The sequence below is a fragment of the Manihot esculenta genome, chromosome 7 (assembly GCF_001659605.2).
Source record: "Manihot esculenta cultivar AM560-2 chromosome 7, M.esculenta_v8, whole genome shotgun sequence".
NCBI lineage: Eukaryota > Viridiplantae > Streptophyta > Magnoliopsida > Malpighiales > Euphorbiaceae > Manihot > Manihot esculenta.
Window position 1 is genome coordinate 5,223,737 of NC_035167.2, and position 72,089 is coordinate 5,295,825.

At 31.5% G+C, this 72,089-nt stretch overlaps 4 protein-coding genes and 1 long non-coding RNA gene across 18 annotated transcripts in view; 2 read left to right on the forward strand and 3 right to left on the reverse strand.

The window, feature by feature from the left end:
- Window positions 1-4,881: 4,881 nt before the first annotated feature.
- On the forward strand, window positions 4,882-27,844 carry LOC110619171 (MADS-box transcription factor 23). Its single transcript, XM_021762442.2, has 9 exons — window positions 4,882-5,027; window positions 5,270-5,484; window positions 11,316-11,394; window positions 22,132-22,193; window positions 26,618-26,717; window positions 26,829-26,870; window positions 26,949-27,032; window positions 27,230-27,384; window positions 27,466-27,844. The coding sequence occupies exons 2-9, from the start codon at window positions 5,303-5,305 to the stop codon at window positions 27,479-27,481; spliced, it is 720 nt and encodes a 239-aa protein (XP_021618134.1). The 5' UTR covers window positions 4,882-5,027; window positions 5,270-5,302; the 3' UTR covers window positions 27,482-27,844.
- LOC110619172 lies at window positions 15,106-32,318 on the reverse strand. 8 transcript variants are annotated; one of them, XR_006351288.1, is made up of 6 exons: window positions 32,183-32,318; window positions 31,917-32,018; window positions 26,532-26,660; window positions 15,681-18,753; window positions 15,356-15,473; window positions 15,106-15,245 (listed from the first exon to the last, which is right to left on the reverse strand). It is a non-coding gene; the product is annotated as an uncharacterized LOC110619172 (long non-coding RNA). The 8 variants fall into 8 exon arrangements; XR_006351290.1 differs by having other exon boundaries at window positions 15,106-15,970; window positions 16,264-16,290; XR_002488608.2 differs by having other exon boundaries at window positions 15,106-15,970; window positions 16,264-18,753.
- Window positions 32,319-49,116: 16,798 nt separating this feature from the next.
- Window positions 49,117-51,798, reverse strand: LOC110618886 (receptor-like protein kinase FERONIA). Its single transcript, XM_021762160.2, has one exon. The coding sequence runs from the start codon at window positions 51,553-51,555 to the stop codon at window positions 49,117-49,119; it is 2,439 nt and encodes an 812-aa protein (XP_021617852.1). The 5' UTR covers window positions 51,556-51,798.
- Window positions 51,799-52,101: 303 nt separating this feature from the next.
- LOC110619594 (oligopeptide transporter 4) lies at window positions 52,102-57,177 on the reverse strand. The gene is made up of 5 exons (XM_021763104.2): window positions 56,483-57,177; window positions 56,300-56,397; window positions 53,501-54,323; window positions 53,209-53,391; window positions 52,102-52,933 (listed from the first exon to the last, which is right to left on the reverse strand). The coding sequence occupies exons 1-5, from the start codon at window positions 57,050-57,052 to the stop codon at window positions 52,319-52,321; spliced, it is 2,289 nt and encodes a 762-aa protein (XP_021618796.1). The 5' UTR covers window positions 57,053-57,177; the 3' UTR covers window positions 52,102-52,318.
- Window positions 57,178-71,594: 14,417 nt separating this feature from the next.
- Window positions 71,595-72,089, forward strand: part of LOC110619698 (zinc transport protein ZntB) — a 4,161-nt gene continuing 3,666 nt past the window's right edge. For 3 of the 7 annotated variants that reach the window (XM_043958585.1, XM_021763239.2, XM_021763238.2), the window contains exon 1: window positions 71,595-71,850. The gene's annotated coding sequence lies outside the window, so the exon portion shown is untranslated. The other 4 variants (XM_043958586.1, XM_021763240.2, XM_021763241.2 and 1 more) reach the window with 2 other exon arrangements.

Consider the following 72,089-nt stretch of genomic DNA (forward strand, 5'->3'; position numbering starts at 1 on the left):
CAGGGTGGCTCTGATACCAATTGAAACAGCCGCAACTGAATCCATTACAATTGCTAACCAGAATCGGACCCTTAGGTATTGTGGTTCGCTAGTACCTCGGGTGGCTCCACCTCGTCTCTCACGGGTAGCCCTTTCCTCGCAGGTCCACTAGCTCCGCACAATTTTTCTGACCCAGGGTGGCTCTGATACCAATTGAAACAGCCGAGCCCGAACTGGCCCAAATAACTTTTGGACCCACTTACCACTTGGCCCAAAATGGTTAACCCAAGTTATTTAGTAGTTCTGTGCTAACTATTATATACAAATCAATTTTCTTTAAATTTTCCGATGTGGGACGGATTTGCGCCGCAAATCCGCAAGCAGGCAGCTGGAAGCAGCTGACCGTCACATAAATAATTATAAAATAAAATAAAAAAATTAATATTTATTATTTAAAAAAAAAAAGAGATAACTTGGATATTAATTGATTAAGTAAAATGAGTTGAGGGTGATATGAAGAAAACATTAAATAAAATTGATCACTTTTTATTTTTTAACTGTTATTTCTTTGTTTATTAAAAAAATTTAGAAATAATTGAAGTACTTTTTTTTGAAATAATTGAAGTACTTAAATCAATATATTACAATAAATATTAAAATTATTAATAAAAAAATATAGACATTAATAAAAACTATTTTAGCAGCAATATTAAAATTAATAATAAAAAATATAGACATTAATAAAAAAATTGACTTATTATTTTAATCCACTTTATTTTTAAAAAAATTACTACTTATTTATATGGTATGATAAAATTCACCAGTTAATTTTTTAATTTTAAAAAATATATTAAAATGTATCTGACTTTTTAGAAGTGAGCAGTATTCGGTTCAAATCGAAAAAATTGATCAAATTGAATTAATTTAAAATTTGATTCGATTTTTTACTCATTTTGGTTCGGTTTGATTTTTAATTTTAAAATTTTCAGTTATTTTGATTCAGTTCGATTTTGATCAGAAAAAATTAAAAAAATTGAATCGAACCGATTAGTGATAATAATATATTATTTTCAATAATATAGAGAAATTAGATCATATTAAGATTAAAATATTTTAATTAAATTTTAAAATACTAAAAATAAAGTGTAAAAAATAAAAAATTTATTAAAAATTAAAACTAATCGAATTGAATCTAATCAAACCGAATCAGACCGGTTCAGTTCGATTCAGTTTCTGATCAAAATCAGTTCGATCCAGTTTTCATAAATACTAAAATTTTAATTTTTAGTTTATTCAATTCGGTTCGATTTAAAATCAAACCAACCGAATGCTTATCCTAATACGTTTTAAAAAGTCTATTAGTTATTTTATTCATTAATTTTAACCGTTAAATATTATAAAAAGTTTTAAAATATCCTTATATGGAAAATTTAATTAATCAATTTTTTAAAAATTTAAAAAATTAACTAATAAATTTTTTAAAATTATAGAAACTAAATAGTAAAATATTTAATAAAAAAAATTAACGGAGAGACTAAATAATAAATTTTTTTAAATGTCACATAACATTTTAATATATTTTTCAAAATTGAGAGATTAACTAATGAATTTTTTATGTTATAGAAACTAAATAATTTTTTATTTTTTCACGATATAAATTAAAAAATTATAATATATTTAAATTTAATACATTAAATTTATTAAACAATAAATTTATTATTAATATATATCTGAATATTATTAAAGCATCTGAGATGGAAATACGTGTGAAACTATATTAAATACTAACATATAGTTTAAATCTTCATTTAAAAAATAATAAATAATAAATGAATGTGTTGCAAATAAAATAAAATATATTTTAAATATAATATAAAAAATAAAGTGATCAAATATTTTACAACAGATAAAAATGAAAGATAAAAAAATTATGAAATGGATGGTATATAATAAATTATATTTATTAAATTATATAATAATATGCATTATATGCATATTTTAAAAACTTAGGAGCTAAAATTATATTTCACTTCAAAAAATATATATTTCACTTACTTTAAAAGAAATATACTTAAAAAAATATATTTTACTTAAATTTTAAGGATAATGGTGTTATATAATATCCGTCCAAAATATATTATGAATTATCACCACAAAATAGGAATCACGTAACAAAAATATGATAAATAAGAGACATTGTCTCGCTATGGAAAATGGAGATCCGGACACTTTAACATTCGAACTATCGTCAAGACTCGTCTTCTCGTGATAGGTTGAGTCTTGACATAAGTTTATTATTATCAGACATATTTCAATTTCGCCTGTCAAGGTCAGCTTGAAACTTGTCCACCTACTCTAAGGCCTCCTTCATTGTACCCTCAACTTCGGTGACCTAGGCCTTCAAGTTTGAGCATTCCTAGGCCAAAAGCACCCTATGCGTCTCGTTTGCACCAAACTCGATCCCAACACTCACAGGAGTGGAGGAAGAAGGGGCATCAGCAGGGAGCACAGGAGCTGGGGCAGGAGTAGCAATGCTCGGAACCAAAGATTCAAGCTGAAGTAGTGCCAGCTCCTCGGTCGCAGGCTGGAAAGGGGGAGGGGGAAGTATGATCATCTCTTCTAATGGGCGAGCATGCTTAGAAGAGGGATTGGCAGCAACAGCCTTGCCCTTTCGAGCAGCATGTACTGCCTCAGGGAATCTGTTAGATCTAGCCATATCTGCAAAAAAGAGAAAAAGTAAGTAAGATAGTCAGTTTAAAAAATAAAAAGGATGAAAAAATAAGTACCCGATCCGAGGTAAGGATGCGCTGGGCGGGTGAAGAAAGTGGGTTTGGCTTGCCGGCAGATGACTCTACCAGGACAAAATAGCATTCCTCACTGCCTGGGTGATATCAATCTTCCTTAAAGATTTAGCCATTGTCATAAGGGAAGCTAAAGCTTCGTCCTCCTTTCTTCTCGGGCGGACCCATCTTTCTTTAGCTCTACTTAATAGTGCCAGTTAGTTTGAAGGCACCCAAAACCCCCTAAAGTATGATGATGGAGGAACAAAAACTCATTTTTCCATTGTTTTAAACAAGAAGGCATCTGGTGAAAAATGTTCAAATATTTTTGGCTACTAAAGTACCAGAACTCCTCATTCTTACGAGAACTCAGCTGGTAAAGATGGGAGAAGAGTGCTACACTAGACACTAGATTCAATGTGATTATTAAAACACACGAACCAAAAAGCTAGCAATATTCTCCAGCTGTTAGGATGGAACTGAACGACAGAAAGCTTGTGAAACCAAAGAACCTCCACAAAAAATGGTCAAAAGCGAAGCGGAGGCCCGCCTTCAACTGCTTCTCAAAGACTATGATAGTGTAGCCCGCAGGAATTAAATTGTTAGCACGAACGCGGGAGAAGTAGCGAAAATTCAAAAAGAATCCCAAAAAATGTCATAGGTATCATACAAATGATCCACATTGCTATCCGAGAAGATGGACATGATATCACCAAGGGCGCCACCCTCGTTCTTGGAGGTCTCCCTCAATAGAACAATGAGCACTGGCACTCGGATGGGACAGTCCTAGGAGGAACTAGAAACAGAGGTCCCGCTAGAGGTGGAGGAAGTGTTCCTATCTATGATTAAAAAGACAATGAAGTTACCGTGAAACCAGCAAAAACCTCAACAGAAATGAGAAGGGAGTCGAAGGAGTAAATTTCTCTAAAAAATAAGTTGCAGAAAAAATGCAAAAGGGATACTTGGAGAAGACGATGGGTTTTTATAAAGGTAATTTCAACGGAAGGCATTAAATGCAACATGATAAACGTCGCAGCGGCCGTCATAAGGATCAGCAAGCGAGGCCACGTGAGTAGCAAAAGAGCCAATCTTAAGGGGTCACGTGTCCCGGAACTCGATAAAAGATGTCCCCTTCGAATCTGAATAAATGAAGACCAGCAGGAGATCTTTGATGTTATATAACATCTGTCCAAAATAAACTATAAGTTGTCAACACAAAACAGGGATTACGTGGCAAGGATATGACAAGTAGGAGATGTTGTCCCACTACGGAAAAGGAGACCTAGACACTTTAATATCCAGACTATCATCAAGGTTCACCCTCTCTTAATAGGTTGAGTCTTGGCACAGAGTTACTATTACCAAACACATTTCAATTTTGCCTGTGATCGCAGGATCACCAACACATTAGCTGGTGATGTTAATTATCTAGTAGCCATCCACATTATAATCAGATTATCAGAGAATGTTATATTTATCTCAATCTTCTTACAATATAAAAGGAGTACGATCATAAAAATAAATGTAAGCATTTCTCTTAAATCGCTACTCTTAAAATTTAAGCATTATAATTCTTTCATCATTTGAAATACTGACTTGAGTATCAAAATAAACGCCATAAATATTTACCACTATTTCATGCTTTTTTTTCTAAAGGGTTCTAATCAATCTCAATTATAATCAATCATAGTAAATAAATTTTCTTTTTAATTATTACAAGTAACGGAATGCATCTCTTGGAGTGGACTAAAAATTTTATTCATCCAAGGAGTTTTTTTAAAAAAATAAAATAAAATAATTAAAAGAGCAACCTCGCCCCTCGGTTTGGTGCGACCACGTGTCGATGATCTATTTGACTGACAGCACTATCGATTTTACTACTACCACACCATCCAGGAATCGGGGTACGAGGATAGCCTTCTCCACACCTGATCGAGTACTATTTTCTTGTACTCGCTTTACTATTCTAACATTTGTCCATTGCAGCTATTTGTCTTCCTATTTGATTGTACAACGATGATAAAAAACACCCTAGTTTGATTTCCTGCTACAGTTGTCTCTTTCAAAGGACGAGTATAATATTTTTTATGTTCCGAAGCGAGTGGGTCTTGAATTTTACTGAAGAAACAGCTTAGTGGTTTTTGCTTCTCTAAGAAAACCACTTTTAGTATTCCATATAAAGCATAAGATATTATAGCCTTCTTTCTTCTACAGAAGAAGACCTTCTTCTCAGCCTTAGTTTCTACTCCAACTTACAGCTTAAATCAAGTAAGCTTCTTGATTTTGTTTCTTGAAGATTTCTACTTCTGTCAAAAATCCTTTTCTTTTTCTTGATTTTTCTTTCACTTTCTTTTTCTGTCTTGAATCTATGGTGGTTTGACCTTGTTTTCGTTCTCATCATTCTCCTATTATCTCGTTGCTGAGTCCTTCATATTTTCATTTCTTTGGGTGATTTTTTTTTTGAATGGAAATTTTATGTTTTACCTGACCCCGATTCTTGGATCTGGCAGAGAAATTGATTAAGATTGAGAAGGAAAAAAGAAATGGGGAGGGGAAAGATTGTGATTCGCAGAATCGACAATTCGACGAGCAGGCAAGTGACTTTCTCGAAAAGAAGAAGTGGGTTGCTTAAGAAAGCTAGGGAGCTTTCAATCCTTTGCGATGCAGAAGTTGGAGTAATCATCTTCTCCAGCACTGGGAAGCTTTACGATTATGCAAGCTCTAGGTTATATTCCTTCTCCCTCTTTTTAACTTTCTGTTCGAGCATTATATTCATCTATGCTGCAGGTAGCTGTTCTAGCTTTTACGATCGCCTACTAAGTGTTTGATAATTTTAATATGGAAACATTTAACCAAATCTATCTCTCTCAATCTTTCTGCTAGAAATTATTGCGCTTTTTTTTTCAATCATCTCACGAAGTTAAAAGAATTAAGGTTAATATTAGCGATGTTCATATTATGTGTGGTTTCATCTGCATTCCCATGGTGAGAGATGAGCTTTTTTTTTTTTTTTTTTTGCCAGAAGAGATGAGCTTATACATTATCTACGTAGCTAAGGATAGCTCTCTGGCTGTAGAATCTGCGACAGTGAGCTTGATTAGGAACATTATTTTCTATAGCTTAGATGAACCAATGGCGATGAGTTTCTCAAGGCTATAACCATGCAAGGGTGGCGTAATCTTTGTCTTCCATTACAAGTAATTACTGGAAGTCAGTTTGATAGACAAATATTGAGTGGGGAGAGCCATTAGAAGAAACTATTTTTGTGAGTCAGTCACAGTTTGGTGTTGAGCCGTATTGCTCTGATACCATGAAAGAGTACTAAGGATGATCAGAAGCTCATGCTGAGCATTGTATTTACTGGCATAAATAGGAGTATAATGATAAAGTATATCAAGAATTACAGATGATCAGGATGCAGTTTGGTGTGCATTATTTACACAGCTAAGGATAGAGAGATCCTTATGAGTTAGAAGAATCTGAAGCTGTGTTTGGAGAGCAAGCTGCAAGATTCATCCATTGGTGATTGAGAAGTAGAGAAATTCATAGAGCTTAGCTTTACGTCAAATCTTGGTGCTCTTCCCATCTCGTATAGCTGAATTTTTTTTTTCTTATTTTCTTCCCTTTATTGCACCATAGACAATTAATCTTTCTGATTCTTAGTTTTCTGATCTTGGTTTTTCTCGTTTGTTTAGTTAGACGTTGATCAATGAGAGTATATAGATTGGCTAATTCCATAACAAGGATTCTTAGTTGTTTTCCTCATGATATACCATTTTCTTTATCCAAGAATCTTGATATATAGAAAGAACAAGATTATACATAGTAATAAGGAAGGTTGTGGGTTGAATAGTTCATGGGAACTACTGTTTTTGAGCGTTTTGGATTTTCTTTTTTCAATAAGAATTAATCATATTAATTAATGCAATCGGAGTTGATTTAATAAATTTATAGAGATAGATTAATTTGACAAAAAAAAATCTTTTATTCTAAAAAGTTCTAATAAAGTAATGTTGAACTTAAAAGTTTAAGTTTATAGACCTTGAGAACAGTTATATTTCCAATAGACATATAGAAAGTTTGCTTCTAAATAATCAAGGAATTTAACTCAGGGGAAAGTAATTTTTTTTTAAATTTTACAAAAATATATTGAAATAATAACAGATTTAAATCTTTCACTAATTAGTAACGAATTGTATTAAATTTAGTAACGGACTAATATTAATATAGCTAAATCTATTATTAAATTATAGAAATTAAAATTATTTATAAATTTAATAATAAAATTTAAAATTCATTACTAATTATAGATTAATAAAGGATTGAAATCTGTTATTAAATTTTGTAATGAATTTCACATTACATTATTAAATTTTACTCACTTATAAATTTAATAATTATTTCTGTATATTATTAAATTTTAAAGAAAAATATTGTAATTTTATTTTTAAAAATTTATATTTTCTTTAATGCAATAACAAATTAAATATATTACTAATTAGCAAATTAGTAACAGAGCCAAAATTTTTTATTAAATTAAAAAATAATCTTTTTATTTTAAAAACCTACATTTATTTTAAATTTCATAATATATTTAAATCTATTATTAAATCTATTACTAATTTACATATTTATTTATCTCCTTTTTTATGTTATTTTCTTCCATTTCTCTTTCATTTTTATCATTTCCATTCATTTTCTCTCCCTTCCTTCCACTCTCTTCTCTCTCTCTTTTTTTTTTTTCATTTTTTCCCCTTTTCTTTATTTTCTCTTCATTTTTATCATAATTTTCTTTTTATTTTCTCATTTTCTTTCACTTTTTTAACTTTCCTTGTTTAATTTTATAATATTTAATTTTCATATAATTAATATAATTTAAAATAATAACATTAATTTTTTATTGTAAAATACAATAACAAATCAATATTTTAATAGAAATTATATATATATATATATATATATATATATATATATATATATATATTAAAATTAGTAACAGATTTAATTTTTGATAATTTTTTATTTTATCAAATAAGTAATTGATAAGTGACGAATTTATTTTTTTTATCAAATTAATCGTAGATTTCATAACTTTTGTTATTAAATTTTGTTATTAATTCATTACAAATTTAGTAATAAATTACTAAATTGTGACTATTAAATATAGAATGAGATTCATACAACGGATACAAATATATTATTTAATCGGCTACTAAAAATGTTAGTAATGATTTTTTTTATATATATATAAATTAACAATGAATAGTCTGGAAAACTCTCATAGTTATGATTTTTTTAAAATCAAAATCCAAAAATCTAATACCCTTGTCTCCCTTTCCAATGTTAAAGAGCCTTTCAAAATAACAATAGCAATACCAATCGGAGTTTGGATTGGGTAGCTAGTTTACAAGATTTCTAAGAGGTTGGGTAGTAGGAAAACCTTACAAACACTGATTTTATATTATGTATATATATATATATGGAGAGAAAATTTTATTCAAAAGAGCATGAAAAACTTTAGATGTGATAATCAGATTCCTGGTTCTAAGATAACTCATGCTAAATTAAAAAACTTGATAATGAAAAATATATCAGAAACCTGTTTTATAACACACACTATCCGTTGTGGAATATAAACACCTAGAGAAATATAGAGTAACAAAAGGATCCTAGTAATACAGGGACAAAACATGACAAACAGCGAGTTAAAATGAAAAAATTTACAAACAGCGAAATAAAAAAAAAAACAAACAAAACGAGACTTAACAAAATATCAAAACTTATTCAAGCCAAGCAATAAAAGTTTCCTTGCAATGAAAGTAAGAGCATTAGCAGTTCAATTAGCTTTTGTAGGCACATATTGAATTCGAAATAGAAAGGAAAAATCTAAGTTATTATTGATAGAGTTATACATTGAGGATAGTCCCAAGAGTGATTGTTTTGGTTCAAAACCTATAAAATAAAAATCATAAAATCAGAACAGCAACCATAGAATCAGACTCCACAATTGAACCCTTCTTTGAAGGCCAAATGTCAGACCTTGGAGCTGAGATGGATAAAGCTTTTTCAAACAAAAAAGACCATTAGAATCTCTAAAAACACCTCTTATAGTTGTTGGTCCAAACTTCCCAATAGATGAGGCATCTATATTCCATTTGATTCATATATCATCAAATTTCTCTTAGAGCAACAAATTTTGATTCTGGACAAAGTGTTGGACTAAAATTTAATAGTTTTCGTTATAGATAAAATGATTGTTTCCTTAAAAGAAAAAGAGTCATCCAAAACTCTTAACCATTAAAAGAACAAATATTCTCGAAGGAGAGAACTTTATCATCAAATATTTTTTCATTACGAGAGAACAAATATCCTCGAAGGAGAAAACTTACAAGAGAATCATAAAGACCAAAAAATGACAGAACATTGATAATTTTAGCATTCAGGATTATCATATGTGTAATTAATTATATCTTAGATTAATTTATAAATTTAATCTAGACAATATTTTGTGACATTTCTTTATGAAAATTTTTCAAAAGAAAATATTGAAACATTCATATAATCGATTTACATGAAAATCATCATATTTGTTTACTGAATTACTTTTGGTTAGCACTAATTTGTTCAAAAATATATAATTTTCGGGGGAATTAGATAAGTAATTTATTAAAAAAATTGCTTATAATTTTTTTTCTTCTGAAAGTTAAATGTTGCATCCCAAGTCAATTTTTTTATGTTTGTTTACTCTGTCGAAATGTATGAAGAGTGAAGACTTCTATAATATAATCACAATTTTTTTTTCCTTCAAAATTGTTTTTCTTGAGCACAATGCTTTTCGCAATATTTATATTTTAATAGTGTTAAAATATATACTTAACAATTAAAATGAAATTTTTATTAAAAAAATCTAAGAGTGCTAAATATGGTAATTCATTAAAAATAAACACATGTTTAACTTATCTACATTTAAAAGTTAAAATTTTAGGAGAGCAGCCCTCTCTTTGCTTCTATAATATATAATGCAGATTTGAAATATAAATTTTCATTTTATAAATTCAATATATACCATTTACACCAAAGCAAATGCAAATAATAATAATAATCTGATAATTTAAAATGTCTGAGTGCTACAATTCATAATCTGTTACATCCACTTTTCATTATATATATATATATATATATATATATATATATATATATATATATATATTATGTTTTAATTATTTAATCTCATTCTAATTTTTAAAAAGTCTATAGATTAATAAATTCGATCGGTTTTAAACATTAAAGATTGTGTAAAAATTTAATATACAAAGACTATTTAATTAATTTAATATTTTAAATATTAATATTTTTTTAGTATGAATATTAATTATATTTTTTAAAATCAAAAGGCTATTTATAACATAGAAATTAAATAGTAAATTTTTTTTAATTAAAATCATAAATATTTAATTAATTTTTTGAGTCTGTTAGAAAAATATTATTCCTTACGCTACACTAAAACTAATAATTTTAATTCTTACGATTAGCTAATAAATCTAAACTTTATTCTTTTATTAGGAAATTATAAATTTCTATCCCATTTCAATTTAGTTATAAATTATAATAAAACTTAATATTTAATTTTTTATATATTTTAATTTAAATATAAATCCAATTAAACTAAAATCAAATGAATTTTAGACCAATTAAATCTCATACTATTACTCAATACTCAATAGTCAAATAAATCATCACCTAATATAATATTATTTTTTAATAATAAAAAATATCTTTTACATAATAAAACATCATTTTTATAATTTTAAAAATTATTTATTATATTCATATATTTTTTGAAATTTTATAATAATTAAAATATTAAAATTTTTAATTTTTAAACAATAAAAAATATTTTATTATTCAAAAATATTATGATTTATTAACCTTTAACAAAACTAGACCTAAAATATTAAATTGAATTTATTTGAACTTTAAAAAAATATATAAAATCTTAATTGAACTAAGACTTATTTTCATTTTAATTTACAATGTATTCGTTGAATAAAAGATACTAATCCCTATAAAACACTAATCCTTAAAAAGGGAATAATTGAAAGACATAGCGTTAGAAAGAATTGCAAAATATTTGAAAAGTTAATGTCTTCTTTTTTATTTAGGAGAAGAAAGAACTTAAAATATTCAAAAGAATGAAAAATCAGAGATTCAGACTATTTTATTAAAAATCATGCATAATTTTCATTTTTTAAAAATTAAAATAATTAAAAATTTTCATTTCAAATAAAAAAAAATTATTAAAAAAAATGAATGGAATTGAATTCATAGTTCATCATACAATTATAAAATTAAATTCAACCCATTTCATCAACACTGATTTGTAAGATTTAAATGCCTGCCAATAGATTGGATATACGTTCTAACACCAAGATGCTAGAAGTTTAGTTGTTCCTTAATTTGAACCTCCTAATTTAAACATTTACAAAATCATGATTTAATTATCATTTTACCCTTTTTTTAAATTTATATATTTATACTTTTGGTGGAAATTTTCAGTATGAACTCTGTTATTGAACGCTACAACAAGCTGAAAGAGGAACAAAATCAACTGATGAATCCTGCTTCAGAAATCAAGGTAATTACTTATCAAACCCTGCTGTGACTTCCTCAGCTCTATTTACATTTTCTTCTTATCATATACTAATTGCATTTTAGTTTAAAAGCAAAATCAAGGACAAGAAAAATTCAAAATGAAATGAACAAGGAATTCATTGTCCTCCTAATTCCTGCAAATGTCTAAACGACTTGGCTCTACCAGAGCATAAAAATTCTCCGAGACCAATAAGCTTTAGCTAAATGATATTAAAGTCGTCTCCAGATCTCAACGGAAACCACTTCAACACATCACCTGTTAAGGTATATGGCTTCAGTGGGTGATTCACTGATATCTGAAGTATTAACTCTTTGGCTTCAACACATCAACAGCAAATGATCAGTAGGGAAGAATTTTAGAACTTGTTTGCTATGTTATCTTAGACTTACATGTAATAAACAACTGCATCACCAAATAAAATAAAACAAACCACACCCCCAACAAAAGTAGAGTATATAACAGATGGAAATCTGCAGTCTTTCTTGCCTAGAAACAAGCTTATTCTGAAGATATTTCCAAACTTTGTTTTTTTACAAATTCTCCAGCAAAAAGTAAAAACTGGAAATGTTAAGAAAACTAACAAAAAAAATACATTAAAATGAAACTCAGTACAACTAAACAATATCCTAAATTACTATCTTGATCCCCAAAAAGCTGGAACGTGCAACTAAGGTTAGCCCTTTATACATACATATGCATGAAACAGAAAGTAGGACACCAAAAAAGATCAAGGTAGAGACGGTTGAAGCTTCAATATAATCAAAGAATAAACCACCAATAATAACAGTATGCAAGATTATTCACAAAGGCAGAAGACTAATAGAAGTGGAATAGAAAGTATTCAAGGAAGCAAAAATATGGCCTTTCATTTGCATCTGCAGAATGATGGAAAGAGATGCCAGACAAGATTAGTACAGCATAAAGGAAGAAGGAAGAGAGGGGGACAACAATAATAACTAAGCCTTCAGCCCAAACTCAACGAGTATGTCCTCATAATGTGTAAAAAAGAGGCTGTTCCCAAATACATCACACAACTCTCGGCTAAGGCCAAAATACATGATATGCAGACCAAGTTATATAACAGAATACTATCCCTTTGATTCCAAGCTACATTGCAAATGGAAATCAGCAATCACCAAATTCCAAATTACAATTTCTGCAATCTAATATTATAAAATCTTACAAGAACTATCTTTGAAAACCATAACAATGATAGTCACCTGAGTGAACTCTAGACTTGATTACAGTATTTCGATCATCACAATAAACTTCATATTCCGAGAAAGTCCCTTTAACAGTTATCAGCAAGGCAACTCAACACCCATTTAATGAACAATGTAGAGATTCATATTTCATATGCCCAAAGATCAATAATTCTGGCTTCACATTGCTCAAACCTAAGAATCTTTCCAAAATCCAACCACTCATTGCAAACAATTTTTTCATTGAATAATTTAGAAAAGTTTTCAGGTCACAAAATTACCTCCCCTCTCCTTAAACTAATTCTCACTCTCAATGCAGTTTGGGTCCATTACATGTACCTTTCTTATTCATTCCATTTTGTATTAAGGCCAAACTTTTTGTGAGCTGTTGATGATACCTGGTCATGTTTTTATTAAGAGGGCATATTTTACTGATTAGTTACAAACCTTTTGAAGTTTTGGTTTATTATCCTGTGGTATTTAGTATTTATTCTAGGTACGAAAGTAAGATCATTGTAGGGTAAAAACATAATAAACTAGTAGTACTCTCATCTACATAAAGACAACACCATCTCTCAAGCGTTTAGAATAGCAGAGAGAGAGCAAGAAGAATAGGAGAGAGGGAGCAAAAGAAAGAGAGAGAGAAAGGGGCTAGGAAAAGCACGTGCTCATAACGTAAGGATGAGTGTATTTAAAATAAGAAAATACTTTCACATTGTTCTCATGCATAATCAATAGTTGAAAAGGTAGTGCTCACATAAGCATGTGGTTTTTTTAGCCTCCTAGTAAAAGATGAGGAACATTATTTCAGTTTTTCTTTATTGCATTTCATAAGTTGCAGAAAGGGAATGCATGCCATGTTCACAGCTCAACCTAGGAACGCGAAATTTTTTTTTTTCCTCAATTAGCTTCTGCTGCTGTACTCCATTTTCTGATCATGAAACAGAAATCCAACTTTGTGTGAAATAACAAAGACATATGCCAACCTTGAGGAGTTAGGAAGACTGCAACAGGGTTTCTTCATTTCTAAGCTAGTCTCAGGTTACTAATACCTAGCCAGGGTCGGAACCTAATCATTCAGCTTGTGTACATAAACTCTGTCATTAATCATTACTGCAAGAGTTGCCTCTCAATACTACAGGACAAAGTTTAACCCATAAAAGCATTCTATCTCATAAAACACTATGGAGGAAACAAGGAAAATTCAGAGAAACATGTGTAGCTGAGAGGAACTTTATGCCGCCTTGAAGGCAGATTGCTCTAACAGAACCACAACTTACAAAAGGTTAGTCAGAATAGACCATCAACTTGTAATTCTTAATTGATGCAAACAAGGTCCTAGACAATGTCATAGTGCAGGCCCAAGAAGGATATTACTGCCCAAGACAAAGACCCCTTCAAAAATTACATGGAAAGTGTAACAAGTATGAATGCGCATATATTCTTTGATTGAGGACTCTGTGATTGGAGTTCACCTAGGCTGTGAACATCAGTGGAAAGAAATGATGGCACATATTTAGTCAGAAATTTTGCTCAATCCCATGTCTTGAGATGCTGGAAGTGACCCTCCCTTCAGGAGGTTTTGCCCTACACAAGGCATAGCTCACCAAAATTGCAATGATAAAGCACTGCACTAATAAGGAATAAATGAACCCCAACACTCTGATGTTTGTCAATGTTAAGTCACTGATTGCTACTTAAGGCAGCTCAAACAAACACCCCCCCCCCCCTTCTCTCTCTCATTCTATCTCCCCCCAACCAAACAAAATCTTTCAGAGTGAAAAGGAAGCTTCTAAAAACTCTTACCCCTCTGATGTTGCATGGTAAAGGGTTGAAAACCTTGAAGAGACATCATAACCATAGTTTGTGATACCATGCCGTAGTCCTCAGCAATCAGTTACCTGGATATTCCAGAACCATATACAGTGCAAATCTATAATTAAGCAGAAGGGTCTCACTTACCCAGCTAAGTTATCAGAAAATGGGATGGCCATATTTCAAGGTGCTTCTAAAACCCATCATCACTAGACAACTTGTGAAGTTGGAGTTACAAAAACACAAGAAACGACAGAATCAGGTTTCTGTCCATTAAATAACTCCTCCACAAGATTATGCCTTATTTATATTAATAGGCAATTCAAGTTGGAAGTTGTATGCAGCTAGCTACATAAAAGTATAAAAGAATGACACAATTTTTTTTCCTTCAGAACAGAACTTCCTTCAAATTTTCTTGCAGAAGATTATTCAGCTCTAAGGCCCGTCAAAGAAGGCCAGATCTCATGGATACAAGGAATATGTCAAATTCTACAGTGATTCACCTCTCTAATACATGTTACTCAAGAGTCAAGTATGGATGTCAAGCACGGGTACAATCAATTTTTCCATTTCCTAATACTTGGAGGATCCTCTAGCCACCTTTGTAAGTGTTCAAAATGTGTCTGACAAAGACTCATCACAGTAAGAGGACTTAGAGCAACAAACCCAAAGGTATCTCAAGTTATCTCTGATGTATAACTATTTGGTTCCTCGAAAGGCAAACTTTCAAGACACAACCATCTCAATACGTTCTCCAATCTCAAGCTGTAGTACAAATTGAGATTTTCGCCGAATTACAGAAAACCACAAATTGCCCTGAAGAGAAAATATCAAAAGGTAACCAATACATTAGTAAGACACATCCTTAATTATTAAGCATGAACTGCACATGTTAGATATAGTACAATAGAGCTAAACATCATCACCTTATTCAGTAATGCTTAAAGTCGCTTCCATTCAGCACTAATTATAACTTAAAATTAGATGTGTTGCAGCATTAAGGACCTCCCAGTAGTTGCTGGATACTTTGTAGCAGTCAGGTCACTGCACACAACCAGACATTAAGCTTCTGTCTTGGAAATATCACCTTTGACAAAGTTGAGAGCATGACATCTGTGAAAATCCTTTTCACATATGTATAAGCACAAAATCCTTTGTCAGAAAACAATTTATTAGACAATCAAAATTCATGGTGAACACGTGACAAATTCATGCATAAATCTCCTCCCAACAGTGCCCAAGTTCACTTACAATTGTTTAACAACGCTCTGCAGGTTCTCTTTCAAGCCCATGGCAATCTCTGCAATGCCATTTTCTTCCAAAAAGCAACAAGCTCTGGGATCTAACTCAACATTTGCGTTAGACGTCGCATTCCAACATCCAATACTACATTTAGGTCAGTATGTAAATACTCAAGGCACTTGTGACTTCCTGCTTACCAGTCCAAGCATCACTAGTCCAATATCAGTCACAGTGCCGCAAAACCCGGCCATCACAGAAATTACGTGACGCTATAATGCTTAACACTTCCATGAATTTTGCTGCCAGCATTTAAAGAAAAACATGCTTACTTTTAATTTATTGATATTAAAATGCTTCATAATGTTCATCAGTGTAGTACTTCGAGTTTCACTTCTAGTGTTAAATTATAGAGAGAAAGCAAGAGAAACAAAAAGAGAGGGAGAGAGAAGCCTCCCACACCCAAAAAGGAAAAAGGGTGGGGTTAATGGGTTCAACTAGGAGAGAAAAAGGGATAATTGGACCAAAACTGACGTTGGCAAAAATATTCAAAATATATAGCATCTTTTAGTAGAGTCTAAGAAACTGCAACTACCTTAGATCGGCAATTCAATCTGCTTTGCTGTAAGAAAAAAAAAATAGCATGAAAAGGATGACAATGCTAAGATAGAAATAGAGACTGGAGAATGAGTAAAAGCATTTTTAGGAAGTTAGAAATTGTGAAGGAATGATTGAGATGGTTTATGTTTGTCATATAACAACCTATGCACTAGAATGGGATGTTAAGCATACTAACACATAGTTTTGGATATGTTCCTCAAGAGAAAGATTTCCAACGGCATGCAATGAAGTATAGGAAAAACGGGCTTGATATTGGTAGCAATAAACCTCTCCTAAACACACACACACACACACAAAAGAAAAAAAAAAAAAAAAAAAAAGAAAGAAAGGAAGAAAGGAAAGGGAGAACAAAACTTCCATTTAACCAACCGCGACGAGACTACTATTAAGGCTTATTTGAATTAAGTGTAGTTGCAAAGTTAGCGTTCCTCACTTAAAAGACTCTCTTTCTTGAAAATTAACATTCATCAAAATCTTTTCCCTAGCGATTTTTCCCCTCTTGACCTTTATAAATTTACTTGAGGAGAAGATGTCTTTATGCATAAAATCCATCCGATGGTAAATTGCAAAGGACATTTTTGAAGGAGTAAGATTTGTTAAGAACTATAGACCTTCCAATTGAATATTTAAGTATAAGATGAAGTGACTCTATGCTTGTTTATTTTTCAAGCCTAGTGGACATTCATGTGTAGGGGTTATTAAAGATTATTTGAGAAATGGATCGAGCCTAACTCTACACCAAAGCAAGCACAAGAGGGAAGGATTGCCAAAGTCTTTATATTTAATACAATTTCCTCATCTCAAAACCACCGTAGGACAATATATTCCCCTGCCACACAAACATGAACATTTTGAGTGTGAAGTTTACAAGTATAAACATCTACAGGAGGCCCAATATTGAAATGGGGACAAGCTTTAATACCATATTGGAAAAATTGGCTAAGAACATCTCTATCCTAAAAGTTGGACTGCCCTAAGTCTTTATATTTGGTACAATTTGCTTATCCTAAACCAATGAGTAACAAAAGATATATAAGATTATTTTTGGGTCCTCATTTACAAGCTTAAGCTTGTTGAGTGATTTCTTAACAATTTGCTTACTTAATGCGTTATGACCAAAATAATTTCCTAATGAAACTATCCAAGCTTATCTATCACCTGGTCAACATATTTACTATAGCACAATATTATTGCCAGGAATCTCCAACAAACATTTTGCTTTTGTTGTTCTTTCACTAATGACAAGCTTATTCCATATCCAAGTTTTCTACACTAGGATTACTCAAAACTATGTTCTCTATCTTTATTTTTAACCAACCTTCAAAATCCCATCACAAATAGCCAATGGAAATTCCTTTCCTTGATGTGCTAAACTTCTATATTTTCACCACAGTAAATTATTCCTACAATCAAAAGCATTAAAAAATTAAGCACCTCAAAATGAACCAAGATTTCTGTTGTTAATAGTTACTCTTAGAAACCAGCACATTAGGTTAATGATCACAAAAAGAAAATATAATATGACAAACTAGCATAATCTCATCAAAAAGCCACTGCCAATTTTTCATTCATGCCATCTAGGAAGTTGATGGAATAACAAGTAAGATTAGGAGACCACAAGACCCGTTCACTCGCCAGTAAAAACCATCTTTTACCTAGAACTTTCAACTGTTCTGTGAAGATATGAATTACAAACTTTCCTTTTACTTTCTTTGTCATGCAATTGAACACTCCATTAAATTGCAATATTGAATTGAGAAATTAAAATCAATGGGTGCCAAGATGCACCATGAACCAATTGGTCCTTCAACAATTTCTCAGAAGGCATCCTCTAATATTGCTATACAAATAAAAATAAAATACAAGGCAACTTTTAATAAAAAGTCCAAAAGAAAAGGGTAGGCAAAAGACATAGGCAAGGTATTTAATGAGAAACACAAAAAAATGGACCATCAAATTACATAAATTACATTGTACGGGCGATCTCGTAGTTCTTGGTTTTGAAGATACGTTGTTAAGTACTCCATTTTATTTTCCCATCGATGCCGAACTTAAACCTGTGCTCGAGAGATAGCCGTCCATACATTGATAAGAGATATATGGATTCTCGATAAGAGAGGAGCCGCGGTGGTCCCCCAGACCGTCCAGATCCCACGAGTGAATAGAAAGTTGAATCTACATCAGATCTCACCTGAATCGCCCCATCTATCCTGCTAAGGAGAAGTTTGGTTTGAGACCCTAGTTCGAACAGGAGAAGTACGCCATGCTAATGTGCTTGGATGATCCACATCTCAAAGGCACTGACGAGCACATTGAACTATCCATGTGGCTGAGTTCTCATAGTCTAGGCACAACAACGCAATTATCAGGGGCACGCTCTACCATTGAACTAATAGCCCGTCATGCAGGCCTCCCGCCAAGGGCCCGATGCCAAAAGCAAGAGATACACCATCCCTCTTTCCTTCTTTCTCCCCCATGTCGTTGAAACCACCATCAATAATAAGTATAAAAGAATAGAAACATGCCACCAAAAAGATATACAAAGTCAAAGTTTACTGTCCTAAGGAATGCGTGGAAAAGATAGATAGATTCTTTTTTTGTGTGTGTTTGCATTCCCTCTATCTTTTTTTTGTGTGTTTGTATTTCCAGAAAGTAAAATTACGCCAAAAATGTGCACATTACGGATTTAGGTTCAATCCAACTAAAAAAACGAGAATATGGTGCCTCAAGGGTGTAGGAAAATAAAAATCAATCGTTAAAAAAACCCTTACTTAATTAAGGGTAATGGTTGTTGCATTAGTAACAACATTATAATGGGCATTACGATTAGATAAGAACGATAATGATTTATGGGGTTGTTGCATTATGGACTCTTATGCAGCAAATAAAAGAAACAAGTGAATGAAATGCAACTCTAAAGTTTTTTTGTTTGTGAATGTAAGCTCTCAGCAACAAAATCACATAGGCATGCCAAGTGTTTGCACACTAAAACCATTTTTCTCCCATATTATCCTAATTCTTCATTTTTCCTAAATTTTGAGTTCTCAAACAATTTTTCTCCTACATTCTCCTTATTCATTTTAGCTTGTGGTTTAAGCATCAGGGCTATTTTTCTACCAAATTCCAATTTTTCAAGGATCAAAGACTAGCAATTGAGTCCCTTGAAAAACTTCTCTTTTATCTTTCTTCTATTTTTCTTCTCTGCTTCACAAACAGAACCAATCTAGTAGTACACACATCCAAACCACTATTGTAGGACATCATAAGTCTCTTTGTTTCTAGGGCCCCATTTGGCAACGCTTTTAGAAAGTTAAAAGTGGCTTTTTAGATTAATAAGCTACTTTTATTGTTCTTGGATGAAATTACAAAAAAGCTTCTATTTATTAGAAGCTCTTTTGGAAGAGGCCACCTCTTTCAAGAAAATCACAGGAAGCCACACCCTTTTAATGAAACTGTTAGAATTTCAAGTTTATCCAAATAGTTGTACTTTAAAATTAAAAAATTCCATTTATACCCTAAATAAGATACAACAATCTTTCATATTCTCTTTCATCTATCATTATTTTGCTTATCTAATAGATAGATTATAATTTGTAAAAGTTATGCGTAGGTAAATTTCATGTAATGTATAATTTATTTAAAAAATTTCATTTTATGATATTAATATTACACCATGATCTTATTAAATTAAAATATAAAATAATTTTTAATATTGTTGGATTTATTATAATTTATTTGTGATGTTTAATTTTTAATTTATTATATTAGCTTTAGACATAATCACTCCAAACAGTCATAGAAACTATTTGAAATAAAAAGCTCTTTTATATTATACTTTCTGTTATAAGTTATAGGGAGTAAATATATTAATATAGAAAGTAAATATTGATAGATGGATCAGTTATTTAATTTTAGGATTGTATAATCATAGACTTGATTTTCCTTCCTATTTAGATACTGTCTCTCATGTATAAATAGGCTGTAATCTCTATTGTGAAATACAACAACAAATATTATCCTTCTACATGATATTAGAGCTATTCTCGTAGAGATTTAATTTTTTTTCTCTCTCGTCAAGTTTTAAAATTTTTGGAGACTTAAGGCTCCTGTTCTTTTGTGTTACCCATCTAGGGTAATATTTGTCACTCATCATCTACCTAGAGAGGACGCCGAAGTTGCCTTACAACCCGCTTATCAGATCTGTGGTTCGTTTGCCATTTGGATGTTGGGTGGAGGCGTTTAGTTGCCTTGCAGCCCGCTTGTCAGATCTCTATTCATTTAGGTTACCCATAAAGAGGTAACATTTGCAGACTTAAGGCTTGTTCATTTTGGGTTACCCATAAAGGGTAACATTTGGAGACTTAGGGCTCTGTTCATTTGGGTTACCAATAAAGGGTAACATTTGGAGATTTAGGACTCTATTCATTGGAATTACACATAAAGGGTAACATTTGAAGACTTAGAACTCTGTTCGTTTGGGTTTACCAGAGTAACATTTGGAGACTTAGGGCTTTATTCATCTGGATTACCCATAAAGAATAACATTTGGAGACTTAGGCTCTGTTCATCGGAGTTACCCATAAAGGAGTTACCCATAAAGAGTAACATTTGGAGACTTAGGGCTCTGTTCATTGGAATTATCCATAAAGGGTAACATTTGGAGACTTAGGACTCTGTTCATCGAGATTACCCATAAAGGGTAACATTTGGAGACTTAGAACTCTGCTCATTTGGGTTATCCATAAAGAGTAACATTTGGAGACTTAGGGTTCTGTTCATCGGGATTACTCATAAAGGGTAACATTTAGAGACTTAGGGTTTTGTGCATTTGGATTACCCATAAAGAGTAATATTTGGAGACATCGGGCACTGTTCATCGGGTATTGTTCACGGCTACTGTTCATCGGTTACTGTTCACGAATTTTGTTCTTCTGATCCTTTATTTATTTTAATTGTTTTGAGTTGGTTGTTCTTATAGCTGAAATTGATTATATATATAACAAATTGGGCATGATTAACATTTATACTCCAACTTGAGGGGGAGTGTTATAAGTTATAGAGAGTAAATATATTAATATAGAAAGTAAATATTGATAGATGGATTAGTAATTTAATTTTAGGATTGTATAATCATAGACTTGATTTTCCTTCCTATTTAAATACCGTCTCTCATGTATAAATAGATTGTAATCTCTATCATGTATAAATAGGTTGTAATCTCTATTGTGAAATACAACAACAAATATTATCCTTCTACACACAAACAAGAATTAAAAGCTCTATCTTTTACTTCTCTTCTTCTATTGCTTAAAAGTTAAAGTAAAAGTTATGCCAAACAAGCCCCAAGTTTATGCTTCAAATTTATACCGAGCTTAAAGAAAAGGAGGCTTAATGATGGATGCATAACTTCAACAAAAATCTCATCAAGTGAGGGTGTTAGTTTGATGAAGTTCTCCCTTAATTCAAGGAATGTCTCATGTTAAAGCAAATTAAGCTTATGAGAAAATCATGTGTTGATTAGCAAAATCAATGGCTTAGGAGCAATTTTGTGGCCTATTTATATCATGACATGTATATTTTGCATCTTCTCTTATAAATTTAGGCACTTATGGGTTAAAATACACAAGTGAATAAAATATATCATTGTCCAAGGAAGGAAGCTCTCAAGCTATTACCACATAAATACTTCTCTTGCTATTTTTTCCTACTTTTTCTATCATTCTAAATTTCACCAGCATCAATTCCACTTTCTTTAGAAATTGTTTCTTATTTTCAACCCTTTTAATTAAATTCTAGATATTTTATTGCTTTCTTCTAAATAATTTCTTTCACTTTGTTCTAGTTTTGGCAAAGGGAGGCTACAAGCTTGAGGAAGGAATTGCAATACTTGCAAGAATGCCATAGGTAGAGTTAATAAACACTTTGTTACCTTTTATTTACGGATCTTCTCAAACCATTACTCAATCATATAAGTAACGCCTTAAGAATCCATAAATTAAAAGCTAAAGCTATGATAATTATGCTCTTTACTAGTTGAATTTAGCACTTATACTTCTTCAATAAACTTTGGAAAGTTTCATCCTCTATCCCTAAAAATCCAAACATTATCATTATCATTCTCATCCATTTTTCCTTACCAAAACACTATAGTTCAATCATACCACCTTTCATGTGAACACAATAGCAAAGTACTCGACTATCACCTTGTGTATATGATGCATCGAAGTCATTAGACTCTCATGAAATAATTAGCCTCTCTTCAATTTGTATGATTAAATATTAGTTAATTAACTTAGATAAATTTGTTTTATTTTCACTATAGATGAGATCAAGAAGCTTGAAACTCTACACAATAAGCATGGCATTGCTTATTCTTAAAGAACTATGACGTTAATGAATAGATACACTTGCTTTGACCGCTCAACCCATTAATTCTCAAGAAGTATTCTACTATAGCCAATATGATAACCTCCTTAGATAGCACAAGAATGCTTGACTAATCAAACCTTCAATAAAACGATTTGTGAAGAAAATTACAATTTACAACATATTTTGAAAGAAGTTAATGAAAGGAAAAACCATAAAAGGCTACATATTTACTCAATTATTATATTCTCTATACATAATACATAGTGCTTATTTATAAAGAAAAACTATCAAGATATAAATCCTTAGATTAAGGAAGACATACCCTTCAATTAGAAAGACAATTAATCCCTACATTAAGAAGTAATCTTCTCCTTAAATTAAGTTGAATCTTGTCAATTCTAATACTCCCCTTTGTTGAGATTGTTATTGAATCCAAAAGACCAACCCCATAAGAAACACACATAGTAAAATCAGCAGCTCAAAAGTGACCCAAATCATCCTCAAAGCACCACAACAGGTCCAACAACTAAGCAAGTTTACCAACACCTTCAAGAGGCAACAATAAACATGCATAGGCTCCCTTCTCCTCACCAAAAGCTGGGATAAAATGAGAGTTACTAACTCAAACCCATAAGAAGGAGAATTGTTTTGGAACTCAAACCGTAGCTTTAGAAGAAAAAGGACTCTTAAGTCTTCAACCCTTGGCTCTTATTTAAGGGAGAATAAGGAAGGAGAAGGTCCAAAAGTTCAATAAACTCGAATACCATATTAAGTTTACAAGGACAAAAAAAAAAAAAAAAAAAAAGAAAAAAAGAAAAAAAAAAAGAGAAAAGTAAGAAGTAAAATTCATAAAGGCTACATCTTTACTCAATTATCATAATCTCCTTAAGTAATGCATGGTGCATTTTTGTAATGAAAAACTACTTAGATCTTTAACTTAAGAAAGCACATATCCGTTGAAGTATGAAGAAGATTAATCCCTCAATTAAGGAGTAAACCTCTCTTTAGTTTAATGATAATATCTTCAATTCTAACAAACCCAATACTAAATGGTGCAACTTTCAGATAAATAATTTTCCAACAAATACAACTTTAGAAGTAAATGCAAAACAAACAAAGCCCAACTATATGCCACTTAAATGACCAAACAAATAAATAAATAAAATAATAAAAAGCATTCAAATATGACCTTTGGAATTTTGGACTACATAACATCCAAAAAAGGATACATGAATGAGATATGGATGCATAGTTGCAATTTTCTTTAAATGATAATGCACTCATTCTTTTAGGAATTCTCTAAAAGAAAACTAGTAATGTGTTAATTAATGAAGTAACAAAGGAAAAGCATTACAAGAAACAATAAAGTTTTCTTAACGTAGAAAGGTCATATTAATTAATATCACTAGTTGAGGTACTTTCTGTAAATAGCCTAGATTTATAGTGATTTTGTATATAATTAGAGATATGATTATGTGATATGATTGGGATATGATTAGGTTATAATTAAGGAATTAAATTATTTTCTTACCTGGTATGTATTCTTGTAAGTAGTATATATACCCAATTGGCTTGAGGGAAATCATCAAGCATTTTTTTCTCAAAGCTTCTGCTTCCCTCTTCTTTTTCATCATCGTTTTCATCACTAATGCATGTTGAATGAGTTTGCACATGTGAGTGGATAAAAAATAAGCAAGTTTAAATGTTTGCCAATTGGCACATCGAATAAGTGTTAGCCCTTCCTCATCAATCTAAAATGAGTTGTAATCTATTGATTAAATTGAGAAATGTACAGGAGGAAAAATGACTAAAGGCAACCTTTTAATGTTTCATAATCTAGATGGTGCACGTCCTCCATTAGCTTACAGCAATAAAATTACAGGAAGGATATGGCTGCAAAATTAAATATGAAGTGAAAAAATTATGAATGCTCGACTAAAGAAAGTTCAAACAAATGCTAAATGCCCCAATACTCTGCCCAAATCTATGATTTGCCACACATTGAATATAACGAATAGCTTATTTGGTGATGCTAAAACCTTGATCTATTCCCAACACAACAAAATAAATGGGCATGGAAACGGGACTTGTCATTTTTTGTTTTTCTGATCATTATGAAAAATCCTTGTTTTATATACATGAGAACAAACTTTAAGAAGAAATAATTAGCAGGAGGTAAGTAAATAAGAGCTAACAATAGAGTCAGTAAGGATTGTAATTCTATAAATAGCTGTATGAAAGTTGGGGTTAATTTTGGTAGTTAATAGGTAAGCTGGAAGCTGTTAGAAGAATTTAGAAATTGGTGGAAACAATTATAGTGGAGGGAATAAGCTGTATAAATCACAGTTATTAAGTTCATTACTCTGCCCAAGCCCCATGCCTCTTTATTCCCTTTAAATTTTTTTTTTTTCATTCAAAAATTTTTATAATAATATTTAGAAGGTTTACATACTAATCATAAATTCAGCTCGTAAGTATAAACTATAACTAATTATTATTTATTATTTATTATTTATTATCTCATGTTAATTAGTTATGTTGAGACATATAGGGATAGTTGACCTTTGATTAGCTGTTATACATATGTATTACAAATTAGATTGTATTAAATTAGCTGTTATAAATACAAATAAAATCCAATCAGGCTTGAGGTAATAATCAAGCCTTTACCTATCAATATCTCTCTTCCTTTCTTTCTTTTCATTCTTCAAGTTAATTATTCTTTTTGTTATTGATCATTCTCAATTTAAAATAAAAATGTTTAATGTTACTCTTTACTTTATTTGAAAATGTGTTTTGTTTAACTTTTCTTAGAAAATTAATGAATAAAATTGTTTTAAATATGTGCAGTAAAAAAAAAATTAAATCATGCATGAATATAAAAGTTAATAAATTATTTTATAATTTTTTTTGGCCACTCCAAATATTATGGTCTAGCACCGCCACTGTATCTATCATTTGTCTCTTTCTTTATTTTATTTTCTCTCTAGAATCTATCTTCTTCTTTCTTTCTATTTTCTTTTGTTACATTTTATTCCTCTGAAACTGAACTGCTAGCGTTCTAAACCCTAACACCTTGCATGAATTTGGAAATTCTTGATGGTTATTATGAATTTGGAAATAACAGTTATTAAGTTATTATGGTTAGGAATTTGGAAATAACAGTTGTTAAGTTCATGATCTTGCATGCTAGGACATTCTTGATGGTTATTATGCTAAGCCTGTTCTATATTTTTCAGTATTTGGAAATCAAGATATTCAAGGCTTTGAAGACTTCCTAATTTAATTACTTTTGAGAGGTCAAGAAATCAAAGGTTGATAGCAAAAACTAGGGATTGCAAAACTCAAGAATTAGGGCATAAAATAACCTTCCTCAATCCAAGTCCTGCTACCAAAACTAAACCTAACTACTGGACTTGTTACAACTCAAAATCAAGTAGATTTGAATAAGACCCAAAACTCTACACTACAGTCCAGCTCATTCTAGATGAGCTGTAAAATTAGTGAACCCATCCTGATTAAATAACTATCATCCAACTAGTATCCTGTATGCCCTGTACTTTTTATTAGGCATGCCTTTTCAATTTGACAACTACAATGTAGCAAACCAAAATCATGATGATTGCTGTAATAACATTGTGGGAGTATAACGCAAACAATAGAGGAACTACATGTGGGAATTAGATTAATGAATTTGGCAGGTTCTGCTCACATTAAAATGTTACAGTGTATGACCAGCTTCCAAAATGGATTCGCTCTGAGAATACAGCTTCCCAAACTTGTATTCTAAAACTACAAATCCCAAGTATTTTTTGACACGACAAAATACCATCCAGAAAACAGAACATGATGAAAGTAGTAGCATACACTTACCAGTAAATATGACCTTTCCAATGTAATATGTTATAGAAGAAATAACTCTGATAGCACAGTTGACCAGTCCATTGTGGCATATACAGGCAATTGATGGGAGAAGAACTTTCTGGTCTGAGTGTCAAAGATCTACAAAATTTAGAAAACCAACTGGAGATGAGCCTGAAAGGTGTTCGGATGAAAAAGGTGTGAGAGCATTCTCATTTTCAATATTTAAATATTATGCAAGGTCACTCCATGTAGAAGCATATTCCACACACATTGTTAATGCAGCTCATTTTCTTTTTACTTATGCAGGACCAAGTTTTGACTGATGAAATCAAGGAACTGAACAGAAAGGTTCTAAAACAATGGACCATGACATTTCGTAGATATGTTGTCAGGCATTCTAATTTTGATTCATCAACTTTATTGCAGGGTAATCTCACTTATCAAGAAAATCTAAAATTGCACAAGAAATTTGACATTCTCTGTCAAGAGAATGCAGAATTACGTAAGAAGGTATTGCTCTTATCGATACGAATATCTTCACCTCCTGTTCAATTCTGAATGCAATATTTTGAAGACCTGCTATGTAAGAAATGCTACCAATATCTAGAGTCTAACATAGTGGATTCAACACCTAATATCTGCCTTAAAATTTAATGAATGCAGTTATCGTATTCCTAGTAGCCTAAACATAATTCTTTTGATTCCAGGCTAGTGGAGAAAGGGATGCAAGTGAAGCAAACAAGAGTTCCCACCCACCATACACTTTAAGCAATGGGTACGACTTGCACGCCCCAATCCATCTCCAGCTGAGCCAGCCACAGCCTCATACTAATGAACCACCACCAAAATCAATGAAACTTGGGTAGGTCCACTTGATACTACACATTATTGAGAAAATAATTACTCCAGCAACTGACCGAGTTCTTTTCAAAATTTTCAACAGACTACAACTGCAATAACAAAGCAGTTGTCAACTGTGAACACAATCGCCCTGGTAACTTGCTTCACAGTTGAAAAAGCCAAACCTCTACATGATGAGATCATGTATGCTAGCTCTTAGCAGTACCTTCCAGCAGCAGGACAATCAAATTTGGTATGATACACTATGTAAAATAGGCTTTAGAAATTGTTGTAAAATTATTGGCCAGACCTCCTATCAGCAAAAATTGCAATAATGAAAAAGCTTGATAAAGCCAGGTGTTACTCTAGCTGTCTTGAAATTTATTGTGATCAATGAAACGTAACTGCTTGGTGGAATTGTGGTAATTAAATCCATTTTTTGGAAATTTTAAGCATTTTAAACATTCCTGTTTGATTATCAATATGTTCCTAGTGAAGTACATTCTTTCATTTTGTTGATGAGAAGATTAGAGCAAAAAGCAAACGAACAAATAAAACTACAATAAACAGAGGAAATGGCTGCAGAACCAAAACAGCGCCTATTTTACGGGGTATCCAATTCAATCAAAAGAAAACATAGTTAACCATCCTTACTTCATGATGGTGTAAACATAAATCACAATTTGGCAATATTGCAAAATGCATTGAAGCCATGTGCAATAGAGACAATATATAGCTAAAAAATTTGCATTATTGTATAAAGAAGACAAAAGCATTTAACATAATCATGAATTTTCATCACCTATCAGGTATTCAATCAAAACCAAACCAGAAACATCCACAAAAAAGAATTCCAGTTTGCACACCTAGTCAATGCACATAAAAAAATTTTAAAAAAAGAGTGGGAAATATCATATTTTTATCAAAGCCATGCAGGAATATATGGCAGCAGGAGCAAAATCAGCATCTCAAGAATATAAGATCATGAAGGTGCAAAAGACATGAAGTAAACAATAACTTGGTAGAATTTTCTAGTCATGCGATACGCAATCCCTTTAGCCAGGTCTATCAAAGAAATTGACTCCTATACTCAATGCAACTACTCAGAATATGCTGTGGCAAAGGCCCAAGCCTGAAGTTTGGGCACCCTCTCAAGATCCTTTGAGTCACCACTATACTTCTGCATGTTAAGAAGTCCATATGAACATCAAACCAGGGATAACCGATAACACAACTACCTCCACCATCCTTGCAAAATCTATTACCCAAATTCACTGCTATAATTGCTCAAAACCAGAATCATTGTTTGAGCCCTGAAATATTAATATGAGGAAGGAAAAAACAAATAACTTTATGCCTTCATAGTAGTATACAAGGCCATTTGAAGGCAGAAAGCCGAGTAGCAACCATTAGTAAAGATATTGACTTACTTCGAGAAATATTACCAATATACCAAGTCCAACCAAAAAAATAGTCCCAGTTCCCAGGTGAAATTCCAATAATTGGGCATACTACCAAATTAGGAAAAGGAAGAAACAGAACTGCCAGTGACAGCAAGGAGAATAGAAATCACAGCAACACAACTTTTGTTGATGAAGCAAAATATATCAAAGGCAAATCATAGTGCCAGCTGAACAAGTTTTAGAAAAAGTTTCAGTTCAAATATCAAATATATAAAGAGAGGAACTTGCTTCAAAGTTCAAACCTTGCGGTCTTACAGCAAACTGTATGAACCATACAATTCATGTTGAACCGAAGATTATCGAAAAGCTGATTACTAAAAACAAGAAGGAAAAAAAAAATTAACATGCATTTAGAATTCGCACCTTAATTTACCAATTCTACCAACAACCTTTCACATTCATGTCAGCAAATTCTAGACATCTGATTCAAAATCAATACACACTCGCATATAGAAAGGCCAATTGATTATGAAACAATATGTATAATGATTGTGTTGACATCTAGGATTACCGATTCTACCAACAACCTTTCACATTCATATTAGCAACAATACTAGACATCTGACTCAAATCCAATGTATGTATATATGTGCGTCTGTACAAGCGTGCCTATAACCGCAAATTCTTGAAAGGCCAATTGATTATTAACAATGTGTATATCTTTTGTGCGGATATCTAGGATTTCCAGTCCAAGCATATTTAAGAATAAAATCCCACAAGACAAATCCTCCACTAGAAGAGAACTCATCCTTGAGTTTAAAGCATGAAAGTGTATTCTCCCAATGCCAAAGGAATAATTAGTAGCTTGAAACCATAGTGCCTCAATTCGTCAAGTAACTTGCTACAAACACTATTCCTTGAATTTTCAACCTACAAATCCATCCAATAAGAAACTATATTGCAATTAATATTTGTTATACCCTCTTCCAATGAATCTTTAACTTCATCATCATCAAAATATGTTTATTTCACTTTTGACACTCTTTACAAACATTAAAAAAAAAATTATAAATTCCATGCATTTCTCTTGAAGTTCCAGCAATGTCCATCATCTTTATTTAACTCTACATTTAAGGTTTTGGCCCTTTATTTCGTCCATTGGCACCATGCAAAAATTATCACACAATATTTATAGAAATTCATGAAGTTACACCTGCAAAGAGGTTTCTAAAGAATCTAAATCCCTACCTTGATTCTGCAAATTGTCTATAGCTTTTATCACAAGTTCTAAATCCAAATAAATCTCTCAGAATATCTCCTCAGTTACTAATATAAAATAGCCACTTAAAGAATTATTTCTTGTAGAAATCACCATCAAAATAAGAAATAACCCTAACTACAAGTACAAGTAAAATCTCCAACGTAATTTTCACCATATTCGTGATTCCAAAATTTACTTCGTTTCAATTAGGATGTTTTACATGAAGAAATTGCTTTACACTCCCTAAAATGCCCTAAGAAAGCTAAGAGAAACTGGCATTGTGAGGGAACGGCAAGTCATTCATCAATTAGATACTTTAAGCAATCTACTGTCTGAGAGTTTGGGACAAAGGTCACAGCAAATAAGAAAAGAAGTAGCATAATTGCTGATCTTGAAATCACAAAGTTGCTATTGCCTATTGCTATTTTGGAATTCAGTGTGTTGAGAAGGATCTTCTGGTACAAAATGGGTTCAGTAGACTCATATTTTCCCTTCAGAATTTTTTTCCATATTTTCTGTTTAGGGTCCCAGTAAGTGTTTTATGTTGCTGCCCTTCTGCTTGGCAACTTAAATAAATTGATCATTGAAAAACTTTTGTTTGGAGATATTGGACCCAACAAAGTGCCTTCAAGTCTCTCTGGCATTTTGTCAGAAGTTTTTTTTTCTTTTGAAACCCTTTTGGCTTTTATACATTATAGTTTTGATATTCTAAATAGGAAATTAATACAAGAAGTAACAGGTTTATGGTATTCAATGTCTACACATTCTAAACACAGTAATATGTATCAATAAAAGAAAGCCAAGAGAAACTTTGCTTTCTTAATACACACAAACACCTTAAAAATCCTTGAATCCACAAGGAAATTAGGAAAAAATTTCTGAATTTTATTAATAATGGATAAGAAAAAATCTGAATTCTATTAAATGGGCAATCTTACCTCCACATAATGCATAAGATGCCAATTTATAAGGCCTAGAAAACCCTAAATGAACTTGGGATAGAAATCCTAAACACAAACACTATCCCCCTTGTTTGGAATAAAAGATTTCACCAGAATTCAATTTATTTCTTTTCTATCAAATTTCTTATTTGGAATGGAAGAATTCATTTATTTTTTTAACTTACAAAATTTTCATTTAAAAAAAAAAAAAGAAATCATGCATGATTTTGTTAGAATTCATTTGAAATAAATCATGCCAAACTGAGGGCAAAGGAATGCCTAACATGTTAAGCAAATGAAACCTAAACTAGTAAGAAAAATAAAATCACATCATTAAAATCAATACGAGGGCATGTATCTATGCCAATCTAATTTATCATTCAACTAATGCTAACACGGACGAACATGTCAATCTAATTTATCAACTGGGTCTCAAAGAATTTTCTTGAAGAGCCTATCCAAAACTGTCTACCCCATAAAAACATTGTATTTCTCTATTTCTACAGATTCAGAGAGGAAGATTGTAAGAAAAAGTTTCAGATATGCTTCAGTCAATTGTTGCAATCATTTAATAAAAACACCTGCTATACAGGTATAGTTACTATCAAGTGTAAGATAAAATTGAGAGTTATATGAAACACTACAGGAATGTAAAGCAAACTTGATTAAATATAGGCCTGCAACCAAGAATGTGCGACAGCAATCTACCCAAGTTACGATAAAAAGAAACAAACAAACAACATAAAAACATCAGAAAATTTAAACATCAATCAACCATTTCTCCCATTTCCACCTTTATCAAACCTAATATCAATTTGCTGCGTAATTTAAACACACAAAAAAGAAAATCAGAAACATAAGAAAAGAAACAACAAACAAGGTGTAAACATCAAATCCAAAAACCAAAAAACTCAGTACAATATTCAAAAACGAAAATATGAACTCTTACATTCACATTTTCGTGGAGAGAAGATCCAGACCATAGCCTAAAGTTATGCCCATATACTCTTACATTCATCAAAGAACAACCATAAACATCGACCAAGAAAACCTGCAAATAAAGAAGAAAAGAAAGAAAAAAAAAAACAAAAAAAATAGGGTCGTCAAGTGAGAGCCAAGGAGAAGAAGTGCAGATAACAAAAAAACCCATGAAAGTTAAACAAGGAAAGAAAGAAGAGGGATCAGTAGAAGATTTGAAGAAGGAAAGAAACGTACTGTGGATTGAAGAGAGATGATGGAGAGACGAGAGATCCTTGGAAGGAAGGAAAGGAGAGAGCTTTGGTGTAGAAAAATGTCGGACGTGTACCGGCTTGAAGAGAGAGAAGAAAATATCTAAGCCAACTTTCTACAAAATCCACGTTTAAATAGGGACAGGATTGGAATCCAATGTAACTGGATTCAACTGTTTTCCGTACGCCTGGTTAGTGATTAGTCCTTGCGTCTGTTTATTAATAATAGAATTTAAAAGATTTCTTTTCCCTATAATTACAAAATCTTTTATATATTATTCGATAATAATTAAATTTTTAATAAATTTAATCCTCAACTCTATTTTTTTATAATATTAAAATAAAATATATATAAAATTAAAATACATATTTGTTATTGGATAGAATAATTTAAATTAGAATTCAATTTTATTTTTTCAATAAGAATTCTAATTTTATTAATTCAAAAAAAAGTATCTACAAGCATAAAATTCTCAATTTAAAATTCAATTTAAAGCATAAAACTTTATAAGTTAAGTTAATTTACTTACGTAAAATGTTAAATATGAGTTTTTAAATTTTTTTTTTAAATATGAATAGTCTAAACTATTAATACTATATTTTAAAGTTTAAGCAATAATATTTTTACAGCTTAATACTACTTTTAAAAAAATTGATATTAATTTAAAAATATTATAAAAAATATTTCATGTTTTTTACTATATAATAATATATTTTAATAAAAATTTATTTTATATTCATAAAATTATAATTTTTACTGTATTTTTTATCTATTGCAAAAAAAATAATTACTTAAATTTAATAGCTAAAACAGATATAACGGTTTTGAAACAGTTATTATTAATTTATAACTATAATTAAAATATATAAAATAATAATTTATATCTGTTGTTTTATATCTCGTAGTGTATAATTCATTAAAGCAATATTTGATTTTGATTTATATTTAAATTTTTTAAAATTTTACAGACTTGAATTATTACTTATTAAACACATTTTTTCTAGATTTAAATTTTGTTTTTTTTAAATTTAAATAGTCCATAAACACCATTAAACAATTTAACTATTACTTTTAAAACTATTTTTGCAACTTCATACAAAAAATTCATTTAGAAATTTGCAACTTCATATTTATCCTTAAAAAAATTTTATACATTAAATTTTAATATAAAAAATTGTAATAAAATATAAATTTAAATTCTTTTAATTTTATCAAAATAAAATCTCAATTTCCAAAAATTTATTTCACAATTAATGATACAAATCTTAATATATGTATTATTAAATTTTAATTAAAAAAATATAATAGATCTTAAACTCGAATATATAATAATCTATTCAATTTACAATTTTTAAATATTAATAAATTTATATATTTATAAATATTCTTATTAAAATTAAAATTAATTTAAATAATAATATTATTATTTTCAAATTTAAATATAAGTGTAAATAACTAAAAAAATCTAAAGGCATCATTAGTAAATCTATATACCGCTATTCCATTTTTATATGCATTTAATTTTATCTAATTTATATTTTTATATTTATTATATCACTTTTAAATATAATATAAAATTATATATTTATAATAAAGATTATATATCTTGTAAAAATTAAAATATTATAATATTACATATGAATAATTTAAATATATAATTACCACAGTCTAATTCTAATTTATTATTTATATATATATATATAAATTTATTTATAACAATAAAATTCAAAAAATATAAACTAAAATAAAAGAATATTTTAAGTATAATATAAAATTCTTTTATAAAAGATTATTTTTATTATAAAGATAAATACGAATGCTTTAAATAATCTTATTATTTACTACCCTTCTCACTTTTATATATAACTAGTTTCTTTTCACTAGGGTGAGCAGTGTTCGGTTCAAACTGAAAAAATTGACCGAATCGAATCAATTTAAAAATTTGATTCAGTTTTTTATACATTTCAGTTCGGTTCTATTTTTAATTTCAGAAATCTCGATTATTTCGGTTCGGTTTGGTTTTGATCAGAAAAAATCGAAAAAATCGAACCGAATCGATTAGTGATAATAATATATTTTTTCAATAATATAGAGAAATTAAATCATATTAAGATTAAAATATTTTAATTAAATTTTATAATATTAAAAATAAAGTGTAAAAAATAAAAAAATTTATTAAAAATTGAAACTAATCAAACCGAACCGAATCAGACCGGTTCGGTTCGATTCGGTTTTTGACCAAAATCAGTTCGGTTCGATTTTCATAAACACTAAAATTTTAGTTTTTAATTTATTCGATTCGATTCGATTTTAAATCAAACCGACCGAATGCTCACTCTACTTTTCAGCACTGCATTGCACGAGTATATATGCAATTTTATATATTTATTATTTTAATGAAAAATTTTATTTTTTAAATAATATTTTAAATTTAATTAAATAAATTTATAAAAATAAAAAATTTATTGAATAAAATTTTAAATTATCATTATAAAATCCTATCATAACATTTTAATACGCTGTTGTTGATTTTTTTTTATCTATTTATTAAATTTTATAAATATTAAAAATATATGAGAATATTTTAATGGGTTCAAAAATTCTCTCCTCATTCACATCTTTATAAATAATAAAAACCTATATGAATTTATTGTAATAAATAGTTCAATTAAATTAAGATTTGATTAACTATTTTTTATTTTATTTTTAAATTAAATTATTTTGAATAATTTGAAAAATTTAGAATTATCTATCTAATCAAATTATTATTTTTATTAAATTAATACATATAAAATAACTAAAATTATCTATTAAAACAAACTTATTAATTAAACTACAAAAAATTTAAATAACATGATATAATAATTATATTAAGTGATTTTAAACTCATTAATAAAATTAAAACAATATACTTACTCTCAAATACTATTAATTGATTATTTTATCATAATTAAAATATATTTAACTTAATTTAGAACTAATTTTAATTGCTATGAATCATAATTAATTGAATTTTTATTCTAAAATTTATTGGCTAAATACTTTAAATCTATTATAAAAGTAAAAAATGTTTTTCGACTAATCAAATGAATATTAAATTATAAATTAAATATTTACTATAATTTTATCTTTTAATTAAAAAAATATATTACTCACTTAGAACTGGTCTTTTTTTCTTAATAAGAATAAATTTAATATTATTTTTGTCTCATAATTTTTTCTATTTTTATTTTTTAGTTGTTTTAAAATTATTCTACATTTTTCTTTTTTAAATTACAGTGACATATAAATTTACTATTGTAATCCTATTTATTTTTATTTTATTTTCAAAAAATATCATAAAATATCTTATAAAACTTAATATATTTACGATGGATATAATTAAAAAATTAATAAAAAAAATTATATTTCTTAATATGTATAAAAAAAGCAAGATCGACAAAAATTATAAAATAAAAAGAGTAACAAATGCTTTAAAATTTATTTTGTTATTCAATGATCTTTTGGTAAGGCTGATAAAAAAATCTTCGAATTGATCTAAATTAAAATTTTAGTTTGGTTCTGAAATTAGTATGATTTAGTTTAGTTTTATTTTCTTGATATTTTTTTAATCGGTTTGATTCTATTTTAGTCAGAAAAATTTTGGTCACACCGAACCAAACCGAAATAAGTAAACAGAACGTATTATTCAATTTTTATATGTTTAAACGTTTGACTAGTTAGGTTCTTATTTCTTTTTTTTCTTAGTCTTTTTTTTTTCCTTATTCTTCTCATTCTTCATTGTCCTTTTTTTTCTTTTCCCCTCCTCGTCTTCTTCTCCTTTTTCTTCTTTATCAAAATTGTTTCTCCCTCAAAGCCCCTCTCTCTCTTTTAATTTTGGTTGAGGACACATCCACACTTCACAAACTTTTCTCATCGTCAGCTCAATGGAACATTTGAGAGCTAGTTGAGCAAGGGTATAAGTTGTTAGGGAAGCTCAATTGATCCAAGCATCTTTCGATGCCAATGTCTGCAATTATTTTCTCTAGAGACATCTGAGTGATAATCTCCAAAATTGAATTTCGACTACATGCTACTACTAGAAATCTACTCTTACACTGGGTTTCGATCACGTTTGAGCGAATTAAAATCTTGTGTAATCGGTGCCTTGAATTTAGTAAATTTTCACTTTAATGTATATACGCCAATATCATACTTGAAAATTATGAATTGATATGGTATTTACTTATTAGTTTTTTCATCAATGTGCCATATGTGCTGTAAATTCTTTTTCATGAAGGAAGTTATAAATTCCTTCGTCATGAAGGAAATTCAAAGATGGCAAATTAAGGGGCCGACTTGGTCCACCTCTTTACTTCCTATCAGCTTGTGAAATTTAAATACATTAAGTTGGATAGAAAAATTATGTGAGATTTTTTGGATTTTATTTGGTGAGAGGAAAATATTGTGAGTTTGGATAAATTAATTTGAGTATTATTCTCTATATTTATTTTGTAATTCTCCTATTTTATTAGTGAATTTTTTGCTCCCCTTCGCCCGTGGACATAGGCTTCTACTAAATCACATAAATATTGTATTGTCTCCTTTTATTTTATTTTTTCATATTTATTTTGTTATGCCATATTTTATTCATCCCAAATAAATATTTTCAATCTAGCCTTAATAAACTAGCATCAGAGCTACGTCTAATATTTATTTTGAGATTAGTTATAGCTATGATAAAATTTGACATGGAGAAATTTGATCGCAATATTAGTTTTGCCTTATGACAAGTGAATATGCGGGCTATCTTGACACAGAACGAGTTGCAGAAAGCACTGTTAGGTAAAAATTATCGTAGTCTATGACTGATAATCAGAAGCAGGAGATGGATTAAAAAGCTTTAGTTGTCATTCAGTTATGTTTGTCTGATGAGGTTTTGCGATAAGTCATTAATGAGAAGACTATAACAAGTTTATGGACTAAGCTTGGGTCGCTATATATGATGAAGAACCTTGCAATAAAATTAGTCGCGAAGCATCATATGCACATGCTTATTATAGCAGAAGGTACATCACTAAAATCTCACGTTGATGAATTTAGTTGTATTTTAATAAATTTAAAAAATATGGATATTGAGTATGAAGGGGAAGACCAAGCTCTTATACTGCTTCTTTCTTTACCTTCGTCTTATAAACATTTTAGAGATACTCTTATTTTTAGTAAGTCAACATTGACTGAGGAGGTTAAGTCAGCTTTATTCTCAAAAGAGCTTATGGATAAAGAGCTTATTTCCAAAAATATTGTTAGAGGAAGGCCTGCCAATAGAGATTTTGCCAGTAACAGACCCAAATCAAGATCAAAATCCAGATACAGAAACATTACTTGCAATTATTGTAAGAAAAAGGGACACATAAAGACTGATTTCTTCAAGTTGAAAAATAAGCAAAACAATAAAATTGACCAGAACAAGCCTGTTGAAGCTAGTATGGTGGAAGATGTTGTCGTTTCTAATATTCATTTTGTTACTGGAACTATACCAAGATCCAAGCAAAATTAGTACTTAGATATTGCTACCTCATTTCATATGTGTGTCAATAAAGAGGGATTCTCTACTTATGAGCCTATTGTCGATATTGTGTTGATGGCTAATGATGAATCTTGCGAGGTTCGAGGAATCGGTACAGTCAAGCTCAAAATGTACGATGGAGTAATTAGGACATTGATTGACATTCTACATATTCCAGACATTAGGAAAAATCTCCTCTTTAAGCACACTAGCAATGGGTGGTTATACATTCATCGGAGATGGAGATTTTGTGAAGGTTGTGAAGGGTGCTCTTACTGTGATGAAAGGTCAACTAATTAGTAGATTATATGTAGTATAAGCATCTGTTGAAATATGTACTGTTGCTGTCTCTTCTTCAATAATAGATTCTGATAATACAAAATTATGGCATATGAGGCTGGGACACATGAGTGAAAGAAATTTGAAAATCTTAAGCAAACAGGGTCTTTTTTATGGCTAGAGTACATCTAAATTAGAGTTTTATGAATATTGTATCTTTAGTAAATAGAAGCGAGTCAGTTTTTATACTGCAATACACAAAACTAAAGGTACTTTGGATTATATCCATTCAAATTTTTGGGGGCCTGCTCGTGTTCCTTCTAAAGATAGTGCTCGGTACATGCTTACTTCCATTGATGACTACTCCAGGAAGGTATGGGTTTATTTTTTAAAATACAAGAATGATGTGTTTGCTACTTTTAAGCAGTGGAAGACTTTGGTTGAAAAGCAAACAAGAAAGAAGATTAATAGACTCTGTATAGATAACGGATTAGAGTTTTGCGAAAGTGAATTTAACAAGTTTTACAAAGATGAAGGCATTGTCAGATATCTCACAGTTAGAGGGACTCCATAGCATAATGGTGTTACAGAGCGCATTAACAGAACTTTTTAAGAAAAGGTTTGTTGCATATTGTTTAATTCTGGCTTGTCTCAAGATTTCTGGACAGAAGCAGCTTCTACAACCTGCTATTTGGTGAATCGTTCTCCATCCACAGCTATTGAATTAAAGACTCTTGAAGAGGTATGGTCTGATAACCCTCATGATTATTCTAATTTGAGAGTATTTAGTTGTACTGCTTATATTCATACCAATTGTAATACCCAGCTAGAGTCCGGCATCGGAATTCTACTTTCCAGTGGAATCCAGGATGTCGGAATTCTCTAGAAGGGTAAGAATTATGTTTTCTAAGTATTTAAGTATGTTTTATAACTTATTTTAGTATGTGTTCATGTTGTAAAGAAAATGAGTTTTTGCAAGAAAAGCACCAAGGAAAAATGCCAGGTTCGGCCGCCGAAGGTGAAGTTCGGCCGCCGAACATGCATGAGTTTGGAATCACGTTAGGCCGCCGAAGGTGGTCTGGCCAGTCACCTATAAAAGGCCCTAGGTCGGTGGATGGATAAGATTTCTTCCATTTTCACAGACAAGGTGAGACCATGAGCTTCCTTAGGTGATCTTCATGTTTTCTTTCAATCTTTCAAAGTGTTGATGAGTTTTATGTTGTTTTGAAGCTTTTGAGCTAAAAATCAAAGTTTTGAAGTTTGGAGACTTTGGAAGTGATTTGCTCCATATCTCCACATTGGGATCGTTTATCTTCCTGTTTCTAAGAGGTAAGTGAAGATCCTTAACTTCTTTTCTTGATTTATGAAGGTTTTATGGAGTTTTATGGGTAGAGATGCATGATTAGGTTAAGTTGAGCTTTTGGTTGATTTGTGGTCAAAGCATGCTTATGTGTTGAGTTGTGATGTTTGTTGGGGTTTTAAGTTAGTTTTGGACCCATTTGTGCCTATACTTGAGTATATGCAGGTTGTAGACTTGTGGTTTGCATGTTTGAGTGAAGTTGGGTAAGATTTGCATGAAGCAGAAGAAGGTTCTGCCTTACTGGAGAATCCAGTTTCGGCCGTCGAAGGAAGGTTCGGCCGCCGAACATGCTAAGGAGGTGGTTTCGGCTGCCTAAGCGTGCCTAAGCTTGCCCCCGAAAGTTTGGACTTTCGGCTCTGGAGGGGGGTTTCGGCCGTCGAAGATGCCGCCGAAGGTTGGGGACTTTCGTCTCTGGAGAGGACTTTCGGCAGCCGAAGTGCCGCCGAAAGTGCTTGAGTTTCAGCTCTGGAAGGGACTTTCGGCCGCCGAACCTGCCGCCGAAAGTGCCCTGTCCAGCCTTCTTTTGCATGTTTTATGTGATTATTTTCGGATGTTTTAGGGAGTTTTTAGGGAGTTTTATAGAGTTGTTCTTGAGCTAGTTTGGTCCCTCATTTGAGTCCACCTGTGTAGGAACGGACCAGAGGAACCGAAGAGAGCAGCAGTGAGCACTGCTTCAGAGTATTCAGAGTCAGTTCAGAGTCAGTCAGAGGTGAGTGGACCTAAACTTAAGGTTTTAAATTGAGAAATGAAATGCTTTTAGCATGTTTCCATGCATCATGATATGTAATAGGTTGAGTGCATTAGACTACACTAATGTGACGCATTGCATTATTCTATGCTTGTACGGATCGGACATAGTGGATTCATTAGCCCTCGTAGTAAAGTCCTAAGGAGCCCTGAGAGGGCCGGGCACAGGGCACCCTAGGGTGCGTAATAAAGTCCTGAGGAGCTCCTTCGCGGGCCGGGCACAGTTGAGGGAATTTTGAATCAGTCCGTCTGAGATGGGTGATTTACTTGTGATGTGATGCATTCCATGTGAGCATGTTTTATTGACATGTTTGATCTGTTCTACTCACTGGGCTCTAGTAGCTCATCCCTCTCCTTACTCCCAGTCTTGCAGGATCAGAGATCAGGGGAAGTTCAGCAGGGTACAGGAAGAGTAAAGAGTTTTGTAATAGCATAGTGTGGACATGTACTCTTGTAACGAGATGTATTAGCTTTGTATAGAGTTTAGTGTGCTTGACCCATATGTATGGTAAATCCCTTTTGTGTACATGGTTTGTTTTATGTAAATGTTTTTATGAGTATGTGAAAACCAGGCTAACATGTATGAGTTTAACCCGTCTAGAGCAAGCTCTAGAAAGGGGTTCTGTAGTACAGAGATAGTGCATGCATAGGTTGAGCCTTGGTTCAGATAACAGTTTTATGTTTTTACAGAAAATGTATGATCATGTATGGGATTTTACAGGTACACAGAGAGTATAGCAGGCTTGCTACGGGTCCCGGCGACCTTAAGTTGACCTGGATCCTAGCGCCGGTAGCGGTCTGATTTTTGGGTCGTTACAGATTGGTATCAGAGCCCTAGGTTCATATGGTCGGACCTAGATAGAGTGTCGGGCTCATAAAAGTTAGAGTAGGTCAAGCACAATAGGAAATCATGTCCACTAGGATAGGATGTTGCGTCATGAATGCCATGATTTAAGCATGTGCATTGTTGTTGTGTGATGTTTATATGTTGATGCTGATATATGCTGTTATGTGTTGTTTTCCAGAAAGTTAAGATGAGAGGAACTCGTCGATCTGCACGATTGACTGGAGTCCCACCAGTGAATGAGGGGTCAGATTCTCGTCCTCCTGCATTGCCAAGGGGATGTCACAGAGATCAAGCAGGGAGGGTACATCAAGGGACCCTAGAAGGTCTTTTGACGAGAGCAGAAGAGGAACAGAGAGAGGAGGAAGGTCAGAGGAAGTGAGGGAGGCTATGGATGTGGATCAGCCAAGAGAGGAAAGCATGGGTATGGACAGGTCTGAAGAGGGTATGGGAGAGTCGCAAGGAGGTGCTCAGGCCTCGGGGTTTGGTTATCCACCCTTTCCACAGGGCCCAGGGTATCCGATAGGGGGTACGTCGGATTACTCTAGCTTTACCCCATATCCTACCTACATGCCTTATATGCCTTATCCTCCTTTTTACCCACCATATCCCATGTATCCACCCACACCTTTCCATCCCAGTTCAGCACATCCTGATCCCAGAGATACAGCACCTCCACCACCAGAACCAGTAGCTCCTGTTGTCCAAGCACCTCAACCTAGCTCAGCTGGGGGCAGTAAAATGAAAATGACAGAGTATCTGAAGTTGGATGCTCCCAAGTTCAATACGGGAGATGATCCCTTTGAGTACCTCAGAATGGTTAAGATGATAACCGATGAGTTAGGAGCTGATGATAGCAGAGCCATCGAGATGGCAAGGTTCACACTCAAATGTAAGAAAGCTCGAGAGTGGTTCAAGAGTTATGTGGACCCCAGGTTGGACAGCATGTCATGGGAAGAGTTCGTCAATGAATTTGCTGGGTGGGCTTTTCCTGACAGTTCTAGGAAAATGAAAGTGATAGAATTTGAGCAGTTGAGGCAGACTGAAGAGATGAGTGTAGATGAATACACAGATAAGTTCCTGGAATTGCTTCAGTATGTGGGTCAGGCTTATGACACTGACCAAAAGAAGGCAAGGAGATATACCATGAGACTGCATCCCAGGTATTCCTTCTTGATTCTTCCAGCAGAGAAATAGTAGATGCCGCCAGGAAGATGGAGGCGAGTGCCATTATTCAGGAAATAGTAAAACAGCATGTGGCACAATCTTCGGGTTCTAAGACCCCCAGTGCAGCAGCTTCTGGCAGCAAGAAGGGAGAAAGGTTTAAAGCTAAGAAGGGCAAGTTCTGGAATAAGATCAAGTCTAGTCTGGGAATGGGTATTGGCTCAAGCTCTGGCACAGGCAGTACAGTGTGCATGAGATGTGGAAGGCCGCACAAAGGAGTTTTTCGGATGGGATCTACAGCCTGCTATAAGTGTGGGCAAGAGGGACATTTTGCTCGGGAATGTCCTCAAGTGACCTTTATGGCACCATCCCAGCAGATGAGCTCAGGCAGTGTGGCACAGCCAGCAGCTCCAGCCATGCCTCAGAATAGTGGCAGAGGTAGAGAGAGAGGGTCAGCCTCATCTTCAGCAGCAGGTTCCCGAGGTGAAGGTCCTGTAGCCCCAGCACGGATCTTCACTGTGACACAAGAGGAGGCAAACACGTCGAACACAGTGGTGTCAGGTAACCTCATCATTGGGTGTTCCGAGGTGTATGCTTTGATGGACCCCGGTGCTTCTCACTCTTTTATTGCTTCGAGAGCCATGGAGAGATTGGGTCTGATGATCTCTGAGTTAGAGTGCCCTCTCTGGGTCAGTGGACCCAAATGTGACCCATCAGTGGCAGTGTCAGTCTGTTGCTTCAGTCCAGTGTTCATAGAGGGTAGATGCCTTCCAGCTGACCTAGTGGTTCTAGATTTGACGGATTTTGATGTCATTCTAGGGATGGATTGACTATCTACATATGGTGCTATCTTGGACTGTAGAGACAAGGTATTTAGTCTCAGAGATCAGGATGGGTCAGAGTGTGTCTTCAGAGGAGACAGGAGGGGGACACCTAGAGGTTTGATCTCAGCCCTTCAGGCTCGTCGTTTGCTTAGGAAGGGTTTTCAGGGGTTTCTAACTCATGTGAGAGAGCTAAATAGACAGGTTAGGGAACCAGCCTCAGTACCAGTAGTCCGAGAATTTCCAGACGTCTTCCCAGACGAGCTTCCAGGACTACCACCTGCTAGGGAGATAGAGTTTGAAATAGAATTGCTGCCTGGTACCAGACCTATCTCTATTCCTCCCTACAGGATGGCGCCAGCAGAGTTAAAAGAGCTGAAAGAGCAGCTGCAAGAATTGGTAGATAAGGGTTTCATCCGCCCTAGTACCTCACCTTGGGGTGCTCCAGTACTGTTTGTCAGAAAGAAGGATGGATCCCTCAGACTTTGTATCGATTACAAGCAGTTGAACAAGGTCACTACCAAGAATAAGTATCCCCTGCCTAGGATCGATGATCTATTTGACCAGCTAGCTGGAGCAGGTTATTTTTCAAAAATAGATCTGAGGTCCGGGTATCATCAGTTGAGAGTCAGAGAAGCAGATATGCCAAAGACAGCTTTCAGGACTAGATATGGGCATTATGAGTTCTTAGTAATGCCGTTCGGGTTGACTAATGCCCCTGCAGCATTCATGGACCTCATGAACCGAGTCTTCAGCGAGTATCTGGATCACTTTGTTATTGTCTTTATCGATGATATCCTAGTGTATTCCAGAGATGCAGAGGAGCATGCCCAGCATCTGAAGATAGTTCTGCAGACTCTGAGAGAGCATGGCTTGTATGCCAAGTTCTCTAAGAATGAGTTTTGGTTGAGGAGCATTTCATTCTTAGGGCATGTGGTATCAGCAGAAGGCATTGAGGTAGACCCCAAGAAGATAGAGGCTGTAGCTAACTGGCCCAGACCCACTACAGTGATAGAGATTAAAAGGTTTTTGGGTTCGGCAGGTTACTACAGGAGGTTCGTTCAGGACTTCTCAAAGATTGCTGCTCCTATGACCAAATTGACACAGAAAAACCAGAGGTTCGTGTGGTCGGACCAATGTGAAGAGAGCTTTGAAGAGCTAAAGAGAAGATTAACATCAGCACCGGTGTTAGCTCTGCCAGTCAGTAATGAGGACTTCATAGTGTTCTGTGATGCGTCCAGAGTGGGACTGGGTTGTGTTTTGATGCAGAATGACAGGATGATTGCTTATGCTTCTAGACAGCTAAAGAAGCACGAGTTGAATTACCCCACCCATGACCTAGAGATGGCAGTAGTTATCTTTGCACTCAAGATATGGAGGCATTACCTTTATGGGGTTAAATGCGAGATCTTCACCGATCACAAGAGTTTACAGTACATCTTGAGTCAGAAAGAGCTTAATTTGAGGCAGAAAAGATGGGTGGAACTGCTCAGTGACTATGATTGCAGGATCCAGTATCATCCGGGTAAGGCGAATGTTGTGGCAGACACCCTCAGCCGGAAATCACTTGGCAATTTGTCCCATATAGCAGAAGAGAGAAGACCAGTGGTGATGGAGTTTTATAAGCTCATCGACGAAGGGCTACAGCTTGAGTTGTCTGGTACAGGTGCGTTGATAGCACAGATGCGAGTGATACCAGTGTTTCTGGAGCAGGTGGCTCAGAAACAGCATGAGGACCTTGAGTTAGTTAAAATTGCCAGGACTGTTCAGTCAGGCAACATTGCAGAGTTCAGATTTGACAACAAAGGGATCCTCTGCTATGGGAATCGACTATGTGTAGCCTAAGCGTGCCTAAGCTTGCCCCCGAAAGTTTAGACTTTCGGCTCTGGAGGGGGGTTTCGGCCGCCGAAGGTGCCGCCGAAAGTTGGGGACTTTCGTCTCTGGAGAGGACTTTCGGCAGCCGAAGTACCACCGAAAGTGCTTGAGTTTCGACTCTGGAAGGGACTTTCGGCAGCCAAACCTGCCGCCGAAAGTGCCCTGTCCAGCCTTCTTTTGCATGTTTTATGTGATTGTTTTCGGATGTTTTAGGGGGTTTTTAGGGAGTTTTATAGAGTTGTTCTTGAGCTAGTTTGGTCCCTCATTTGAGTCCACCTGTGTAGGAACGGACCAGAGGAACCGAAGAGAGCAGCAGTGAGCACTGCTTCAGAGTATTCAGAGTCAGTTCAGAGTCAGCCAGAGGTGAGTGGACCTAAACTTAAGGTTTTAAATTGAGAAATGAAATGCTTTTAGCATGTTTCCATGCATCATGATATGTAATAGGTTGAGTGCATTAGACTACACTAATGTGACGTATTGCATTATTCTATGCTTGTACGGATCGGACATAGTGGATTCATTAGCCCTCGTAGTAAAGTCCTGAGGAGCCCTGAGAGGGCCGGGCACAGGGAACCCTAGGGTGCGTAATAAAGTCCTGAGGACCTCCTTCGCGGGCCGGGCACAGTTGAGGGAATTTTGAATCAGTCCGTCTGAGATGGGTGATTTACTTGTGATGTGATGCATTCCATGTGAGCATGTTTTATTGACATGTTTGATCTGTTCTACTCACTGGGCTCTAGTAGCTCATCCCTCTCCTTACTCCCAGTCTTGCAGGATCAGAGGTCAGGGGAAGTTCAGCAGGGTACAGGAAGAGTAAAGAGTTTTGTAATAGCATAGTGTAGACATGTACTCTTGTAACGAGATGTATTAGCTTTATAGAGAGTTTAGTGTGCTTGACCCATATGTATGGTAAATCCCTTTTGTGTACATGGTTTGTTTTATGTAAATGTTTTTATGAGTATGTGAAAACCAGGCTAACATGTATGAGTTTAACCTGTCTAGAGCAAGCTCTAGTAAGGGATTCTGTAGTACAGAGATAGTGCATGCACAGGTTGAGCCTTGGTTCAGAGAACAGTTTTATGTTTTTACAGAAAATGTATGATCATGTATGGGATTTTACAGGTACATAGAGAGTATAGCAGGCTTGCTACGGGTCCCGGCGACCTTAAGTCGACCTGGATCCTAGCGCCGGTAGCGGTCCGATTTTCGGGTCGTTACACCAATAGTGAAAAATTGGAGTCTAGATCCACAAAAGGTATTTTTATTGTCTACCCATATGGTGTAAAGAGATATAAAGTATGGCTTCCAGATCATGATCTGCCAAAGTTAGTGATCAGCAGAGATGTCATATTTAATGAATATGAGATGCTTAAATCGCCTACTTCATCAGATTCAAGTTCAAAAGATTCAGTTGTGGAGCTAAGCACGAGTCCAACGAATCCGGTTAATTGGGTGGAGTTCAAGGTGGAGTCTGCACCTACACATGTTGAGTCTTCACAATAAATCCTGGTTCAGTTGTCTTCTCCTATTCAGTTAGAAATATCACAACAAGAAGAGAGTCTAACCCAAAAGGCAGAGAAAAGTTTCTAACAGGTTGCTTACTATAAATTGTGTTCCTCTTGCAATGTCGATAGCACAATAAACAGAAGTCGGTGGTGAACCTTCCACATATTAAGAGGTAATCTCTTGTGATGATTCAACTAAATGGCTAGTTGCCATGCAAGAGGAGATGGGATCTCTCTACAAGAACAAGACTTGGGAATTGGTCAAACTACCACAAAATAAGAAGACTAGTGGATGCAAATGGGTCTTCAAGAAGAAAGGGGGCATTCCAAGTGTTGAAGATGCTAGATATAAGACAAAATTGGTTGCAAAGGGTTATAGTCAAGTTCGTGGAATTGACTTCAGTGATATTTTCTCACCTGTTGTTAAACATAACTCTTTCAGTGTTTTGCTTGCATTAGTTGCTATGTGTGATTTAGAGCTAGAACAATTGGATGCTAAAACTGCCTTCTAGCATGGTGAGCTCGAGGAGAAGATTTATATGCAACAACTTGAGGGCTTTGAAGTTGAAGGAAAAGAAGACCATGTTTGGTTGCTAAAGAAGTCATTGTATAGTTTGAAAATAAACGATTCAACTCTTTTATGGTTCGACACAACTATTCAATGTGCTAGTTTGACAGTTGTGTATACTTTAGAAAACTTACTTATAACTCATTTATTTATTTATTATTGTATGTTGATGATATGCTCATTGCTGCCAAGAATATATCTGAGATCAACAAATTAAAGAATGACTTGAGTGGTGAATTTGAAATGAAGAATTTGGGAGCAACCAAGAAAATTTTGGGTATGAAGATTAAGAGAAATAGAACTACAAATATTTTATGTTTAACTTAGAAGAGTTATATTGAGAAAGTTTTGGAGCATTTTGGCATGAAAAATACGAAATCTGTAAGTACTCTACTTGGTAGTCATTTTAGATTCTTAACTGCATTATCACCTTAGTCAGAAAAAGATATTGAATATATGTCATATATTTCTTACTCTAATGTTGTTAGTAGTGTTATATATGCTATGGTTTGTACTTGCCTGATATTTCACATGCAGGTGGTGTAGTTAGCAAATTCATGTCTAATCCAGGAAAAGAACATTGGCAAGCAGTAAAATGGATTTTGAGATATTTGCCAGGCACTACAAATTATTGTTTACAATTTAGAAGTAGCAAGAGCAATGTAGTTGGTTAATGTTGATTCAGATTATGTATGCGATTTGGATAAAAGAAGATCTATTACTGGTTATGTGTTCACTCTTGGCAATTCTGCTATTAGCTGAAAAGCTACTTTACAGTCTACAATTATATTATCTACTACTGAAGCAGAGTATATGGCAGTAGCTAAGGCTATAAAGGAAGCTATTTGATTAGGAAGTTTATTTGGTGAGCTCAGTATATATCAATAGGTGATTGTTGTCCATTGCAGTAGCCAAAGTGCTATTCATTTGACAAAGGATCAAATATTTCATGAATGGACAAAACACATTGATATAAGATATCATTTTGTTGGTGATATTATTAGTCAGAGTAATATTTTAGTTAAAAAAATTGATACTGCAGATAATACATCCGATATGATGATTAAATCTCTCACTGTTAGCAAGTTCAAACATTGCTTGGACTTGATTGGTATTTATCAGAATTAAGGTCTAAAGAATGTAGTTGAGAAGGAGGAGAAAATTCAATTAATTTTGGATTGTGAAAAATTCAAGTTAAGGTAGAAATTTATAATCGGTGTCTTAAATTTAGTAAATCTCACTTTGATGCATATATGCCAGCATCATGCTTGGAAAATTATGAATTGATGTGATATTTTCTTATTGATTTTTTCATTAATGTGCCATCTATACTGTAAATTCTTCTTCATAAAGGAAATTATTAATTCTTTCATTATGAAGGAAATTCAAAAACGGCAGATTAAGGGATCGACTTCCTCACTCCCTATATATACATATTAGCTTGTGAAATTTAAATACAATAAGTTAGAGAGAAAAATTATGTGAAATTTTTGGATTTTATTACGTGAGAGAAAAATAATATGAGTTTAGATAAATTAATTTGAGTGTTATTCACTACATTTATTTTGTAATTCTCTTATTTTGTTAATGAATTTTTTGCTTTGTAATTCTCTTATTTTGTTAATAAATTTTTTGCTTTCTTGGTCTGTAGACATAAACTTTTGTCGAACCACATAAATATTACGTTTTCGCATTTTATTTTATTTTCTCATATTTATTTTATCATATTACATTTTATTTATCTCAAGTAAATATCTTCAATCTAGTCTCGACATCTTACTCTGTATATGCTAGGTTTCTCGTGCTTTCAGCCCAAAATTCTTGATGGCCTCGATGGAATCTCGCAAATCAGGTTCTGAACAGATTTTTAATCCCTTGAACTGAGGGTTTTGTGTTATGTGATTTCATAAACCATCGTTCATCATTCTTTCACTTGTTTAGGTGTTGTGATTTAATTGGTTTGTTTATTTGACTTTGCAACCCTCTGTTTAGCTTTGACAGAAAGCTATGTGGTGTGTTTTCTTATTTATTTATTTACTATTAAAATTTTATCATATAAGATTATATTTTTTTAGAATTATCGGATTATAATATTTGGCAAAGAAAAGGGTTATTTTCTGTAATATTTATGGATCAAAACTGAATCCACAAATAAAATAAAATTAAATTATTTTAGTTCAATTTAATTCAATTTAAAAAAAATCAGCTTCAATTCGAATTATAAGAGGAAATACATTGTCCCTCTTCAATTTCAATACAAGCTTCACCGTTCAACTTCATCTTGGCCTCTTTTGTCCCCATTTCTACCAGCAAATCAGCAGCATTTTGCTTCTGCATTGCCAGCTCCAAATTGCACAACACATCTCCCATGGATGGCCTTTCAATTCCCTTTTCTGCCAAACATTTCTTTGCTATATCAGTGAAAATCCTGAAGCATTCAGGATCAATCTTTCCCTCCAGATATGGATCAATCTCCCGTTCAATGGTTCCCATTTGACAGCAATGCAATGCCCATTCTGCCAAACTTGCTTTCTCATACTCTTCTTCCTCTTCTATTTCTCCCATCGGCAGCACGGCAGGCCTAGCACATAGAATCTCAAACAGTACAACTCCAAATGAATAGACATCTGATTTTTCTGTCAGCTTTTGTCGTCGATAATATTCAGGATCTAGGTAACCAAAGGTACCCTTCACCATTGTTGAAACATGGGTCTTAGTCTTAGACTGTGTCAATGAGCTCGAGCCTGCTTTTGATAACCCGAAATCTGAAACCTTGGCGACCCATTTATCATCTAACAATATGTTGGTGCTCTTGATGTCTCGATGGATGATAACCCCCTTTGCACCTGTGTGCAGGTAGTGTAGTCCTCGTGCTGCTCCAATGCAAATCTTGAGCCTTTGCTTCCATGGAAGTGGAGGCTTCTGGCTCTTGTAGAGGTGATCGCGTAGTGTCCCTCGAGCCATGTAATCATAAACAAGAATCATTTCCTTGTCCTCCATTGAATACCCAATCAGAGATACTAGGTGGGAGTGCCTTAACTCTGAAAGCATTGATATTTCAGTTTGGAACTCTTTGAAACCTTGGTGTGAACTTGGATTGGCACGTTTTATAGCAACATTTATGGTGCCACCATCGATGGTCCCTTTGTAGACCATCCCAAAACCTCCAGTGCCAATGAGTAGAGTGTCTGCAAAATTGTTGGTTGCTGACTTTATCTCAGCAACTGAGAAGATCCGACAATTGTTCGATGATTGTCCTTGCTTAAGTTTTTCTCTATGCCCCTTAAAATTTGAAACTACTAAAGAAAAACAGAATAGAATGTTCATCACCAGAACACTCCATCCAAGAACATAGGCTACACCTGTAAAAACACGGTCATCTGAAGAATGATCTTTGGAATCTGAAACATTCAGATGCGAATTTCTTACCCCAAATGGATAGTTTCCTGCTAGATTGTTAAAATGGTCAGACAACTTGAAGATTTCCAACCCATTTAATATCGGACCCTCTCCTTCATATGATCCATAGTCACTTGCTGTTGCTATTGATAGATACTTTATACCGTCTCCTGGTCTAGAAAAGTTGACGATATAGTCTCTGAAAATGGGAATTCCAGCTCCATGGCTCCAATGAAAAATATCAGCATGTTCTTCAGCACTTTGATTACTGATATAAACACGAAACACTCTTTGTCCTTCGCTCTGAATCCTCCTTGAAATCTCACAGAAATGAAGCCTGACAAGGTAATAGAAGCCAAAATCAACAGGAAACGACCATCTAGAGCTATAGTTGCTTGCAGACCCACCCTGAACTGTCCGAGCAGATGCGTAAACTTGGACTGGAGCAGCAAATGCAGGTCCCAATGAGCTTGACTTTATTTCAACATCTGATTGAATAATGCTCGTCTCAGCTTCATCACTTACAAAATAATCTGCATCACTTGTCCACAGGCGAAACATGCCAGTATCTTCTGGCTGAGGGATCAACTCCCCTCCTATGTTAATCCGGTACATCAACTCAAGGGCTGTGGAGTTATCCATAACATAACTAGAAGGCTGCCCAATGAGAGGGAGTGGAGCATCTTCTCGGATGTAAAGATTTGAAGGCATGGAGACGATTTCAATCTTGTTGAAGAAAGCATAGGAACCTGAAATCTTGGAAGATGGAGTGAAAGTCACATTTAAGATTTGGCTGTCTACGTTGATACAGAGTTCTCTTACAAAATAACTAACATCTGAGGGGAGCTTGGAATACGACCCTTCAGAAGTGGTTAGAACTCTGTACCGATCAATGCTCACAGAGAACAATGCCTTTGACAACATCAGTCCTGGATACGCCATTGGTTTAAAGTAAAGGCGAACAAACTTGGGGCCAGTGGAGACAGAAAATGGGTAAGTGTTCTGTTTTCTGAAAACGCAAGCAGAAATTTTTGGTTCTCCATCACGGTAGTGCGGATCTAAGGCATATGTTCTTGACACTGATGAAAAACTGAAACTTTTTTCACTGGCAAAAGTTGATTTGAAATCAGAAGATGGGTATGATGGAGAACAATCAAATGCAAAGTTATCTGAAGGGATATAAAGAGGTAGCTCATCAGCAGAGAGAGGTACTATGCAACAGAAAATGAACAAGAAAACAAGAGGCATGATGTGTTTTAACTCTTTAGCAAGTTTAAGTAAAATGAAACAACGTGGTGTAAGCAAGTACTTGATGAACAAAGACTTTGCTGCTTAGTTGAGACAAGAAATTTCAGAACGTCTTCTACAGGCTGATTCTTCTTTGATGACTTTGGCGATGACTCACTTGTTTCAGATGACTGATGACTTCGTCAACGTGTATTTTCTCCTTTGAAAACTCAGTTTCTAACCATCCAAGAAGCTGTGCTGTGATTCTTGAAGGGACATGAGAAAGAAAAATCTAATGTTACGTGTCACATATTCCTGGCCATATGGATGTGAAGATATCGGTAGAAAGGATTCCATGGACCTGCAAATTACGATGACCATCAAAACCTAGGCTGCTGCTATTGATATAGGATTAGTTAGATTAGGTCGTTAGTTTTAACCAATAAACGTTCGACATTAAGACTTCTATATATAAATATTTTAATAAATTTTATTTTTTAAATTAAAATTAAGTAATGAAAAATAAATTATCTCATTAAAAATTATTTTTCAAATACTGCAAACAAATGAAGTCTAAATCATTTACATTAAAAGAAGTAAACTTGTAACAGCAAACGTACATATATGAAGCAGAATCTATGGAGAAATTATATTACATTTGAAACAACCACTTTTCATAATCTTTCTATCCTTATAGTTCATTGTTGATCCTACTCTTGTATTGTCTATATAATCTATCCTATGCAATCTTTTAACAGAAACATGCAACAGAAGAACAACATGATTAGTTCACAGGACAACCATCAACCGCAATGCCTTTGGCTGTCGGACAAGTTGCTAAATCACAGTGCTCACCATTAGTTCCCCACCAAGTTAAACTTCTGTTCTCTATCCCCACTGCAAAGTACAATGCCACTGCCATGAAAGCCACCCCTGCATCCAATGCTGCTGAAAGAATGTAATTATACCTTTGCCACCATTGTTTCCGGTAGCGAAAAACGAAGAAGTTAAAGATTGTTCCGACTATGATCCAAGAATTGTAGTTCACTGCTGTTGCTGGAGGCATCATTCCTGTTGATCCTAGAAGAACTGGGAGGTTAATGAGGGGAATCCAAGATTGCTTTGGGAATGTTTTGTGTAATAGATAAACTATGACTGGCCCTGCTGCACCTCCGAGGAAGAACCAGTTCATGGCTTGGTAGTTTCCAAGGCTGCCGAATATTCGTTTAGGTCCCACCAAACCCCATATGACAGATGCGTCGAAGAAGACTCTGTCGCCGGGGCATGTCCATGGACTGTCAGGTGGAAGCAGATCATCTTGGCATATGTTGTTAATGGAGTTTAGCAGCCACCATGCTACTGCAAGGTTGATGGTTCCAGCAAGCATTGTTCCGATGAACTAGGCATTCCCATATGGAAAAAGAAAAGTAGAAATAGAAAAGATTAGTTATGAAATTTTTTAAAATCAAAATCGAATGGGAACTGAAATTCTGAATTTGATCGGTTATTTCAATTTGAACTGAATATGCTCGATCCTAAGAATAAGTGCAAAAGAAGATAAAATCATTCAATGAATTACTTAATGCAATCATAAACTCAATTTGATGTTTTATTTTTTGTTCCTTTATTTTGTAGGTGCTTTTGATGCAAGATTGGTTAGAAGAGATTCTATACCTGAACCAAGAACATTGATCTTGGAGGGATCTTCATGTAGTGTCCAAGCTTGAAATCGTTGAGAAAGGAGACAGCCTGAGCCATGCTCATATAACCATAGGTTTTGAAGCAGACATTAGCTATTGGTCTTCCTGGATATATGATGCCCATGACATACTCTGTGATTATGTTTAAGCCTGGTGTCTGCACTTGAAATTGTAAGATCATTAGTGAAGAATGCATGAGAAATTTATCTTTATCAGATTAGATACGTAAAAATGCAGGCAAAAATTCAATGAACTTGATTAATCACCTGGTTTGTAGTGGCAGTTATTATGCTGATTGGAAGCGTGAAGAAGAAAGCCATTGCGCTGGCAAAAAGGAGTCCCCACCATGGCATCTGAACCTGATCATTCAAGACAATGCAGAGAACAAGCGAAACTGCAAGCGTAACAGCCAGCAATACGTGAAACCACCAGGAAGGTATGTCTTTGTATCTTTTCATCAATTTAGTATGAATATCCTCCTTGCCCTTGTAAGAAGCTCGATATCTCTCGTATATCTCCCTTCCATAGAACAAGGCTACATGCGTAAGCGTCGACGCAATGGTTGCGAAACCAAAGCCATAAGTAAGAGCAAAAAACATGCTCAAATGAATACGCCCTTGCTCCTCGTACTTCGGCAGATCTAGCTCGAACTTGTCATTAACAATAGCCGATATATCATACTTCTTGCCTTGGGATGTAAACAAGTGGGAAGAGAATATGGGAAATTTGTGTGCACTGTAAAGGTCTAGTCCCCAGTAAGCAATGGGAATGGCAATGTAGATTATCAATACATATCCCAGAAGAACATTGACAATGGCAAAGAAAGGGCTAATGAGGGGGCTGAACAAGAAAGATGCCACAGCAGACCAGTCGAGAGTTAAAGCTCCGAGTCCGAGTCCTCTCATGCCTGAGCCGAGTTGCTGAGCTGTTACTGACTTTGAAAACACCCAGCAAACCCATGAAATGCTTGTAAGTGTTGTGAATAAGTATCCTGGAACTACATACCAGGAAAAGCTGCAAACTAGTGCAATCACGAAGAACTTAGCCCTTGTCATGCGTCCATCTTTTTCATCTTTCTCGTGCAAAGCCCTGCAAAATTATAGAAGAAAAAATTTTCTGGCATTAGCTTATGTGCATTATCTGACTACATAATTTGTTCCTGGAAATGACCAAGTGCTGGAAATTGAACATATCCTAAAGGTGGGGATTTTTCTGGAGGTAATAGTAAGATATCGAGTTTGAATTTTAATTTAATAATACTAAAATTGTTTGTCAATTTGTAAAGTATCAAATTCAAATTTTTCTGGACGCACCACTGCTCTTAGTCCAAGTCTCTGAGTGCACAGCAGAATATCTTGACTTCCAACCAGAAAACTAGGGCCTATCATGCTTTTGTGATAATTTTTAAAAAAACAACTTGCCTGGAAAATATTAGCAGACTCAAATTGATTGTCTTCCATTCCCATCCATGGCCAACTTATTTTGTAAAAAATAAATATGTCGACACTCTTTCGAATATAGATTTGTATAATGAGCTGTTGAAGCAGCAAAAGTTAATAACTTTGAAAAGCTCTTTATGCAAATGTCACATGATTTTAGCCATGACTTTTATTGCTAGTTATGGTATTTCCTGTCCATGAAACTAGCAACAGCATCCAAGAATCCTCTGCTTTCAGCTTTTCACCAATTCAAGGATAAGTCAGATTTGCACTCACAAACTTAATCTGATAGTAAATGTATCTGAATAAATCTGAAGAGTTTTATATTTATTCTTTCAAAAAAAAATGATACGTGAGATTTAAAAATTTTAATAGTAATTAATGAAATTTTAAATTAGATATTTCATAAGCTTTTCATAAATGAGCTGTTACATTTGACTTAAGTCCAACTTGAAAATTCAAAACATAATATAAAATAAAATTAAAATTAAAAAAAAAAATACAAGTTGATTTAGGAATATTTTATTATTTGTTAATAAGGTGGTGGTAATTATTAGGTAGCCATGTTGAAGATTCTAGCTTGCTTCAAGTGGATGAAATAAAATAAAAAGAGAACATTAAAAAACAATTTTAAATGAGAAAAAGATTAAAAAATCCATCATTGCATGTATCTAGTCTTCTTCTTATCACTAATTCTTGATTCATAAGCATCTTCATGAGTTCATTTTTTTTTTAAAAAAAAAGTTAGTATCAAGTTGAAAAAATTATCCAACTGAATTAATTTCGAATTTGATTTTTTATTTATTTTAATTTGATTTAATTTTTAATTTTAAAAATTTTATTTTTTTAATTTAATTTGATTTTTATAAAAAAATTAAAAGAATTAAATCTAACTAATTAGTGATATAGTATATTATTTTTGATAATATAGATATTAAACTATAATTAAAATTGAAATATTTTAAATAAATTTTAAAATATTAAAAATAAAATATAAAAAATAAAAAAATTCATTAAAAATTCTATCAATTTATTTTTTTCAATTTTTTTAATAAAAATTACTTTTGTAATTAAACATAAATGTCTAAAATATTTTTTATAATATTTATTTTTTAGTTATAAAAATAGGAATATTTTTTACATTAGAAAATTATTTCCGTTCATAATTAATTAAAAATAAATTTTATTTTTACTAAAAATTAAAAAATTTAGAATTGTTTTCCACAAAGAACATAATCCTCCAGATTCAAGTTTCTCTTCTCTATTATATAATAACAATAAAAATAATAATAAATAAAAAATTAAAAAATATATTAATTAGTTTTTCAATTTTAAAAAATATATTAATACTTCTCTAACTTTAAAAAATTACTAATTTATCCATCCATTAATTTTAATAATTAAATATTTTACTATTTAATTCATATAATTTAAAAAATATATTAATTAACCCTTCAATTTTATAAAAAAATTTACTGAAAATATTTTAAATTTTTACAATATTTCAATAACTAAATCAAAGCTGTAATTTATAAGTTTTCCATAAAATAAATACTAAATTTTAAATTTTTTTAAATAATAAGTAAAAAAAAAAAAGGAAAAAGAAAAAGAAAGTGGACAGCATACCTGAAGAGGGAGACCTGAACAAGAGTGCCAGGCCACCACATATGGGCAGGCTCTACCACATACTTCCTCAGCAGCCCTGCCCATCCATATCCTAACACCTACAATTTCCCATTACTCAATTCAATTTTCATGAACAATATCATCTTACATCTATGAATTTGATCAAGAAAATCAAATACTCACCTGGGTAGTAACGATGAGAATCCAACCAGCCAAGAATGAAATTTTCCTCTTGTAAAATGCTTTGATGATAGTAACAATTCCGACTGCATAAGCAGATCCATTTCCAAATGCACTTCCAGCGTTTGCAAATATAGAGATGAGTACGTGCTCTTTCATGTTAAATGGACCCGGGTTCAACGAAAACATTTTCGACCCGAGTCCAGGGATCCGAAACTTCGTTTTAGGAAGCACAGCAGCCAAGAAATGGCCGACGGGAAGTGTAGCAACTTGTACGGTGATTTGGGTGATGATAAGAGGCTCTGTTCTGTAAGAAAAGAATTGGTTGAGGAATGAGAGAAGCCCACAAGAGAGCAAACCCAAAAACCACATCCTGAATGTCCATACAGGGAGGCTCGGGTCGTCGGTGTTCGTAACGGTTAGGCGGACCTCCTCAATGGGGGAAACATCGTCGTCTTCAAGTTCATTGATGGGTTTTTCTGGGTCTGGTCGTTTAGTGATGTTGCCGTTGCTGTTGCCGTTGCCGGGGGAGGTGTTGGAGGGGTATGGTGTTTGCAGCTCTAGAGTCCCCATGATGACGGAGGAGCGATGAGGGAGGAGGTAGGAGCTAGGTGTGAATCTGAGGAGGAGGAGGAGGAGGAGGCCTACTGCCAGTGTCTTTATTGCATGCTCGTGGGGTGTTTGTAGTGGGAACACAGGGATTTTTTTTTTTTTTTTCTTAGGAAACTCAAGTCAATTAAATAAAAATTATGAGAAAAAATATTATTTATTAAAATTATTTTAAATATATTTATTCATTTATCCCACTCTTATTAATTTATTATAATATATAAAATTATAAACGTGATTAATTATTAACTTTTTAATTAATATCTTTGCAATGAACTTTAAAAATAAAAAATTAATATCTTTGCAATATATTAAGGTAGGGGTTATTATTCGGTCGTATCGGTTCAAAATCGAACCGAACTGAATAAACTGAAAATTGAAATTTTAGTGTTTATAAAAATCGAATCGAATCGATTTTGATCAGAAATCAAACAGAATTGAACCGTTCTGATTCGATTCGGTTCGGTTTGATCGGTTTCGATTTTTAATAATTTTTTATTTTTTATACTTTATTTTTAATATTTTAAAATTTAATTAAAATATTTTAATCTTAATATGATTTAATTTCTCTATATTATTAAAAAAATATATTATTATCACTAATCGGTTCGATTCGATTTTTTTGGTTTTTTTCTGATCAAAATCAAACCGAAATAACTAAAATTTTTGAAATTAAAAACTGAACCGAACCGAAATATATAAAAAACCAAATTAAAATTTTAAATCAATTTGATTTGGTCCATTTTTTCAATTTGAATCGAATACCGATCACCATGTATCCAGGCATATCAACCTTTTAATTTTTGCAATATAGGTTTCCGTTAAAATATTTTCAAGAAAATATTTTTTATTTTTTTGTATTTAAAACGTTCAAAATGATTTATCAACATAAAATATTTTTATGATAAAACATTTTTTTTTCTGAATTCTAAAAAAAAATCACTTTTCAAACTTTTAATAATTTTATTAAATCCATTTCAAAAAAAAATTATTAATAATATTATATATAAATTTACCAGGATACTATATTTTTCTTTATTTTTCTTAAAAATAATTTAATTATTATGTATGATTCTAAATATGCATATTAATCATTGACAATTAATAATTAAAGGGTTCACTTGAAAAACATTAATTTTTTTATTCCATTTGTAATTTTCACCTTTCAATTAATAATATTTAGTATCAAATAAAAAAATCAATTCAACTGAATTAATTTAAATTTTTAATTTAATTTTTTATTCATTTCAATTTTATTTAATTTTTAATTTTAAAAAGTTTAATTATTTCGATTCAATTTGATTTTAATAAAACAATTAAAAAAATCAGATCGAATTAATGAGTGATAATAGTATATTAAATAATATAAAGAAATTAAATCGTATTAAAATTAAAATATTCTAATTAAATTTTAAAATATTAAAAATAAAATATAAAAATAAAAAATTTATTAAAAATTTAAATCGATTAAATCAAATTGAATCGAATTAAATTGTATCGAATCAAATTAAATTATTTTAATTTAATTTAATTTTTAATTAAAATAAATTTAATTTAATTTTTATAAATATTAAAATTTTAATTTTTAATTTATTCAATTTAATTTAATTTTAAAATCAAATCGATGAAATAATTGCCCTATTTAGTATTTTATCCCTAAATATTATAACTCAGTTTGTTCAATAATTTTACATTTATTTTCCAATTGTAATTAAATAATATTTAATTAAATTTAATGAGAAAGATAAGAAATTGCTTTGCAAATAATTATCCATCCATCTCATTGATCACGTTCTTGTGACGTGATTGGTCTAAATCAAGTGACTAGCCTCCGTCATAATTGCCCATAGAATATAATTAATAATTATATTTTTATTCGAAAAAGTCTCCCCTCTCATCTCCTATTTTCTTCCGCTTTAAGTACCGGTGGGCTCTATTTTAGAAGGAAAATTAATTAGGGTTTCAAAAATGTCTTTTTTCTTGTAGAAAATTTTCCCTCGAGAAAATATTTTTTTTGTTTTTTATTATAATTTAAAAAATAAAAATATTAATAAATTTATATATAACATAGAAAATAATTTAATTTTCTATTTTATTTTGAAAATAATTTTTATTGTTAATTTTTTTAAATATCTCAAATATCAAAAAAATAAAAGAATTATATATATATTTTAAAAAATATTTTCTGTGAAATAAATATTTAAAAATAATATTATTAAGTTTATACATAGATAAATTCATAATCATTAATCAAAATATTTATATTTAAAAATATTTTATTTTTAAAATTTTACTATTCTAATGAATTTATTAATTAATTTTATTTATATTATATGAAATTAAGTATAATATTATAGTTTCAAATTCGTGCAAAGATGAGCTTAATATCCATATTAGATTAAATATTTATATTATATTTAAATAATTTTACATATTTTAACTAATTTTTTACTATGATCATTATAATATTTTTAAATATATTTTATCAATTTGTTAAGTGGGAGGTAGGCTATATAAAATTTAATATAAATATTTAATTTAATAATTACAAATTTATTTTATGTGCTATCGACTTTATATTAAAGTCATCCAATATATACGTATTTATTAAATGTGATGAGTTTGATTGAATTGATTACGCAATGACAAAGTGGTTCTAATACCGTTAATCCAACGGTCAAATTAATAATAATAATAATAATAATAATAATTATTATTATTATTATTATTATTATTATTATTATTATTATTATTATAATAAATGGAGGATATCAAGTGGATGTTTTTTTAAAATAAAAAAAAAAGGAAAAAAAGAGTATGCAAATAATTATAATATTCAAAGTCTAATAAATAAAACCATGTCTGGAATTTTATTCATTTTGAATCAAAGGGATAAAGAAAAAGGAATGCAATTCTTATTATTATCAAGTTGCTAGTTTCCAAGTTTTAGATATTATTGTTGTGGATAAGTGGCAAAAAAGAGTTGCATGGGATCTGTGATTCTTTTGAATTTAAGGTGGTTAGTGTATATGGACAGCTACTAAGTCAGTAAATTTGAAAATCCAACTAATACGGGTCAGTGTATAAGAGATTCTGTAATTATAGATATAATAGGGATCTACTATATAATATCATTTAATGGTAACTAATGTTATGAGAGACTCAACTAGACACACGAGGCGAGTTTTTATCATTTAGAGCATTGACTATCATGATGACTGGATCTTTTTTTCTTATGACTGAGATTTGAGTGACCGAGAGTGATACATAAATTTTGGTTCGATAGGAACTCAACAGTATAGAAATAATTACAGCAGACAGCCTTTTAAAGCTGTAAATTTTGGTAATCATTTGAATATTGTGGAAGAAATGAGAGACAATAAGGGAAAGTCAGTTGTCAATATAACAGACAAATAAGATAAAATCAATCCTTATCAGAAACCAATTGAAGACATATGTTATCGCTGCAGGCAACCTGGACATTGATCGAATAATTATCCAGAACGCATGGGAGTTAATAATGATCGTTGATAGATTAATGTGGTTGAGGAGGTGGTTGAATCTGAGGAGGAAGTGGATGAAGATGCTCGGTTTATTCCTACTTCTAAAGATGGGGAGATCACCTATGTGGTGAAGAAAATTTTATGCTTGACGAAATAGGAGGATGAGATGCAAATAATGAAGTTTTTCTAGGTAAAGCATCGAGTGAGAGAAGCAATTTGCAAGCTAATTATAGATAGTAGCAGTTGTAAAAATCTGATAGCTAAGCAATTGGTAGAGAAACTACAATTGCCTACACAGCCTCACCCTTCGTCATACAAAGTTGGATGGATTAAGGAAGGTTCGACAATTGAAATCAATAGAATTTGCAGCGTGCCTATTTCGATTGGTAAATCTTACACTGAATTTGTTAATTGCGATGTTGCGATTATAGATTGCTGTAGAATTTTGTTAGGTCGTCCTTGGCAGTTTGATGCTGATGCTTTGTATAAGGAGAAGGAGAATTCATACATATTTATATGGAAACTAAAGAATATTGCTATTTTACCTTATGGTTCTACGAAACATTATAAAATGGAAGGAAAAAATATTGTTGTTGTCTTTACGGGAGTGCAAAGGCTATTAGACGCAGTTGAGAAATTTGGAGGCACACTGGCTTTATTAGTAAGAGCAAAAGGTGAAGTAGAGGATGTACCATCTTTATCACCACTTGTCAAAGAACTATTGAAGGAGTTTTCTAGGGTAGTGGAGGAACCTTCAAAGCTTCTACCTTTGTGGGATATTTAATATCGGATTGATCTCATTCGTAGATCCAAATTACCAAATGTGCCTCATTACAAAATGAGCTCAAAGGAGAGCGAAATCCTTCAAGAATAGGTTGAAGAGTTATTGAAGAAGGAGCACATTCGGGAGAGCATTAGCCTTTGCGGAGTCCCTACCTTGTTGGCTCCAAAGAAAGATGGAACCTGGAGAATGTGCGTGGATAGTGGAGCCATCAATAAGATTAAAGTTCAATATCGATATCCTATTCCTTAACTGAATGACATGCTGGATCAGTTATCAGGGTCTAAACTTTTCTCTAAAATCGACCTTAAAAGTAGCTACCACTAAATTTGGATTAAGGAGGGAGATGAATGAAAAACAGCCTTTAAAACTAAGGAAGGCTTGTACAAGTGGCTGTTTATGCCGTTTGGTTTGACGAATGCACCTAGCATGTTCATGCAACTTATGAACCATGTTCTGCGTCATTTCTTATGTAAATTTGTGGTTGTTTATTTTGATGACATCTTGATTTTTAGGCGTAGTGAAGAAGGACATTTACAGTACCTCCGTTAAGTCATGACAGTCTTGCAAGAAAGTGAGCTAGTCATTAATTTAAAAAAATGCATCTATATGACAGAGCGTATTCTGTTTCTTGGATTTGTTGTTAGTGCAGAAGGAATATATGTTGATGAGAAGAAGGTAGAAGCAATACGAAACTAGCCCATTCCCAAAAATATTTCAGAAGTCCGCAGTTTTTATAGACTTGCTACTTTCTATCGGCGGTTTATCAGAAATTTCAGCAGTATCATTGCCCATATCACAAATTATTTGAAGAAAGAGAAAGTGTGGAAATTTACTTGAATTGACACTGCCAACAAGAGTTTTGAGGAGATTAAAGATAAGTTTACTTCTGCCCTTATTCTTGCTCTACCTGATTTTAATAAACTATTTGAGGTTAAATGTGATACTTGTGGAGTTGGAATTGACTGTGTGTTATCGCAATCTAATAGGTCCATTGCCTTCTTTAGTGAGAAATTAAATGATGTTAGGAAGAAGTGGTCTACTTATGAATAGAAATTATATGTAGTGTTCTGAACCTTAAAAACTTGGGAACAGTATCTGATGGGAAGGGAGTTTATTATTCATACAAATAATCAATCTTTGATTCACTTTTTGATTTACTTTAAAACTTAAAAACATGTGAACAAGATGCACGCTCGATGGACAACTTATTTTGAAACTTTTCATTATGTCATAAAATATAAGGCATAATAATAAGGTAGCATACGCTTTTAGTAGGAGGCTTGTTTTGTTGATTACAGTTAGTCAAGAGGTTGTAAGTTTTGAATTTCTGAAGGATTTGTATGCTGCAGATAATAATTTTGCTGATATATGGGCAAAAGTTCAGCTCGTCAGCCTGCTGATGAATTTTTGATACATGATAAATTTCTTTTTAAAGAGAACAGGTTATCCATTTCTCGCTGTACTCTGTTAGAAAAATTAATTCAAAAGGTCCATGGAGGAGGTTTAAGTGGTCATTTGGAGCGTGATAAGACTATTGCTGGTTTAAATGAACGTTTTTATTGGCCACAATTAAAAAATAATACAGATTGGATGGTCCAGAAGTGCCCAGTTTATTAAATTCAGAAGGATTATTCGCAGAATACGGGCTTATACACTCTATTGACTATTCCAAAATATCCTTGGGAGGACTTGTCTATGGATTTTATTCTGAGCCTTCCATGTACTCAATGTGGATCTAATTTCATTTTTGTTATTGTTAACAGGTTTTTCAAAATGACACATTTTATTCCTTACAAGAAAACTAATGATGCTTTTCATATTGTAAAACAATTTTTCCAAGAGATTATTTATTTATATGGCATTCCTAAGACCATTATTTTTGACATAAATGTGAAGTTTTTATCTCACTTTTGGATGACTTATGGAAGCGTTTTGGGACAGAACTTTGATATAGTAGTGTTGCCCATCCCCAAATTGATGGCTAAACTGAAGTGGTGAACTGTACTATTGGCAATATTCTGCGTTGCATTTGTAGTGATAAGAAAACTCCTTGGGATCTTACTCTTACCTAAGTAAAATTTGCTTATAACAATTCTGTCCACAGATCTACAAATATGTCACCCTTTGCAGTTGTGTACAGAAAAATTCTTGTACATACAGTTGATCTTATTGCCCTTCCTACAGGTTTTCATAATACTATTACAGCAACCAACTTAGCAAATCAGCATGTAAATGTTTTCAAACGGGTATAACAATGCTTTATAAAAGCTAATGATAAGTATAAAGCTGCAGCTAATAAACACAAACGTTTCAAGTCCTTTAATGTCGGTGATCAAGTTATGATGTATTTGCACAAGGAGCGTGGTGAAGGATAAAAAAAGTTTGTCCCAAAAAAGATTAGTCCATTTTGGATCATTTATAAGATTAATGACAACACAAATGTTCTTGACCTCTCAAATGATATGAAAATTTTCAAGACGTTTAACGTGACAGATCTATTTTAGAATTACCCTGCTGATAAGAATTTGAGGTCGAGTTCTTTACAAGTAAAAGGAAAAGATGCGGAGCAATTAGTCTTGAATTTTACGGCAGACTTGGACCGGACTTAACTTCTGTTGCTGACGTCCGTTGGAAGTCCACAATAGCTTTTCAAAAAGAAAATTTTGAGACGCACAATTTTCAAAAGTGTAATGAGTACCGCAGGCCTGATCATAAAATTCGAGATGAAAATTTCATCAGGGTCAATTTTATATTTTAATAATTTTTTAAAATTTTTTATATGATGATTTTTACTATTATAAATAATTTTTTTAATTTTCTATGAAATTTTCACGTTTAGTTTTCTAACTTTTATCTTTCTAACTTTTATCTTAATAAAATATTATTGATACTTTACCGTATAGTTCCATTACATAATAACAAAATATAACATATTTTGAGCAAATATTATATTATATCAAGTAATAAATAAGAAATAATATATACAATATAGGTTTGATTTTATGTAATACTTGCACTAAATATTTGTATTTAAATTATGAAAAATAATATTTAAGAGTGTAAAGTAAATACATGAATTTATACTAATTTAGTAATATTAAATTAATTTTCATAATATTTTGTAAATATTGAAAGTATTAGAAAAAAATTAGTTAAAGAAAAATATGATTAAATCGTTCTTTAAAAAATAACTTTAACTTTTTAAAAAAAATTATTCTATGAATTTTGAGAGTTTTGTTAATATTAATATATATAAAAAGCTATTATGTCTTTTATTTTAAAATTACAATAAATTAATAAAAAATAAAATTTTCGAAAAAAAATTTTAAAAATCATATGTAGATAAATAATTGAAGCCTTAATTTGAGAAAAACAAGTGGAAATATGTACAAAAGCAGCAAACATAGAACTAATAGACAGCCTATGGTATCAACTTGCAAAGTCAGTCAATATGAAGCCGTGGAATTTATGAGTTGTTTTTGCTGAATTTTTCAATGAAGAATGATAGACAAGCTGAATCTATTTATTTTGTCTTTATTATTTCTTGGCATGAGGTGCATGGTGGACTTGGTTGATTTTTAATTCAAATCGAAATTAAAAAATTAAAAAATTAATTTTGAAAAGGAAATCTAACTGTATTATAATTAAAATATAAAAAATTCAAATTTATCATTTTTCGATCATGCGCAATATAGAATCTGCAAGAAAAAAAATAATTATACTAAGAATTTTTAGTTTTTATATTTGATAACCGCTGAATTTTTTCACTTCGCATTGGGGTCAGGTCCATGTCAAAAGTTCATTGTGTGGGGCTTCCAGGCTTCCCCAATAAATCTGGTCTAACCCGTCTTTCTCCAGACCGGACTCCTATTAAGATCTCCTGTCAAGCCGATCCAACTCTTTCGGCCCAATAAACAGATTTCTTCTGAACCTAGTCTTAACCTTATCTTCCGGCCTAATTTGAAACCAGAAAGGAATTCAGCTCATTTATCCCTCCGCATGCGTATCCGAAGAGAATTAGGAGCCGTTACGCAGAGATCTGATTTTCTCGTACGTCCGTATCAACGTGGCAGGGACAGGTGGCTCAGTGATAGTAAATCTGTAGCAGATAAAGGAAACAGATAAAAGGGAAAAATGATATTCTCTAAAGTTAAATTTTTTTCAGTTTTACATAATTTTTATAAAACTTTATTTTCTGTATCAGATTATCAATATTTACTAATAAAGTTAAATTAATTAATTAAATCAAAATAATGAATTTAATTCGATCCCATTTTTTTAAATTATTGCTGAAAATTGTTGAGTGGTGAAACAGTGATTTTAAAGAAAGAATTTTAATGTGAGAGCAAAGTCAAAAAGGAATAAAGATATTGTTAAATTATATTAGAGATTTTTCTATGGGTGATTTTAAAGATGCTAGTGATGATTGCGGATTTTAGGTGCCGGGTCTACCGCAGTTTAGATAAAAAAAAAATCAAGCTGGATAAATGCTGGCTTAACACGTTGAAAAAAAAAAGTAAGTCTCTTATAGTGGGTCTGTCCTTGGAAGCCGAATAAGACTTGAATCGACATGGAGCATTTAGTCTACAGCCCCATCGACATGGAGCATTTAGTCTACAGCCCCATCATTTTTCGGGAAAAGACAAATTTGGTAATGTCGAGAACTATGTTTAAACGGCCACGGATAAAATTAAATAATTTTTTAATAATGATGAATGAAATTAAATAATTTTTTCTATAACGGTACACACCTCTCCTTAAGAGTTTATTTGAATATGAAAAAAAAAAAAGAAAAATAGATTTTATTTTTTAATTATTTTCTCTTTATTTTAAAGAGAAAATAAAAATTCATAAACCTTTTGATAAAATTATATTTTTACTCTTTTTATATTTATTACTATTTTTATATTTTTATTTTTCATTAATTCAAATAAAATAAATAAATAAATAAATAATATTTTCCTCGTTTTATTTTTCTTCCCATCTTTAAAAATATCCAAACATAGGCTAAAAGTATTGGTGAGGTTGGAAGACCCAGAAAATGGGGAAAGATTCAATGAATCTTGAAGATGCGAAAAGATTCTAATTTATGTCCTTATCAATCATCATCATCATCACGTGATTTTGTCAGTATGACATCTTTTTTTCCTTCCTCCACTGTGAATACAGATTTGAGAAAAAATAATATATAATATATATATATATATATGAATACGTATAAAACTGTATATTTTATTTTTTAAAAATTAAAAATTAAAAAAATAAAATTTGAAATCTCATCAAAAATTTTAAAAAAAATATAGTAGTGAGAGATTAGCGGATTAAATTGAAAATTTTAATTGAATTAAATTAATTTAAAATTTTAATTTAATTTTTATCCATTTCAATTTGATTTATCTAATTTTTAATAAATTTAATTTTAATTAAAAAATTAAATCGAATTCATCGATAATAATAATATATTATTTTTTATAATATAAAAAAATTACATCATAATTAATATTAAAATGTTTTAATTAAATTTTAAAATATTTAAAAAATATAAAAAAATAAAAAGCTGATTAAAAAATTTGACCGATCCAATTAAATTAAATCAAATTAAATCAGATTAATTTAATTTAAATTAATTTTATCTAAAATCAATTTAATTTTTATAAATATTAAAATTTTAATTTTTAATTTATTTAATTCGATTCGATTTTAAACTAAATTAACCAATACTCACACTCCCATCTAGGGCAGCAAGCAAGATAAATCAACTCATTTATTAAATAAAATTTGAGTTCATCTCTGAAAAAAAATCATTTTAAATATTTGAAATATGGAAAATACTTTTCAATAAAATTTAAAATTAATTTGAATTTATTAGTCGTAGGATTTATAATTCTTATTTAGTGGGTTTTATTTTTTCTGCCTAAATAATATTAAAGAAAATTCTTATGGTTATTTCTAATTAAAGAATTTTTTTAAAAAAATATTTAGCTATTTTATAATATTTCTAGTTAAAATATCACTATAAAGAAAAACAAAAAAAAACTACTAAATTTTATTATAAATAATAAATAATTTAATAAATGATATTTTAAATTTTTGATAAATAATTAGTAATTTATTTTAAAAATGATTAATTTGTATATTAAATTTATAAGTAAAAGTACTTGTTAATAATTATATTTAACATACTTTCTTTTTTTAAAAAAAATAAAATTTATTTTATGCTGAAAATTTTATAATTTTATTATAATTGGTTTTAGAATTATTTTATTTATTATAATGGTAGCTTTTTTTTTCTCTCTCCAATTAATAACCAGGCCTTAAAACACAAGGGATACATCCAGTACTATGGTCAGTCACCCAACATTCCAATAATAAAGCCCATAAGCCTAAAAAATTATGCACAAAATTTAAGGGTGAATTTAGTTATAGAAAATATTTTTTATTTTTAATTTTATTTTATTTTTTTATAAAAAATTAAAAAAATTATGCATATTTAAATATATAAATATAATTATTAAAAATCATGTTTTGTTTATAAAAAATTTATCATATTTTTTAATTTAAAAACTTATATTTTTCAATTTTTTATTATAATGAAAAAAATAAGTTCGGTTGGTTCGATTTAAAATCGAATCGAATCGAATAAATTAAAAATTAAAATTTTAGTATTTATAAAAATTAAATCAAATTGATTTTAATTAGAAATCAAACCGAATCAAACCAATTTGATTTGATTTAATTTAATTTAATTTCATCGATTTAAATTTTTAATAAATTTTTATTTTCACACTCTATTTTTAATATTTTAAAATTTAATTTTAATATAATCTAACCTCTATATAAAAACTACAACTCCAAACCAAAATAGTTAGGCCGTGCAACATGACATGGCTGTGTAGTTCTCTGTTTGGCTTACCCTTCAAGAATTTGGGTAGACTAACCTATGGCTAGGCTTGTATTTTGGCTTGAAAATTTTATTACAGGCATCCAATATGTGTGCATAAATTAATAAAATATGATTAAATAATAAAGTTACAATAATTTTAATTAATTTATTATTTATTTATTAATAAATACATGTACACAAATACATAAAAATTCTCATTTAACTGAATATATAGTCTGATTAATATTTTACCTGTTCACTTAAGATGTCATCACTATATATATTTACTTTTAAAAAATAAAACTTGAGTTAAATTGTATATCGTATCAAGTGTATAAAAATACACCAACACTATTAATATCTATTTTAGATAGATTTAATCTCAAATTTAAAAATATTTTGAGTCTTTACAAGAAAAAATATTACACCGTAACTACTTATTGATTATTATTGGCAAGTATGGATTAATTATGTGGAATTCTGTCTTCAATGATGATGTGAAATGCAATGATTTTAGTGCATGCACAGGTCAGGTTTGGAATATGGAAAGTTTTTAAATTTTTATGAAAATGTATGATCATGTATGGGATGTTAACAGGTATAGGAGGCTTGTTACGGGTCTCGGCAGCCTTAAGCCGATCTGGATTCTAGCGCCGGTAATGGTCCGATTTTCGGATCGTTACAAATTATGCAAGTTTGAATTGAAGGTTTTCATTTGTTTTTTTGGACATCTAAACAAATAAAATCAATTGGAATAGCAGGAATTATGAGGGTTAAAAAAAAAAATCTTAAATTGCATCAATCATAACTTTTAATTTGAGTCGATTTTTAAGTTCAAATTTCATTAATAATGTTTTTTAAAATATTGATCTTCTTACCAAATATGTAAGTTTTTTTGTTCAGAATCTTCCTCTTCAACCTCTCCATTAGATTCATAATAAAGTCCATCATCATCTTTTAAGAAATTATGAAATTTAAGTTAATCATTTTGAATCGGATAGAAAATGAATTCAAAAGTTATTTAGATTAATTTTAGTCGATCTGTTACAATTAATACTATAGTCAAATTAGATCAAAAATTTGTCTAAAACTAGTGGGTCTATGAAAAAAAGGAACTTGAAGGTTATATTCGGCCTTGTTAACTTTTTTCTTTTTTTCTCTATTGATCTTTCCATTTTAAAGCTTTTTCCTCCAATCTAGATATAAGCAACTAGCTAGTTTTAGGGGTGAGTAGTATTCGGTTCAAATCGAAAAAACCGACCGAATTGAATTAATTTTAAAATTCAGTTCGATTCGGTTCAGTTCAGTTTTTAATTTTAAAAATTTCAGTTATTTAGGTTCGATTTGATTTTGATAAAAAAAATCGAAAAAACCAAACCGAACCGATTAGTATAATAATATGTTATTTTCAATAATATAAAGAAATTAAATTATATTAATATTAAAATATTTTAATTAAATTTTAAAATATTAAAAATAAAGTGTAAAAAATAAAAAATTTATTAAAAATCGAATCTGATCAAATCAAATCGAATCGAACTGAATCAGACCGATTCGATTCGATTTATGATCAAAATCGGTTTGATTCAGTTTTTATAAATACTAAAATTTTAATTTTCAATTTATTCAATTTGGTTGGATTTTGAACCGAACCGACCGAATGATGCAACCTAGCTAGTTTTACCTTCCTCTCTTTCAAAATTTATGCATGAATTATTAAACTAGCTAGCTTTACCTTCCTCTCTTCCAAAATTTATGCATGAATTACTAATCTACCTATTTTATTTACTTACCTATTTATTCATCATTTTATTCCTTTTAATTTTATTTCTTCTCTTTTTTTCTTATTTTTTCTTCGTTTTATTTTCTCGCTAATTTTCTCATCTTTTTCATTATTTAATTTTTCTTCTATCTTATTTTTTCTCATTTTTCTAATTTTTTTTACTATTTTCTCTTCATTTTTTTTATTTTCTTTCCTTTTTCCTCGTTTTCTCTTATTTTTTTGTAAATTTTTCTTTCATTTCTCTCATTTTCTTTTATTTTTCTTCTTTTTCTGGATTTTCTATTCCTTTTTAACCCAATTCTTTTCTTTTTTTTCTTCCTATTCTCTTTTTTTCCTTCACTTTCTTCTATTTTCTTTTTTCTTTCTCATTTTATACCATTTTAAAAAATTTCTATTTAATTTATAATAATTAATTATTATAAAATTAAAACAATTTAATTTATTATTTTAATGTAAAATATATTAACAAAATTATTACTTTAACATAAAATTCTTTTACTTCTTGATATTTTTTTAAGAAAATCAATAATGGATTTGAAATTTATTATTATTAGTTTAGTAATAAACTTAATTTTTCACTTTTTTTTTTCGAATTAATAATGAATTTAGTACTTTGTTATAAAATTAGTAATAAATTTAACACTAAATTAGTAATAAAGTTTATAGTAATGAATCCAAATCTATTACTAATATGGGAAACTCTTATAATAATAATCCCAAGATTAAAAAAATAAATTTACAAAACATATTTTTTAATCAAATGAGAAATTAAATAATGAAAATATTTTAATCGACAGCCAGCAGCTACGAGTTATAAAAGCTTGGATGTAAGTAAAGTTTTGTGTTACTAGTTGATTTTGATGACTTTCTTCCAACAATAATATTTATGACAATAAGGATATAGTTAGGAGTGAGTTCCGTTTGATTTTAAATAAATTAAGAATTAAAATTTTAATATTTATGAAAATCGATTTGAATTGATTTTAATTAAAAATTAAATTAAATCAAATTGATCTGATTCGATTCGATTCGATTTGATTGATTTTAATTTTTAATAAATTTTTATTTTTATATTTTATTTTTAATATTTTAAAATAATCTAATTTCTTTGTATTATTAAAAATAACATATTATTATTAAAAAATCAGTTTGATTCAATTTTTTAAAATTTTTCTGATCAAAATTAAATCGAATCAAATTAATTAAAATTTTTTAAATTAAAAATTAAATTAAAATAAATAAAAAATTAAATTAAAATTTAAAATTATTTTAATTCAATCAATTTTTTTTTTATTTGAAGATTGCTCTTAGATACACTAGCTAAGGTTCTAGGATACTTGTCTTTTGTTGCAGTCTTAGTTTTCCTAGACATGCAAGAGGCTGGAAGTTGCTATCATCTCTCCGCCGACTATCACCGGAATGTTCGTCAGTTGATAGTATCCGGATGTGTACCAGCTTCTTGGGCTTTTATCCTAATGGACTAAATTTTTTATTTATATTTAACCCTGTGAACCTTGTTAAATGTAAGAAGTTTGAATGGTTAAAAAAGAAATAGATAAAATCTAAAAAAACAGAGGTGTCGAGTTGAAAAGTGGAAGAAAAACAAGGGACTCCGTCCCAGATAAAGAAGACTTCTTTTCACATCCGCCATCAGAAAAAAAAAAGTCTCCTAAATTGTTGCAGCAAATAAGCACCAATCCTGTAGCCTTCTTTAACTCTCATCACCTCCTCCAAATTTCAAAGCTTTATTATTTTATTACCTACTCTCATAAACCTTCAAGCACATGCCATTATTTTACACCCTTTTTGGTAAGCAAGGCCTTTGATAGAGTTTTCCTATTTCTTTGGTGGCAAATTTTTTATTGGAAGTTTCTCAGAAACTGCTCAACACGTTTCATCCTTGCTTCCCCCGGATAATTTATTTTTTCAAAATATTCTGAACAAATCTTGTCAATTTTTTTATTTTGTTTGAAAAGTTCAATGCTTTCTGCTTGTTAACCCACCGGTCTTCATTATCAACGCATGCCACAAGAGGGATTCTGGGTATT

Bases quoted from the DNA above. Each gene is read 5' to 3' on its own strand.
- LOC110619171 (XM_021762442.2), top strand. From the start codon at position 5,303: ATGGGGAGGGGAAAGATTGTGATTCGCAGAATCGACAATTCGACGAGC. The intron at 5,485-11,315 runs GTTATATTCCTT...GGAAATTTTCAG, and splicing joins TACGATTATGCAAGCTCTAG to TATGAACTCTGTTATTGAAC. The intron at 11,395-22,131 runs GTAATTACTTAT...ACTTTGTTCTAG, and splicing joins ATCCTGCTTCAGAAATCAAG to TTTTGGCAAAGGGAGGCTAC.
- LOC110618886 (XM_021762160.2), bottom strand. From the start codon at position 51,555: ATGCCTCTTGTTTTCTTGTTCATTTTCTGTTGCATAGTACCTCTCTCT.
- LOC110619594 (XM_021763104.2), bottom strand. From the start codon at position 57,052: ATGGGGACTCTAGAGCTGCAAACACCATACCCCTCCAACACCTCCCCC. The intron at 56,398-56,482 runs GTGAGTATTTGA...GGGAAATTGTAG, and splicing joins TTCTCATCGTTACTACCCAG to GTGTTAGGATATGGATGGGC. The intron at 53,392-53,500 runs GTGATTAATCAA...TTTCAAGTGCAG, and splicing joins TAACTGCCACTACAAACCAG to ACACCAGGCTTAAACATAAT.